The 72089-nt window shown below is 46.4% G+C and overlaps 1 protein-coding gene across 1 annotated transcript; it reads right to left on the bottom strand.

Moving 5' to 3' along the window:
* Positions 1 to 18323: 18323 nt before the first annotated feature.
* On the bottom strand, positions 18324 to 43357 carry LOC142574701 (solute carrier family 22 member 7-like). Its single transcript, XM_075683729.1, has 4 exons — positions 43280 to 43357; positions 29657 to 29734; positions 29130 to 29183; positions 18324 to 19655 (listed from the first exon to the last, which is right to left on the bottom strand). Exons 1-4 carry the CDS (start codon positions 43355 to 43357, stop codon positions 18324 to 18326), a joined length of 1542 nt encoding a protein of 513 aa, XP_075539844.1.
* Positions 43358 to 72089: the final 28732 nt, after the last annotated feature.

The following is a 72089-nucleotide window of genomic DNA, read 5'->3' as shown; positions in this document are numbered from 1 at the left end:
TCCGTCAAACCAGCCGGCTTACTGCACCCTGTTGACGTACCGGCCACACCATTTGCACAAGTAGGCATGGACTTTCTGGGCCCCTTCCCAACGTCTACTACTGGTAATAGGTGGATAATCGTTGCCACGGATTATCTCACTCGATATGCCGAGACAAGTGCCCTGCAACGGGCAACAGCAGATGAAGCGGCACGATTTTTTCTGGACTCCATCGTTTTAAGGCATGGAGCTCCCGCAGTAGTCGTCACGGACAGAGGTACTGCGTTCCTGGCCCAGTTTTAGATATCGTTCTACGTCTAAGTGGTACCGCCCACCGGAAGACAACAGCGTATCACCCTCAAACGAACGGACTGATAGAACGACTCAATAGGACATTGGCTGATATGATAAGCATGTACGTAGATGTGGAGCATAGGAACTGGGACGAGGGTTTATCTTATGTCACCTTCGCGTACAATACGGCTTGTCAAGAGACCACTCGTAAGACGCCCTTCAGTCTCGTATACGGCCGTGAGGTTACAACAACATTAGACGCAATGCTCCCTCATGAATTTGACGACAACGAGACGGGTGCTGAACAGATAACACACCGAGCAGAGGCAGCTAGGCAGCTTGCGCGTCTGCGAATCCACGAACAGCAGGACATTGACGCCAGACGCTACAATCTTCGGCACAAAGCCGTAACATACGACATCGGCGACAAAGTGTGAGTCTGGACACCTATTCGACAGCGTGGGCTCTCTGAAAAGCTCCTACGTAAATACTTCGGGCCCTACATAGTTCTCCGACGCATCAGTGACGTCAACTACGAAGTCGTTCCAGACAGCTCGCACTGTTCAAAGCGCCGACGGCATTTACCCGAGGTCGTTCACGTGCTGCGTATGAAGCCGTACTATGAGGACTGCCAAGACTGCGCAGTTCTTTACCGCTGCTTTCCAAGCCTCTATCATCGGGACGATGATCTTTTCTAAAGGGGGAGCAAATGACGCAACTATATTTGGCAGAACCATAATTCAGCGGGTATGCGACAGTGGGGACGACGCTGAAGTAGCGCGGGTTTTTTAGGTGAAGCGGGGAAACGAAGAAGAAGCAGAAGCTTGATGTGGGCGAGTTGGTTGAGCATACTTAATGAAAAAAGAGAGCGCTACGAAGACAAGGACGAAAGAACAACATGTACGACAGACAAGGCGCTACTTCCAACTAAAGGTTTTTTGAAGAAACAGAACTTTAAATAGATGCAACCAAGGACGGCCCATCGTGACATCACGACCTCCCTATCTCTTCAGAAAAGCTATCTCCTTTTCGGTAAGCGTCACTGAAGGGCAACTAATGCACGTGCCCTCGGCCTTTGCAATGTAAATAGCTTCCAATATCTCCCGTTCTAGTCTATCTCTAGACCATGCCAGAAACCGGGTGTCGCGAAGACACGGACGGCAATTGTGACGTTTAAAGTGTTCTGCCAGATGGCCCCCCGCATTGTTATTTACGGCCCAATTGTGCTCACGCGCCCTTTCATTACGAAGAAGACGTTGTTGTTCCCTTGGACGACTGATAGAGTGCGTTTCTTGGCGGTGCTGCTACGCATACTCGTCGATCCCACGTCGTTACAATATAGTGAAAACAAAATGAACCCCAAAAGTGGAAAATATTGTTAATTAGTAGAACGAGATCAAGTGAGCGGTAAAGTTTTCCATACCTTCCATATTGAGCTGGGCTTGCGTGATCTCGTACTCATCGTTGTCTGAAATTTTTGCAGTTAAAGGGACACTAAAGGTTAATATTAAGTCAACGTGGACTGTTGAAATACCACCCCAGAAGCCTCGAAACGCTTGTTTCGTGCGAAGAAGAGACTTATTTCAAGAGAAAATGCGTTCTGAACCGTCCGCGTACCTCTAGCGCAGTTCAAATCACCCGCCCTCCAATCGAGGAGTATTGTCTTCGTGGTCTCATAGTGACGTTGCGCCGTCGATGAGTAAAACGGCTCCCGCAGACGGCGCTACGGCTTTTCTGCACAAAACGCAAACGCGCGGCCAGAAACAGAGCCAAGACAGAGCCGACAGCAGCGCGAAAGCGTAACTATGGTGGCTAGCGGAAGGGAAAGCACACGACGATAAGCTGGTTCTTTATTTTATGACGTCAACATCGATGCTCGTTGCAACGGATCACCCTGACAACGACACATTAGCTCGCGATGCTGGGCTCTATTTCAGCGATTTAAGCACTGATGAACGTGACCTGCTGTTGAGGGCTCGCGCTGCCGGCGTCGTTGCGTACTACTACGACGACGGCCTGCTTTGAAAGGCACTTCACGCAACTTCAGTAAGTAGGCGTTCAACTCGTAATCCTCTGGACGAAAGTGCAGCGAGCACACTACGTGATTTTTCGGCTCTCTGCCAGCGCGCTGTGGCAGAGGTACGGCACTTAACCACTTCGAACGGAGAGGTTCACTCGTTGGCACACAGTGATAAGTAACGTTGGATTCGCCGCTGCAACTGCCCTGGGCCAAGTTCCGCGGACCGTTCGCGCACCCTACGACATCACATGGACGTGGCATTCTCGCTGCTTGTTCCAAATGCAAGTTTCGCGAGCCAGCAGGACCACCGCAGCACGACGCGATAAAGAAACAACTGAAACTCCAAAGGCGCGCGGCGCAATGTCGAGCACGCAGAGTCGCGCGAAAACGAAACCTTTCGATCACCCATGCTATTCAAGGGTAACGTCAAAATGTTATTTTTTCTTAGAATCGAATAGAAGTAGAGAAGTAGCATTTTCTTCCGTCTTATAATCTAATGAAATGATCTTTTTAATACGACTAGTTGAGTACTAGTGCCATAAATTATGATGAGGAGTGCTTTCGTCATCGGGCTAGTACCGGAATGTCATTGGGGGGTCACGAATCGTGTCATGCATTTAGCTCAATTTGTCTGTTACTAAAGCTCTGTTCGCGATTATATTGAAGCCTTAGACGTTCTAGAGCATTGCTTGATCACTTTAGCTTGACTTTCTGGTAACCTTTGGCGTCCCTTTTAAGCTTCTGGAACTGTCTGACGGTAGGCTTAAATGCTTTATTTAGCAATGTAAATTTTAAGAATATGGGATCCAAGAGTTCGAGGACGCTGTCGTGGGCAGCAAGTGGTCACACAATAGCCATAATGGGCATAACCGAGCACGGTGTTAGAATAGATATGTGCCAGCGACAGCACCTGGATAACGAGTAGGCAGAGCACAAACCTTACGCGGCCGGGATCGGCCCCGCGAACTCTTTCTCAGCGGTCCTTAGCCACAGTTCCATAGAGCTACGGCGGCGGGCCTTCTTATGTGGCCACACTAGCGTGAACGCAAGCGTTTTGCAGCCGCCTTTCTATGACTGGAACGCGTTCCACAGCATTCTGCTAATCGCTAGCTTGGCTTTGCATGCAAAAAACTATGGAAGCCAATTCAACGTCTAGATGGAGTATATGAAATGCGTCTTCTTAGATGGGCTGGGTTCATATATCCCATTTTAATAATGGGTGTATGAAGCATGCGATTTATCGTGAGATCTCAGCCGTAGGAACAACGGTTGATCGTCGGGAAATAGCTGTTGGATAACCTTTCAAATTTATCTAGTCAAGTATTCATCTTCATTAGAGTTATCCTAATGATCATGGCCTACACTATTATCATGAAATTATAACCTAGCCAGTAGTCTTAGTGGCACGTACCCAGTGCACAGGGCTAAGGCGCACGCCTTCTATGGGAGGCTACGATACTTGCTTTTGCCTTTTGATGAAGAGGGACTTGAGCTATCTGTGAGATGTGCCTGGATGACTCATCAATGGTGAAAACGGTGAACTCTTTTACTTTAAATCGATCAGGACTGGATTCATGCGTGGTAGAATCTTTACTCTAGTTATCTATATTTGTTAGCACCCCTAGTTGTCAATGCATACAACTTTGAAATGCACAGCGCAATATTTTGTTGACGTCGTTTTACAGTTCACGGAAGATGTAGATTTCAATTTAATGCGGTTAACTTTCTTAAAATGCTATATCACGAACTTTACGTTGTCTGTGTCTCTGTTTTTCGGATTGCCAGTCTTTCTGTGTCAGCGTTTGCCCACCAACATGGTATCACTGGGTTCACCATAGGCTAAGGGGCAGAGCATCAGGTTTCTGTGCTGACGAAACGGGGTTCAAAACCAACCGTCGGATCAACTTGGGTTACTGTTTTGTACCATTGACTATGTATCACTCTTTAATGAACCTCTGCGACGCCATCTTGGGGAACTCGGTACGTGCACCGCCCACCAGAAACGTGGTAAATGAATCATGCGTGATTTAGTTTGCCACACTGGCTATTTCAAATTACAGAAACAAAAGTCCTTGTAAATTTATTTGGTGCTGGGCAGAATCGGACCCGCGTCATGTATATTCTTGAAATATTTTCTAAAGGCACTTGCACACGCACTAGTCCCCGACTTGATGGCGGCGCCGCTAGATGGCGTAGCGAGTCCAATTTGAAGCCCGGGAGAGGATCCCGGGAGTACGCTTGCGTCATACAGGTCGTGTTCAGTGTTGGTAATGCAGTGTGTCGCGGCATTGCTTCAATGGCAATTGCAAACACGAGGGAATTCATCGTGAGATGGGTTCTGGGGGAAATCTTTAATTCGGTATACATCGCTGAAACCGGTCTGCATGTAGACATTTAATAGTCTATGCCGTTGGGGAAACTGTTGAAAGAAAAATAAAACAATTAGTCTTTGTACTATAACAGAGTCTGGAGAACAAACGTAGACATTTAGGTGGAACAATCTACAATTTGCAGATTTCCTTCTAGAAAAGGAGAAATACGTTCATATTGTTTCTTTGTACGCACAAGAGCCGAGTGCATTGAAGTGTGAGAAGCGTTTAGTGCGCAAATCATCAATATTCTATAATATATCGTGGGTCTTCTTTTTTTTATTGAATGTTCGCGAAATGCCCAGAGCTGGACAAAACTCAGAAAAGGATATGGCAGGGGGAAGGGGAGTGGTCGTTGTGAGATAGCTTCGTGCCTTAACCAAAATTCACGCGTATGCCTACCGATTATTACACCGTGCTTTGATCTAACATAACAATGTGTGCAATATTCGTCGCCACAGCTAAATGACTGGTATCGCGAAAAGCAATGACACAATATTGTGCCTACCAGGTAACACCTTAAACTGCTTGACGCTGCCACGGGAGGTGTTTGCTTCTTAATGCGAAAGCATTATACGACTCATGATGCGAGCAATCTGGTGGCGCCCTCGGAGGTGGTTCAAAAAGTCACGTGGTAACAGAGACCCTCTCGTCCCACTACTCGTCCGTTCGTCGTCCACTCCTTCCGCAGCTGGCTCTGATGCAGCTTATCATGCCAGCGTTCCCATTCTGCCTCTCGCGCCACTGCTTGCGCGTTCGTCGTTGTCTACCACAGCTGGCTGCGATGCCCTACATCATGCCAGCGTACCCATACTGCTAGTCGCTGCGGTGATTTGGGTGAGTTCTTTCGTGCTCTCTGATGGATGTGGCACGTGGTGCGAGAAATTAAACAAATTAATGTAAAAACAAGACCATATACGCTTCGTAAAACGATTCGTTACCCGGAAAACGTCTCGATGTTTTCGCGTGCACTCAAGCAGGGAAACCTAAGTGCCCTTGACTTTTTTTCTTGTTGCAGCTGACGCAACATCCCATCTATTGGTCTGAAAGCGACAACTGTTCGATCGCCTGCACACGTCGATTCACGAAGCGTGTTCTGGAATGTATGTGTTGGGTACTGATATCGCGTGTCACACCGACACTGAATTCTCATGAGTATCACCTATCAGCGACGCAAGCAGCAGTTGGCGGATCACATATCCATCACCCTATAAAAGGACACTGCATCATTAAACATTGTCTTCTGTTCCACCCTGGCTTCCGGCTCATACACAACAGTTCGCGACGAGGAAGCGACAGCGATGGTCGTCGGCAGGATCGGCACGAACGCGTCATGGGACGAATACGTTGAGTGGCTGGAAATGTTCTGCGAAGCGAACAAGATGGCGAAAGAACAGAAAAGAGCCGTCCTGGGCTGAGTTATTGCGGAGGGAAGCGTATGGGCTCATTGTAACTCTGGTGAAGCAAGCAAGATCGACGGCAGGGACGAAATTAAGACTGCGGTTCATAAGCAGCTGTATCCAAGACCTTTAGAGCTGTACGCAGGGTTTTCGTTCTACAAGAGAAACCAGGCTGCCGAGGAATCGGCTGCGGACTAAGTGACGGCGATTCGGAAGCTAGCCGAAGACTGCGGTTTTGGCGACGAGCAGCTCCCGTTGGACATCATGAGCTGAGATCGTTCCGTATGCGGCCTCCAGAACGAAGCAGTTCAACAGCGACTTCTCGCAGAACACGACCTTAAGTTCAAGGTTACGTACGACATGGCCGCCACCGCAGAAGCGACAGCCAAGCAACAGCGAGACATCCGCATGCAAGGCTAAGAGGAGACGAAGGACTGCCAGGGCATGATAGAAGCAACCCGCGCGTAGCAAGACGCCACGGCAGAAGGTTCCAGTTGCTACCATTGCGACGGTAAGCACGCTCCACATTTAGGCAGCTTTAGAGAAACGGCATGCTTCAAATGCAAGAGGGTTGGCCGTATAGTGAGGGCTTGTCGTTCAGAAGACGAAAGTAGAGCGGCCTGGAAGACGACGCTTGAGCAAAAGGGGAAAGTTGAAAAGAGCAAGGGCATGTGCGAAATTAGTACATTACTTTCTCTCTGCGAAGTGAATGAGCAAGAACAGAAGTGTATGGTTCAAGTGCAGATACAAGAGCGAGAAGAACCGATGGAGGTTGATTCCGGAGCCTCGTGCTCAATTGAGAGTGAAGACTCAATTTCGAGTAATCGAGAGAAATCAGGGTGAAATACAAGATTCTGGAACAGCACTCGTAACCTGGTCAAAGAAGTTGTTACCGCTGCTGCGTCGAGCAACTATCTTGGTAAAATTCAAGGTCCAGAAGGTAAAGCTGCCTTTGCTGGTAGTAAAGAATCGAGGCAACAGCCTGATTGGGCGAAACTGGTTTAGGACGTTAGGCATTTGCTTGCGGGGAACCCAGCAAGTAAACGTGGAAGACATGCCCTCACGATTTTTCCGAGGTGTTTTGCAGGGACCTCCCTGGCTTCAACGCACTACCAGTTCACATCGAACTGAAAGACGACGCCCAACCAGTGCTTCTCAAGAGCGCCGACCAGTTCCACTGGCCCTCAAGGACGACGTGGCCAAGGAAGTCGATCGCTTGGTGCAGCAAGTGGTATGGGAACCCGTCGCGTACTCCAACTGGGCCACACCACTGGTAGTGGTAAGAAGAAAAGACGGAACTTTACGCCTGTGCTGGGACTACCGTAGCGCCGAAAACAAAGCTATTAAAAGCAGCGGGTACCCTTTGCCCACTACTGCCGAAATGCTCACAGCTCTGGGTTCAAGCAAATTTTTTACAAAGCTGGATCCAATTAAAGCTTATCAACAGCTTACGCTAGACTGCTAGTCAACTGAAGTGCTCATAGTTAACACGATAAAGGGACTGTACAAAGTCAAACGGCTGCCTTTTGGACTTTTGGTGGCGCCGTGGGTGTTTCAATGAGCCATTGACACTCTGTTAGCAGGCATTCCCGGCGTGAAAGCCTATCTTGATGATATCTTGATTTCTGGCTGTAGCCCAGAAGAGCACGCCGAGAGATTAGAGATTGTGCTATTGATCTGCAGAATGCGCAGTTAAGAGTAAATAAGGACAAGTGCGAATTCAACCAGCCAAGCATCGAATTATCGGGTCACAGGGCCGACGACACGGCAATACATCAGAGCCTAAGCGAGACGGACGCAATCCATAAAGCGTCCGTACGCACAAGAAAAAAAGGACCTGCAAGCCTGCTAGGGTTATTAAATTTTTGCAGCAGTTTCCTGAAGGGCAAGACTGAAGCGGCAGAACCACTCTATCGACTACTCTACCATAACCACGAATGGAAGCGGACAGGTGAGCACCCACATGCGTTTGAGAGACTAAAGAAATTGCTTAGCTGCGACTCTGTACTCGTGCCCTATGACACGAAGCATCCTTTAATTCTGTGCCGCGACGCATTTCCTGTGGGAGTGAGGGGCAGTGCTAGCCCATCGTGCGACTGACGGGAAGGAATAGCCCATAGCCTATGCTCCCCGGACGTTTGGAGCCAGTGAACGTAACTATGTTCAGATTGATAAAGAGGGCTTGGCTGTTGTCTTTGGCATAAACAGTTCCACCAGTTCCTTGCTGGGCGAGAATTTAACGTTATAACAGACCACAAGCAGCGACTGGTTCTGTTTAACACGGACAAGAGTGCCTGAAGCTGTGTCGTCCAGAATTCTCCGGTGGATTTTATGTTTGTATGCGTATAATTACAGCCTTTAGTGCAGGCGAGGCCAAGACAACTCCTACGCCGATGCACTCGGTCGTCGGCCAGCTCCGGGAGACGAAGACGAGCCACAGCCACCTGGGGACGTGCTCCTGTTGGAAGCGGCCGAGTACGCACCGCTGCATGTGGCGGCCATCACTGCACTGATCAAGGACAGTCTTATTCACGGTAAAGGAATGGATCCTTAGTGGCTGGCCGTCAACACAACTGGACATCAAATTCGCGCCTCACGAGGTGAGGAAGTCAGAGTTGTCGTTGCATCGTGAGCTATAGGGCTGATGTGGTGGCCGAAAATGGACCGCGAAATTGAAGAGTTTGTAGGGCACTGTCAGCCATGTCAGAGTAACCGGCAATGTGATCCCAAGGTTCCAGTGCATTTTTGGATCCTGCCAGATCAACGTTGGAGTCGCCTACATATTGATTTTGCTGGGCCATTTACTGGAGAAGTATTCTTAATCATTGTGGACGCGTACAGCAACTGGGCTGAGGTCGAAGTCATGTCATACATGAAGGCTACAGCTGTCGTCACGAGCTTAAGGAATATGTTTGCGACACATGGTGTGCCAGACGTTATCGCTTCAGATAACGGCACAGCATTCACTAGCTTGGAGTGTAATGGTGTGTGCTATTTTCACTGCACCTTATAATACCCGCCAGTGGTGGTAGGGCGGAGAGAATGGTAAGAGAAGTTAAAGAACCCACAGAAAGTTTCGACGCAGTGTAAGATTTCGCGGTTCCTGTTTAAACAGCATACGATGCCACATTCGGTCACGGGAAAACCTCCGGCAGAATTAATGATCGGACGAAGGCTCAGGACAGCTTTGGACAGGCTTCATCCAGACCGGCAACACGCTCCTGAACTGCAACGACAGGAGATGAAGAGGTTCCCTGTCGGTGACGCTGTCTACGTTAAAAGCCGGCGTCGTACTGGGTCCAGCTGGACAACGGCGAGCGCCATCACAGGCACCGAAACCAGTTGAGGTTCGAAGCCGATTCAGTCGCAAGTGCATACTATCACGTCAGGCTTCCTCCTACAGCCAGATGGCCACAACAGCTGCCGGCCAGCACGGAAGCAACCACACGGGCAAGTCCGAGCCTAGCTACACAAGACCCGGTCGAGTCGCGAAGATCAAGAAGCGTTAGACGGCCTGTCGCACGTTATGGCATTGACGATTAACCAGACATGTTGGAATTGTGTAACGAATCTTAGGAGAAAAGAGTGTTGTGTACTGATATCGCGTGTCACACCGACAATGCATTCTCATGGGTATCGCTTATCAGCCACGCAAGCAGCAGTCGGCGGATCACATGTTCATCACCCATTAAAAGGGCACTGCTTCATCAAACAATGTTGTCTGTTCCACCCTGGCGTTCGGCTGATACACAAGAGTATGCTTTTATCGACTTATCTGAATGTCTTGAACATGGACGTTCTAGCCGCTTCACGAACAGTTGCCGTGGTACAGATGCGTCTCAAAGAAATGTTTGCATAAGCAGAAGTCACAATCGGCGTACAACCGTTTCAGTTTTGATTCGGAGACAGCTACAGAGCCTATCGCAATCATCGGGGCCATTGTTGTCCACTTTATTGCGATAGCAATTACATGGACACTCGAAGCGCGGGCATAGCGTCGGAGCCGCCACCGTGTGGCCACATTATTGCTACATAAACGCTGCCCGCGCGTGCAAGGGTAGGTCTTCAATGCCGCGAGATAAGCGCAGTGCGTTTCGCTGCAAAAACGAAGAGGTAGACGCACCATCACACTGAGCCTTCTGCATTACGCTACTGTACTACGCTGTGCGCTCACAAACACTAGCGTTAGTGTGCTGTGCCGTCGATTTGTCCGAGTGCAACGGACAGTAACTTTCAAGCTATGGACGCTGAAGAATGTCCTTCTGTGTCACTTCACGCAGGATCTGGAAGACTTTGCAGGCTGTTAAGTTGTTTTATAGTTAAAAATGTAGTTTCGTGCCCATATTAAGACGCTCTGAGATAGGCAGCTCTAAATTAAATATGGCCTATTATCGTATCTCCCCCCTTCCCTTTAACAAGCTCTTGAAGCGAATGCGGGTTTGAATATTAAATAGGTAATAAATTAATATTTAATGAATTCAAGAAGTAAAACAATAAGAAAGTAAGGAATATTCGAAATTATAACGTGGCAAAGTTGTGGAAGCAGAAAAGAATGGCGGCAACATGAAATGAGTGAGAAGAAAACTTGCCACTGGACAAGGCAAGAATATATGCACTCAAAGATAAGCAATGTAATGTCATCAGCAATTTTCGTATAACAAATTCTATACATACCTGTACAATGCCCAGAGCAGCCACGCTGCTTTCATATAATAGCGGTGAACACGATACCGACGGTCGTTTTTTAGGTGGCGATGAAGCTGGAAGTGCATTGCAAGCCATGACCCCGGAGAAACGCGGAAGGAGAAGTTGGGATAACAGTCGATTTATTCAAAATGAAGGAGATATCATTCTTAAAATGCTTGCGGTCCCTTAACACAACACCTTATGACATTAAGTATATCAGACAGTTGGAAGAATGCCAACATGATACCCAGCCGTAAGAAGGAAGATAATAAAAATGATGAATTATGGGGCAATGACCTTGCCTTCAGTACTGTATAAAGCATTAAAAAATATAATGTTCAATAGAATCAGCACCGCACTTGACTCCAGTGAACGAATAGAACAGGCAGACTTCAAGACGGGATATTCTACAATGAATCGCATCCACGTCATCAATCAGGTAACGTAGAAATCGGCGGAGTACAATCCAGTTCTTTATATATGATTTCATAGATTGGTGAAATGGCATTTGAATCGGTAGAGATATCAGCAGTCATAGAGGTATGATGTGATCAAGGAGTATAGCAGTCATACGTGAATACCATGGAAGAGAGAGAGAGAGAAAAAAAAATCTTTATTTGGTTCCTTCAAGGAATTAGCGTCTCGAGGTCTCCGTTGTCTTCTTGGGCGCCGGCGACTTGGAGCCTCTTCCGGCAATGGTGGGCCCCTATTCCAGGACTCCACTCAGCCTAGCTACCTCACTCGCGTGCTGCACTAAGTCCCTCTGGGCCGTGAGCTCGCAGCTGGTAAGCCGACTCTCCAATTGCTCCGCACTCGGGTTATTGTGTCGGTGGAATGATCGATTGTGTTTCCATTCCAATATGACATGATATAGTGTGGGTGTGGCCCCGCACCATGGGCAGGTGTCTCTGTATTGTGTTGGGTACATTTTGTGTAGGATGTATGAATTTGGCAAGGAGTTTGTTTGCAATCTGCGCCAACTCGTTGCTTCCTCCTTCGTTAGAGCTTTGTGCGGTGGGTGATATTTGGCTCTCGTCCCTCTGTATAAGTTTAAGATTTCTGTGTATCCTCCTTTACAAGCGTGTAGGTGATACTCCGGGGCGTGCGACTCCTCTGCTCGGAACGTGGTCTCTCGAGCTAGGCTGTCTGCCCTCTCGTTACCCTCTATGCCTGCGTGGGCCGGAATCCAGATTAACTTGTGAGTACCGTTCCTCTCGGCGAAGTTGGCTCGCCAAGAATTCCGAGGGCGGCTTTGCTAATCCTGCCCCTCGTGTAATTTCTGCACGCTTCCTTCGAGTCTGTTAAGATGTTTAGAGGCCTGCCTGTCCTATATCCGTCCACCACCACTGCCGTGGCGGTGCGCTTCCCTTCTCGCGGGTACGCGGCAGCATCCATCTATACCGCGTTGTCTAGTAGCGCTAGTGTCTTTTCCACGTATTCGGCTCGCGCCTACCTTCTGCTCTCGTGGAGGTTGGGGTCCATGTTCTTAGGTACTGGCTAAACGCTTATTGTTTTTCTTAAGCAGTCGGGCACGTCTGCGTATCTATCTACGTGTCCGCTCGTGTCGCGTCCGAGCCTAGTCAGGAGCGCTCTCCCTGCAGGGGTGCTTTTGAGTCTGGCTTTTTGCGTTTCGAGCAGGGCTTCCACCAGTTCGCTGAAAGTGTTGCTGATGCCCAGTTGGAGCAGTTTTTCGTTTGACGTGTTTTTTGGCAGATGGAGAGCCGTCTTGTATGCTTTCCTGAGTAACGTGTCCGCCTGTTCACTCTTTCCTTTGGTCATTGCGTGGTACGGTAGCGAGTAGGTGACTCGGCTGACGACCAGGCTGCCGACGAGTTTGAGTGTGTCTTCCTCTTTCATGCCGTATCTTTTTTGGGAGACCCTGTTGATCATCCGGCCAACCTGCTCCGTCACTTTGCTCAGCACGTTGATGGTGTGGCTGCATTTTCGGCTGCCCTGTAGCCACATGCCCGGGATTCTGATCATGTTCTTTTCCGGGATGCTTTGACCGTCAAGCGTTACTTCCAGTGTTGCTTGGGTGGGGTGTCTACCTACTCTCAGCAGTTCAGATTTTTCTGCGGAGCATACCAGTCCCCATACCATGGGAACTATCTGCAAAGATTCGATAGCTGCCCTGGTTCTCCACAAAAAAGTAGGAAGTTACCTACCAATAAGTTCGTTATCCAAGGTGACGAAATCTCACGAATGCTATTCAGTGCTTAGAAGAACTATTCAAGCTATTACTGTGGGAAGCCTTAGGATTGAACGGTGCATATCTCAGCAACCTTCGGTTGGTAGATCATACTGTCGTGTTCGGAAACACTGGAGACGAATTACAACAAATGATTGGGGACCTTAACACAGAAAGTGTACGAGTGGGGATCAAGATTAATATGCAGAAGACAAAGATAATGTTTCTATAGCCACTGAAACAACAGTTCAGGAATGCCAGTCAGCCTCTAGAATCTGTACAGGAGTACGTTTTTCTAGGCCGAAAACTCACAGGGAACCCTGGTAATGAAAAGGAAATTGCAGAAGAATAAAAATGCGTTGAAGTGCATAGGCAGACATCAACAAATCCTGACTGGGAGCTTACTACTGTTGTCGAAAACAAAAGTTTGCAATCATTGCATTCTACCGGCGCTAATAGATAGCCCAGAAACTTGGAGGACAACAGGGAAGCTCGAGAACACTTAAGGGACCGCGCCAACAGCAATGGAACGAAAAATCTTAGGTGTAACGTTAAAAGGCGCCTCACCAAGTCTGGCCATGTTGAGCTGACAAGCGCAGAGCATACAATGCACGCCAACGATCATGTCTGCAAAGAATTACATCGCTACGTGCCGTGGAAAGGTCTGAAATTTCAATCCGAACGAAGTTTTGGTTTTTAGCGGCTGCTGCACTCCCAAGCTGGACGGTGACGTACTCGCGTCCCAGCGCCTACGTACTCCTGTCCGCAGTGTGGCGTCAATCGTGGTCACACGTCACTTCGGGAATTATTCAAGGCACCATCTGTTCTTTGTGTGATATATGTGTTGCTTGAGTTGATGAATTGAAGTTTAGAGAAATAATAAAACACAACTTGAATGTCTGCGTGTTTTTTTTTTGTTTTTCTTCAGACCAAAGCAAGAGAGATGTACTTCCCCTTCGTGTGCTTGTTCGCATGGTCGTGCAGTCAAGTGCGCAGGTACCGAAACTATGCCATTTTTTTACCGTGTTCCAGTACGTGATCATGTTCTGCGATCCGCTTGTTCTGCCTCAGTATTGATATAGCACTGAATTATACCACTAGTGATGTGTCATTGTGCACCGCGCGAAAATCATGCGCTACGGGAGCGAGACAACAGCTTGAGCGCGACGCCGTCAGCGGAAGTGTGTAGTGCCGAAAAAAAAGCGAGGAGAAAAAAAAAGGAGGCGGGGCCTGTGACGTATGCCTCACGGAATTCTCAGGATCCGGTATGGATGAACGCAGGAAAGGAATTTCGCTTGCGGAGGTAACACCGGGCGAGTGGAGAGAGTGTCTCGCCATGCAGTGGAGCCCGCCTGCTGAAATCATGGTTTTGCGGCACTGAAATATTTACATCTCCGCTATTAATGAGCCGATTTAAGCAATTTTTGCGGCAAATCGTTCTAGAGGACATGTAACCACTTCCTGCGTGCAACGAAAATTTTCTATGGAGCCTGGTGAGGGGCCCTTTAAGAAACATGGAGACAGCGGTGTGGATCAGACAGCAAATGGGGAAAGCCGACATTCTACTTAACATGAAGAAGAAATGCAGTTGAGCAAGCCATGTAATGCGCACTTGGGTAATTAATGTTACAGAATGGATACCAAGGAACGGAAGCGCAGTAAATTACGTCAAAAAATTTGGTGGCGCGATGAAATTAGAAAATTTGCGGGCGCAAGCTGGAATCAGCTAGCGCAAGACAGGGGTAATTAGATATCAGAGGGCGAGGCCTTCGCCTTGCAATGGACCTTTATATAGGCTGCTGCAGCTGATGATGAAAAGAAGCGACAGAAGCGTTGACGCATAACCAGTCTAGCTCAGCATAGATGACCAGTGTTGCTCCCGCTAATTCCTTGACGCTTGACGTACTGCATGATCCACGTGCTTTCTAGACCTGCGTTCAAGAGGACTGGCACCTGCGCTGGTTGCGGGATCAGTTGCCACCACCACCGTGCGCTCACTGGTCCTCAGTTGATCGTATGTGTGCCCCGGCCTGGCGTTCGGCATTCTTCAGGGGTAATACAATTGGGAAAGAAGCCTGCGCCCTAAATTCTCGTCGGTACCCTCACCACCACAGAAAAAGTTATGTTTGGGCCGCTTCCATGGCAGCCATTTCCTATGTGGCGTCGCAAATGCACCTATTGCGGTGGAGACGCCTTCAGGTCAGGCCAAACAACCCTTCTCAAGTGTTTAGGTCCTATAATGGCCGAGCACGAGGCCGGGAGCGTGCTTGTACCTTTTTTACCGGAAGGCACCCAGCAGCACCACTTTCCTACGCCAGCCGCGGTGGATGCTCCTCAACAATGCCCTCTCTAGTTCGAAAATCAGGCGACTAAAGACAACCTTTAAGTCTTTGTTGGGCCCCATATTCAAGCTGTGAACCCCCACGAGAGGCAAGCACCAGGCCAGGGAACATCTCTACCCATTATAAAAAGCAATGAGTTTCCGGCGGCGTGGGGATTTGAATTTTTTGCCTCCCGCTAACGCGGCGGAGGCTCTACCGTTCGGCTGCAGGTGCAGTTAAGGACTAGCCTGTATGGTGGACAATTTCTGTCGCGCCGCCAAAGCCACGGCGAATAGGTTGATAGGCTTCAACGCGTGGACGCGCCTTCGACTCATGTGCGCCGCTTGAAACCATCCTTTGCTCGCCTAATGGTGTTTAAGCGAGCTCATAAGCGTCTGACGGAACCGCACTCTCGATGTCGCACTGTTTTTGTTTCTGGCGTTCATGGTCTTTGCGCTCCGTTTCTGCGCTCCTGAACTCCTCTAGGAGTTCTTCCAGGATTTTGTCGAATGTTTCTATTTCCTCGGAACTTCCTTCCTTCATGTGTTCGATTTTAAAAACACATTCAAGAACTTTTTAATCTTTGTCCAGGGATTTTTTATTTTCAAAATGATTGTGCGAATAGCGGCAACCATCATATCTTTCGCTAGATCTAGATGAAACTACCAACAAAACTGCAACATCTCTGCCTTTCGCAACCTTTCCAACTCGATGCACATTGATTTGGATGTTGCTCAAACCTTTCTCGAGCACCAGGTGCCTTGTTGCCCTAACCGCTGCTCAAAGGCGTCCTAGTTCGTCATCAAGCCGCGTCAAGTGGGAATCCGTTTTCTTTGCGCTTTGTTCGCTTTTAGTTTGCCCACTCGCGCTCTCGCCTCTCACGTACTCGCTCTTTTGCCTGTCTTTTTTCCCTCTCTCCAATGATCTCTAGGCATTCTGAAACCCCAACATCGTCGGCCTTCGACGTGTGAATACTATTGACCAGCTGTTTTCTTTGGAGTAAAGCGCGGACACGCAGACGCAACTCCTTCGCAAGCTCCAACAACTACGGTTTACGCAACTAATTCTGATTGGTGGCTGAGTTAAGTGCTGGTTCCTCAACTGTACCCACTACTGCCTTGACGCTCACACACCGTAGGCGGCGACGAGAGATTTTCCCAGCCTTCTTACCTACACTGAACAAAGCCTGGCAAAACTCTAAAAATTCTCGCTCTTTCTAAGCCTTGCAGCGAACAAACCATCGCAGACCATTCGGATGCACCGTTGCATCTCATGCAGACAAGCAGTGGATGACGTATCGCACCACTGGCACCAATTGTTAAAGATGGGCCGCAAATGATGCAGAACGGGTCACTAACTGCACTTTGCAAAGACTTACGAGTCCGGAGCAGTCCAGGCAGAGGACATTGCGGCTCCGTAACTATGCAAATAACTGTTCATTGTCCATCGTTACGTCGCCGCTGTGCCCCCTGCGTGTACACGGAGGCGGAGATTTCTAGAACCACAAATCGAAACCCACACTCAGCTAATTAAAAAAGACGCGTCAATTAACTTAATTGATATACGGCACATATTGAAATTTACGAATTGTAGCCGATGAGTTTACAAGACGTATCAATTTGAAATGAATCTCAAGCATTACGCAAATTTCGAGACATCGTTGGACAAACTTTGGGACCAACCACGTGAGTGTACCAGTTATTTTTTTCCTTCACTGAATCAGGAAAATGTCTTCGGGAGAAAATTTAGTGGAAGAACAGTGCATTCTTTCGGAGAGTGTGATGACACATATCTCCAAACTGGTGTCATAGTCTAAATTTATTCCAAGTAGATAGGCCTTGCAAACTCGCCGACAACAAATCGTAACTTGTAATATGTTAGTTGTTCGTTAAGAAGTTAGTGACCTTATTTAATCGAGTATGTGTTTGGATTTCTCGTGTGAGTAATATGCGCCTCCGAGTAATACAGCGGAAAGACTAAAATTACTTGTCCGCTACAGGCCATTGTAGAAAACTCCGGATAACTGAAAAATGATCACCCCGTATACCAATATTCTTGAGTAGCTAAGGTTACAGTGGTGGGAACTTATGCCTTTGAACATATCAACAAATTCATGAAGCTTTATTTCTAGAAGGTACGGTCTGCACACAAGTGGGCCACAACACAGTGCATGACTATTCATACACAGTATTGATAAGGACTATATTTTATCAGACAATTGCATTAAGACAGCCAGAAAACAAATCGTTTTGGCCGAAGAAGAACCTTTTACTTACTGGACTGTAAAACCTTCTAAATGCTTAGGAAATGTATAACTTACTAATTCTGAATTATCTAAGCTATTGTTCAGATGGCAATGAAGTAGTAATGGGAAGTAAAACTTGGTAGCTGCACCTGTTACTGCATTTTTTTGAAAAGTATAGAAAGTTCCACAGAGGCCCCGCTCTGATCCCTTGCAGTTTTGATGTTAACATCACTGATGAAGTAAAATAGCCTGAGCACGTTAAATTTGGATCGCGTAGAATAAATGACAGTCATAGTGCAACAGAGAATCAAATCAACACATTCAAAACGACCCTGTATTTAAAAGTATCCTAGTGTCTATTGTATGCGCCATACGCTTTAATGTGGATTGAAGGATGAGTTGCGCTAGCAAATATGACTCATGCAATTTCTAGTACATGATTCACACTCACTGAGAATAAGAAATCAAAGGTGAAAAACTTGCGTAGGCAAAAGAAATACCGCAGAATGTATCAGAATGAAGCAAAAACGAAAGACTGCTAATTCAGTTTAGCTAAAGATAAGTTAGCCCTAGAGTACGCGAAAATAACAACAGAAATTACGTGTTCCTTAATGAGCCCACATGTATCAGATGCACTAGAGTTGTCGCGATGGCGATTTGAACATCGACGTTGGTGAGATTCGCTCAGGAGAGCTGGCACATTCATTTAGGGTACAGGCGAGGGATGCGGATGCTGCCGCTGAAGTTAGGTTACCGCGTTTCGAGCTTCCGTTTCTATTGCGTTGCTTGCGCGGCTTGGCTGATTTGAGTGGCTTCTCCGACTACATGGTGGGACTCAAAGACGCTATAAGTGCTTCCTTGCGCAGGCTTTCACTTAGAACTGCATGGTCTTCGGCGGGCTTCTGCTCGACAAATACTTCGGGAAGACACTGGACCGATAATGCGCTGGCAAATGCCAGCCCAGTCGTGATCGCCGCAACAACCAACAGCTGTTGTTCGTGCAAGGATCCGTCGTTGTATGCAGCCAGAATGACGCCAAGCCGGCCGACGGAGAACGATAGGCATAGTCCCACGGACCGAATCTTAGTGGGGAACACCTCCGCGGTGTACGCGTAATTCAGGCATGTGGCAATCGCCGACGCGCTGGACATCATTATACGCGGCACAGGAAGTGCAACAGCCAAGGGCGGGTGACAGAGTAGCATCTGCAGGGCGCTTGAGGCGCCGAGGAGAGCAATTACGCCTGATAGAGTCACACGGTGGCCTCGTTGCTTGATGCCATAGAAGGCTGTGATGAAAATAAGCCCTCTCAGTAGAAACGATGCCAACAACCACAGTTCTTCGAGCGCGGCTCCTAAGCCTGGGACATGAAATGCAAAGCTCAAGCTAAACCACGCCACGAGTGCAGACAATGCGCGCCGGCGAAGGGAAGCCGAACGGAGTATGCTCGTGGTGTCGGCAGTCACCGGCGTGGTGCTGGGCTCTCGCTGCATGAGCTGCTGCTTGAAAGCTTTGAATGTTGCTGTGGCCTTGTGAGCGTCTATGCCGTTCAACCGGGCTGCGCGTAGTATGGGGAATTTAGCTGCGCGAAGCCTCCACGTGGCAATCTGCCAAACGGGGGACTCGTCCAGGTAGCAGCACCAAGAGGCCAATATTGCCGTGACAGTGACTAAGAGCGATTGTGAGAGCAACCACGTCGGCTTCAACGTCGAAAGCCCGTGCACCAGCGGAGACGTCACAAGCATGGCGATGCCGCTGGCTGCCAATATGTACGTAGCCCGGTGCTCATTCCCGGTCACTTCGTAGAGCACAGTCAAGGCCATCAGCATGGTCGCGCTGCCCATGGCACCTGTGACAAGGCGCGAGAGGATGAACGCGGCCACGGAGGACGACGACGCGGTCACCAGGCTGCCGAGCAACGTGGAGACGGCACAGGCCGATAAGACCGGTCTGCGACCTATGCGGTCTGCTGCGATTCCGGCGATCGGAACGAATAGCATGGGGGCCACTGCGAGCGTGGACTTAGAAAAGGAGTAGAGCCAGCTGTGGCTGCACACCAAGTTCCACATGCTGACGATACTTTCGCCGTCTTTCTCGGTGTCATAGTCGCACCCTTTGCAAGGCACTATGCTACGCTCTTGCTGGTCATCTGCCTGGGAAAGGAGTGAAAACAAAACGTCAATCGACATGACAAGAGGCAATACAAATGCGATGAGTTTGTAAGCAGTTGCTATTTGACGTTAGAAGTCCTCGCAATCGGACTAAAATTGTTTCGACATAAATATTGATCACTGAGTAACGCGGAGCCTCACTCCGTGTATCCGCCAAGTCTCTTCATTTAGGGTGAAGTGCGTGAGAATGATAATATCTGTGAACATGACGCCCCTGTGTCCAATAAAATTTAAGTGATGCCTTTGTATGCAGCAAATAACATACCGTCGATCTATAGTTCTGCTTGCTCCGTTACATCTTTGACGATGGAAGTATACAACGAGCGGGATCAGCCAACAACATAGGCGAGAATAAAAAAGGAAGAATTCTTGCCTTGGCCCTTCTCTGCTCGTGTTTTTCCAGTTTTCAATTAGCTCCGAAAGAAAACCGATAGTCTTTGACAAGGAGAAAGTGCGTGTGAAGATGGTATCCTGGAAAGGAAAAGGAACCATCTTCTTCCCTGTGTTGCCATCTGACCGTCATTTCTACAAGAGATGCATGAAAAACTCGGAAATGTCTCTCAGTGACGGTTACGAGAACGTTGGCATCAACAAAGTTTGATCGTTACTGTCCGTGTGGCTGAAGCACGTCGATTCACAGGTTGAGTGAACATAGGTTTAAATAAAAGCAGCTTCGACCAGCGCTGCTCAAGTGGTACGACGACTCAGGAGTATGCTGCTCTGGTTACGTTTGCAGGCAATGGAGAACTGTATAAAAACATTAAGAAAATAAAGTCAGCACTCTTGATGTGAAGCTAATGACCGTCGGTTAAATTTTTGTCTGGTTTCCTTACGTGAGCGGGTACAAATTCATCTAATGGCTTGCTTTATAGCTCTCGGCATTCATGTTAGAGTCCTGTGCGGCTTAATCAACCAAATGAGGGCGATTTATAAGCTATAATGTGAATGTGTGCCAATCTAATTTTCTGGCTTTCACATGGTACCGATTGTCTTTGTAAAACTGGGAAACAATAAATAATCGCGTACAGTACGACGCATACCACGTTAGCGAGACACCTGAGAAGAAATAAGATAGATATTACTTTCGCCGGATTGTGTTCGTTTGTCATCACTCTTTGTTGACAGCCGCCAGATCCCAATCTCAAGTGAATTTTGTGTTCTGCGCAGGCCAATTACGGCATGCATATTGAGCAGTAGTGTAGTGTTTTGTGCTTCTCTGTCATGACAAATAGGCAATAAAGAAAAGAAAAGCGATCCATTATGCAAAAAGGTGAGGAATGCAGACAGGACACAAGAAGCAGTGGACAGCTCGAACGCCGACTATCAACTGAAGGGAGCCTTCTTTTCGCGTCAGTGCTCCCTTCAGTTGATAGTCGGCGTTCGTGTTGTCCACTTGTCTTTTCTTGTGTCCTGTCTGCACGCCTCACCTTTTTGCATAATGAATCCTTACCAACTAGCTCAGCTTTCTGTCGAAATGCACTCGCTACCTAACGGGTAGACTGTCAGGATCCTGTGCTCGGTTTCAGAGCTAAAGCCCGCCTGATCAGACACTGGAATTTTCTATTGAAGGAATGAGGGAAGGCAGGAACCTACCTATATAATGAGAAGTGTCTAGAGTGAGGACAAGAAGACTTCACATAAAAAAAAGAAAAAAAAAACTGGTAGGCACCTCTAGTCTTTGGCTTAGCTGTCTCTTAGTGGAACTCGCACCCCGGCGTTGATATTCGTTAGGTTAAGCACGCGACCGTCCTTCCCCTGGCATTATATGCAGGCGAGGAGAAAGAGAGGGCGAGGAGGGATGGGAGCGCGCGCCACCTCGTGGGGCGTAGTCCCCTAGCGAGCAACGCAAGAAGCGCACATAACGTGCCCTTTCCGCTGAGGACGTCACAGCATTAATAAGCGCGCGCGAGAAGCTGTTGTGAGCAATTTCTCCAAAGTCGTGCTCAAGTGGCGCGTTTCGAAAGTATATGATTCTGTGCTTTGGTGTGCGGTGATCTGTTATCTCTAAAGAATTCGAATTATTCCAGACACTTCAGTAACTCAGCTTGTAACTAAAATTATGCTATGTTACCATATCTACAATGAGAGCAATGAATTTTGTCTGGTGCTATTTTTTCTATTTATTTCTGATATATCTTTCATTTCGTTCACCGTCGTCTCAGGTAAACCGGGAGGGCTGCGCAAGAAACAAGAAGGTCACTGGATGCTCGTTCCAGTAACAAAAGAAAGGGCAGCAGAGTCCAGCGATTTCTGCAGGTCAGAACTCATTTACTGAGAAAGCAGCGTTGCCCAATGCTGAACATCATCATGTTGTTTTGGTTGCCTGAATCAATGTCGTTTATTCACTCCGAGACACTGGATAGGAGACAAGCGGCTGAGGGCGTGTGATCAGCGGGAAGGGGGGGGGGGGATGTTGACCGCACTAATAGAACGCATTTATTTAAAGTATGATTTGGAAAAAAACTATTCTATTGTTTCAAAAATAAATAAAATTGTGTGATAGCACATTAAGAATAGTGTGAACTTCGTGAAAGGTTCCGCTTTTTCTTCTATGTGATGTATATAAATTCATCCTTGTATGACATACCAATGCAAGCTGTAGATTTAAAATTATCTACATAGACTAACTTGAGCACACTCAGACTCGCTCCGTCTAAGTAGATTAAAGTTGTATTGTTAAGCTCTATAGGGTTATGGAGCCTCCTTCCGGCAGCTGTATAGTCAAAGTCCTACGCTGATAATTTTTTTATTGTTAGAGGCGATTAAACATTTTACTATTTGAATATATTTTATTCTGATCATTTTGGTGGGCATGGTGTTTATTTTGACGTTTTGTATCTGTTTCAAGATGACGTGACATTTCGAGGACTTGCGTCAGACAGTCACATTTGTTATGTTGCTGCCATCGTTCAGTATAACAACGTGTAAGCACATGTGTACCTGTATATGATTGCAGCATGGAATTTCAAATGACCTTCAAATTTAAGCTCTCCACATCTGGTTGCCTTTTAGCATTCTTATGTTGCTGTTTACTTTTAAACGAACATATGCCGAACAAGCTCGGCGCGCAGGAAAGAAGAAACTATTGCAGGTGCAGTCGATAGCACGAATACGCCTTTCCTAAACGCGAAAAGCCATCGCACCGTCTATCGTCATCCTGACGCGCTGTGAGAAGGTAATAAGCTAACCAGATTGTGAAGGTTTGCGTAGAGCTTATTTTAGGCTGATTTCGGAAGTCGTTCTTGTTTTACGGGATACATCACTCTCGTTGCATTGCTTCATAGAGAGCGTTAAGCAAGAAGGCATGGCAATGTGGCAGACGCGGTACAGCTGGGTCAGGTAGGACGAAACGCCTGAGTGTGACAACGGACATTAGCTCACCGGTAGAGGGGGCTCGTATACGGTGCGCTTGCTCAACCATGGAGGGGTCCTTAAACCATGGATGAGACCTTAAATATGAGAAAGGCAAACGCGTCGTTCGCTATACCCTTGGGGATGTGGGCGACCTTTTCAGCTTCCAGCATATCTTCATCAAATTTGCGGCAGAGCGTACAACGTCTTGAATATATGTCAGGTCCAACTATGTGCGGGTCTGAACCCGGCATGCAAGTATTTTCTGAGCGTCACGACGACGTCAGATTGGTTTGCCAAACAAATCGGTGAGCTTTTCTTTACACACATCCCAAGTCGTGATTTGTTGTTTGTAGTTTGCAAACCAAACTTGTGCCGTTCCCGCAAGATAAAATATTATGTTGGCTAGCATGAGTGCATGGTCCCACTTGCGCCCACTGACATGTTCGTACATTTGTAGTCAGTCTTCGACATCAGTGTTGTCATCGCCGGAAAATATACCCAGGTCACGTGGTTGTATGATCACAAGGTGGCGGTTGGTGGTAGTCGGTTCGGACACTGTTGCTGTGGTGCCTGAAGTACTGCCAACATATTTGTGAGCTGGCATGGCAGATGAAGCCAAGGAGAGTCCCCTGCGTAGACCGTCTTGAATGTTGAAGAACCAGCACTCTCCACTAAAATGTTACGGGGAGGAAAAGACGCATATTATATTTACAGGTTATATACAGGCGCTTCCCATATCTCTCAATATGGCGACCGATCCACGCGAACATCACCAAGCGTCGCCATCTTCTCTCTACATGTTCATCGCTGACAGCGCCTCGTAGAAATATTCACAAAGATAATTTCCGATGGCATCAAGGCCACGCTTGACTTTAATCAACCAAGAGAACAAACTGGCTTCAAGACGAGATATTCTACAATGGATCGTATTTTTGTCATCAGCCAGGTAATCTAGAAATTTAAGGAGTACAATCAACCTCTCTAGATGACCTTCATAGATTATTGAAAGGTATTTCATTCCCTAGAGATACCAGCAGTCATAAAGGCATTGCGTAATCAAGGAGTACAGGAGGCATACCTGACCACCTTGGGACATACCCACAAAGATTCCACAGCTATCCTGGTTCACCACAAGGAAAGTAAAAAGTTACTTATCAAGAAAGGGGTCAGGCAAGGACACACAATCTCTATAATGCTAGTCACTGCACGATTAGAAGACGTAAGAGTGAGGGTCAATAGTGAATATCTCAGTAACATTGGTTCGCAGTTCACATTGTCTTCTTCAGCAACACGGATGACGAATTACGGCAATTAATTGGGGCCTTAACCTAGAAAGGGTAAGAGTGCGTTTCCATATTAATTTGCACAAGAGAAAGATAATGTTTAAATGTCTGGTAAGGAAACAAGAATAGAGAATCGCCAGTCAGCTTCTAGTCTGCAGAGGACTACGTTTATCTAGGCCAATTACTGACAGGGGACCCTGATCATGAGAAGGAAATTGACACAAGAATAAAAATGGGTTGGAGCGCATAAGGCAAGCATGATCAAATCCTGAATTAGAGCTTACCAGTGTTGCGGAAAAGAAAAATGTACAATCCTTGCATTCTACCAGTGCTTATATATGGGGCAGAAACATGAAGATTACCAAGGAAGCTCGAGACCAAGTTAAGGGCCGTGGAAAGATGGATGAAACGACAAATCTGAGGCGTAACGTTGAGAAAAAGGAAGAGAGCGGTGTGGATGAGAGAGAAACCGTGGATAGCCGATGTTCTAGTTGACATTGGGAGAAAGAAATGAATATGATCAGTCCGTGTGATGCATAGGGTGGATAACCGGTGGACTGTTATATATACAGAATGGGTGCCAAGGGAAGGGAAGCGCAGTCGAGGACGGCAGAAAGCTAGGTGGCGTGGTGGAATTACAAAATTTCCTGGCGCAAGTTGGAATCAACTAGCGCAAGGCAGGGGTAATTCGAGATCGCAGGGAGAGGCCTTCGCCCTGCAGTGGACATAAAAACAAGTTCGAGTTCATTCCGCTCTCTGAAGGCGAATGACCACTGGAGCTGTAAAAATCGTGGTAAGAAAACATGTGGTAAAGAATTTATTGCAGCACTCACTGTCACTTAGTAACGACGGTCACAATGACTTTGTGGTCACTCTGACATACACTCATAGACATACTTGCGACTCCAAACATATCCTTTGATAATGTCAAATCAGTAAGTGTACGCAGCTAGGTGGCCGGTTGGGGCGGATTTGTGCGGCATCGCAAGTTAAATGTCTGCAACAATAAAGGTGTAAACCGCTCCATTTTCGGTTCCGACAGATCTACATTGGAACCACCGACAACGACCACAAGAGCAATCTCTTCGCCACGAACCCACACAAAGTGAGTAGCCCTGAGCATTACGGGGCTATTAGTAATTGTACTTTTGGCTTGCTTATAGGGGTATAAGTCATTGCTTAGGGGCAGGGGGGAGGAGCAGGAATAGAGGGAAAAACAGGGAGGTTGGCCATTCCATACGGGGGTAAGAGCCATTGCTTACGGGGGAATGAGCCGTTGTTAATGAAAATTTTCGACACGGTATTTTGTATGTTGTATGCGTGATTAGAAAGAACGTAAGTACACTTCGCTTCACTTTGCTGAGTGCGTGTAGCCTCTGCCTTAAGGCCAGAATACATGGAGCGAATATGCGACGAATAGTCGGCGTTCGACGCCCGGCGGCGTACGCGCGACGCGCGGCGGCGAAGAAAACGTCGTTCGCCGCCGATCCAGCTGGCGCAGAAAAGTTCGTCGGGCGGCGACGATACCGGAAGCGGCAAACGAGCGGCGCCCCAAAGCGAGCCAATCAGGTCTCACTATCCGCCCCGACTTCCGGCTAGGCTTCCCCGCTTGTCCGTGTATCCCGATCCCGCTCTATCGTTCACGCCGGTCTCCCGCTTTTCGTATTCATGGCATCCAAAGCGGTTAATAAGTTAATAACAGCCATGGTTAGACAAGCTCACGTGCGCTAATTTCCGGTCTGCTTGCTTCGGCCGCGCGCGCGTTGAGCCACATAACAGAGCCGCGGAGTTAGAAAGGCGAAAGTTGTTTACCCGCCCAGTGCTGCCACAACGCATAGCATCGCCGCTTTCTTTAAACTACATCGGCACATGAATGTCTCAAACACATAAACATCATTAGAAATCATTTCTAAACAAAATTTTACGCGTTTTAGAGTGTTCCGCAATTCAAAAGCGATAATAGTTGTCGTTAAAGTTCTTTTTTTTGTTTGATGTGTTTCACTACAGCGCATTTGCCTCCTCTATATTTGAAGTAGTGGCTTAGCGCGAATTAAACTGCCTAGCCACACCGATAACAACGCAGCGACTCACCGGCGGCGGCCGCCGTGTCTTCGCTCCATGTAGCGCAGCCCGACGAACATACGGCGTCGCGGCGTGGCAGATTTTCTGCCGCCCGAACTTCGTCGTGAAAGTTCGCTCCATGTATTCTGGCCTTTACGGGGCTATGAGGCATTGCATTATTTTGTTTGCCTGCGGGTGTATGAGTGCTTGCGGGAGTATGAACCATTTATAATGTTTGCCAACGATCATGCAAATTGCATGCAGCGAACATGCAAAGATACACTGTAACATTGCATGGTGATGATGATAGGGATAATGATAATGATGAAATAAATAACTTGGCAAAACCGTTAACAAGTCACGTGCCTAGCTCAGCGCAGCTGACTAGTTTTGCTCCCGACAATTCCGTGATGCCTGACGTAACGATGCACGCGCTGACTTTCAAAACTTGCGTTCAAGAGGACTCACGCCACAGGGCACCGCAGAATTTTTTGGCCAAACCAGGGCTGCGTTCGTTCGAGTAGTTTTATACGAACAAGCTTTAAAACTCTACAGGTCAAAGGAGGGTAGTCCCGAGAGAGGCAAACACCTTTGCTCTGGTGCGCAATTACAACCAGAAACCTCACACTAATTTTAGTCGCGTGCAGAGACTGGCCTGTTTGGTCGATAATTTGTGTCGCGCCGCGAATCCGACGTCGAAAGCGAGGAAGTTTCAAGTATTGTATTCGCAAAGAGGTCGATGGGCTTCTACGTGTAGACGCTTTCGATCTTAGCGTGCTGCGCTTTCGACTCATGTGGGCCGCTTGACACCGTCGTTTTCTTATCGAATCGCGTTTCAGCAAGCTCACAAGTTTTTGGCAGAACCGCACTCACGACGTCGCACTGCTCTTGTTTCACGTGTTCACGGTCTTCGCGCTCTTGTTCCTTGAGGCTCAACTACTGTTGGGGTTCTTCCAGATCTTTGTTCTGTTTCCTCGAACTTCTTTTCTTCATGAGTCCGAATATTAGAAACACCTTCAGGACGTATTCCATCGTCATCCACTCATTTTTAAAAACTCAGGAAACCATAAGAATTGTCCCCCGTATACCCATAGTCATGAAGAGCACAGGTTGCACCGGTGGGAACTTGGACACATCAACAAATTCATGAAGCGATATTTGTAGAAAGCATAGTCTGCACACAAGTGCGCCACAACGCAGCACATGCCTTTTCACGCACCATATTGATGACTATACTTTAACAAACTATCACATTAAGACAGCCGCAAGACAGCTAACAAACCATGGATGAGCCAGGAAATGCTTTTTATTAAGCGGTCTGGAAAACCTTGTAACTGCTTTGTAAATGTGTCACCTACCAAGTCCGCATTATCCAAGGTACCAAGCTGGTTGCAACGAAATAGTAATGGGCACTCAATTCTAGTAACTGCACTGGTTTTTGCATTTTTGGAACAGTGTAGACAGTTCCACAGAAGCCCCGCTCAGCGTGCTTGCAGGTTCGGTGTTAATATTAGTGAGGAAGGAAAACAGCCTGCACACCCTACATTTAGAGCGCGTACAACAAATGACAGTCATATGGTAACAGAGGACTATATGAACATATTCAAAACGGCACAGTAATTACAACTGTCCTAGTGTCTATCGTACGCGTCAGACGCTTTAGTGGAGATTTAAGGAGTGGTTTCGCTAGAAAATCTAACTTACGCAAGCTCTAGGACATAATTCACACTCACTGAAAACAAAAAAGCAACGGTGAAAAGGTTGCGCTGACAATAAAAACGAGCAGAAGGAATTTAATTTAACTAATTTAGCTAAAGTAAGCCTGAGAGTGTGCGAAAAAGAAAGTTACATGTTCCTTAATCAGCCCGCATTTATTAGATGCTATTGAATTGTCGCGATGGCGTCCTGTACAACGGCGTCAGAGAGGCTTGCTCAGGGGAGCCGGAACTTTCCTGTGGGGAACAGGCTGCCGTTGGCGATGCTACGGCTGAAGTTTCAATCATGGTACCGTGTTTCCAGATCGCTGCCCGATTGCCTTGGCCGCGTTGCTTGAGTGACTTGGCTGGTTTGCTTGACGTGACGGGCTTGTCCGACTCCGTGGTGGGCTTTAAATGTGCTGTAAGTGCTTCCTTGCGCTGGGCTTCGCTCAGAACCTGGGGGACTTCGTCTGGCTTCTTCTCGACAAATACTTCGGGAAGACACTAGACCGCAAATGCGATGGAAAATGGCAGCCCTGTTGTGACGACCTCAACAACCAACAACTTTTTTTCGTGCAAGGATACTTCGATGCATATAGCCAGAAGGCTGCCAAACCTACCGAAGGACAATAGACAAAATATGACGCAACGAATTGCCGTGGGGAACACCTCGGCGTTGAACGCGTAGTTCAGGCGCATGGGAATTACTGACGCGCTCGGCATCGTTATCTTCGGCACAGGAAGCAGGACGTCCAAGCGCCACTTCCAAAGGACCATCTGGAGTACGCATCAGGTGCCGAGGAAAATGAGCACGCCTGACAGAGTCATACCGTTGCCTCGAAGACTTTGATGAGAGTGAGCCCTCTCTGTAGAAAGCTTGAGGCATAAAGCACAAAACTCAAGCTAAACCACTTCATCAGTGCGGACAATGCGCGCCGGCGAAGGAAAGCAGAACGGAGTATGCTCGTGGTGCCAGTATTCGTCGACGTGGTACTGGCCTACCGCTTGATGAGCTGCATTTCCAAGGATGAATGTTGCTATTGTCTTGCGAGCTTATATACCGTTGATCCGGGCAGCGCGGAGTACAGTGCACTCAGCTGCTGGAAGCCTTCACACTGCAACGTGCCAAACGGGGGACTCGTCCAGGTAGCAGCACCCAAATAGCATTATCGCTGTGACAGTGACGAAGAGTGCTCGTGAGAGTACCCACCTCGGCTTCATGCGTCTAAACAAGGTGTACCAGCACAGACGTCCCGATCATGGCAGGGCCGCTGACTTGTAGGATGTCTGGGGCCCGGTGCTGATTGACAGCCACTTCTTAGAGCAGAATTAAAGCCGTCATCATTGTCACGCTGGCTGTGGCAACAGTCACAAGGCACCAGAAGCAGATCATGACCACCGAGGACGTCGCCGGGGCCACTCTACCGAAGACAGTGGAGATGGCGCACGCCGACAAGACCGGTCTGCGACCCATGCGGTCGGCTGCGATTCCGGCAATCGGTATGATTAGCATGGGGGCGCATCCGAACATGGATTTCGAAACGGAGTAGATCCAGCTGTGGCTGCAAACCACTTTCCACATGCTGACAATACTTCCGTCACCTTTCTCGGTGACGTAGGCCCACCGTTTGCGCTGGCCCGTGCTAAGCTCTTTCTGGTCGTCTCCCTGAAAAAAAAAGGAAAGAAAGGAAAACGACAACTGCCAAGACAAACCCTTTTCGGATGAACATTGAAGCTAATGCTCTTCAACATTGTAAGAAAGGTCCGCAGAATCGGAATAACATAGGTTCGACAGAAATACTGATCACTGACAGACGCGGAACCTCGCCCTCTGTGTGAGCCATGTCTCTGCTATTAGCGTGAATTGCATAAGAACCGTGATATCTTCGACCATGGCATCCCGGTGTCCTATGAAATGTAAGTAATGGCATCGTAGGCAGCATTGAAAATCCCATATGCTCACGCTCGGGCTAGGCCGTTAAGTTTTGGACGACGGAAGTGTACAACCAGCGGGATGGGACAATAGGTGAGAATGAAACGGGGGAAAATCTTGCGTCTTCCATTGTCTGTTCATTACTCCCGAATAAAAAGCGTTATTCCTTGACGAGGACAGAGTGTGTGCAGATGGCATCGTGGTAACGAAGAGTAACTGCCTTCATTGCTGAACGTGGCGGACATGATTACGTTGGCATAACCAAAGTGTGGTCGTTATTGTCCATGTGGCTCAAGCACGCATATATTGGTAGACTGAGCAACCTTAAGCAGCAGTAAAAGCAGCTTGAACAAGCGCTCGTCAAGCGGGGCTATGACTCAGGATAATAGTTGACTGGCTACGTATTTAAGGAATGCTGAAGTAGTTTAAAACACCAGAAAAATAAATTAAGTACTCTTGACATCATGTTTACCATCTTTTAGATTTATTTCTGATTTTCTTACGTGAAAGGGTAAAAATTCATATATTGGCTTGCTTAGGTCTCGGTATTCTTGTTATAGTCCAGTGTGGCTTCATGAACCAAATGAGGGCGGTTCATAAGTTGTAATGTAAACGTGAACCAATGTAACGTTCCGGCTTTCACGCGATATCCCTTTTCATTGTAAAACTGTGAAAAGAAAACAACCGCTTACAGTACGACACATTGCAAATGAGCGAGACATCTGAGAAGAGATAATTTACGGATACTTTAGCCGGCTTGTGTTTGTTTGTTATCATTCTTTGTTGAAAACTGCCACATCCCGGTGATTACGCAGGCGCAGCTCAGCCGAGACCACTTATGGGTTGCGAAAAGGCCTGCGGGAATGGAACCATATGTTATCTGGACCATGGTGAGCGCTGGCCGTTAATTCGTATCGTTCTCGTCTGGAATGCCCGCGACAGTTTTGGTTTCAGTAAAGCGTCTTCAGATAAATACGGGAAGACGAAATTGCTTCTTTCGTAAGGACCCGTTCCTCTTCCCAATTAACGTTCATAAGCTGATGTCATGTCCCTACATGGTGAAGTAATGAGCAAGCTTACTAAAAGACACATGTCGAATTTGCACGGGTTTTTGATGCTGTTTCTGTGACGTGTTGCTTTCAAAGCGAAGCTTTCTTTGCCGCTTCCTTTGACATTCCCACTGCTGCTGTTGCTGCTGCTGTGGGCTGCTGTCTCGCACACCACGTCTATGGGTGGTTCAGAGCGTGTATATATATGACAGGTGCGAGTAAGAGTGGAAAGGCGACGGGAAAAACTCGTTTTCGCCCCACCACGTCGAATGTGCACAATGCCCTCTGTAGATCCCTGGCTGTCGCCACATTAGCCGCTTGACGGCTGTAATTATCCGTGAGTTCCCTCAGAAGCATTGCAGAACCTGCAGCGCTTGCCTTTCTACTAACGTGCGAGACCAGAGGGGACGCAGATAGAACCGTATTGTGGAGAAGAAGGAGAGGGAGAAGAGGCAGTTACAATACAGGAGAGGGGGAGGTGACATGAGAAGGCAAGGAAACTTCACTACTATACGACAGTGGTTGCGGGGAAACAAGATAAGCTTAAGTTCAAGATACGGTAAAGTACGTTGCTGGTATTTCTCAAAAATAAACACCATGCAAGGATATCAAGCGGACAACTTACGCAGGGCGTGCAGAAGCGGAGCTGCAATAATTAAAGCGCACCGCACGGTCCACGAGACACTACGGAAGCGGTCGATCGTCAAATCGACACTTCTGTGGCCGCCGCGTTAGCTTTGTGGCTATGGCATTGCTAGAGGTTGTGAATTTGATCCCAATCGCGGCGGGTGCATTTCGACTGGGGCGAAATGGAAAATATACGTGCACTTAGATTTTGGAACAAAGAACATCACGGGGTCAAAATTAATCCGGAATCCGGCTCTACGGCTTGCCTCATAATCCGAGTGTGGTTTTGGAACGTACAGCCCCACAATCCAATTCAAGTGCAATACTTCTGCCACAATGCGATGTGCCATGCGAGGAAATGACAACGCTCAACCCTCTCAGAGGTTATAAAATATAGCGCACAACAAAACCTCAAGCAAACACCGCTTCCTGTGTGTTCTGTGCACTACACAGTCAAACAGCAGTGATGCACGCAAGGTAACGTTTAACATCGACTCACCACTCTCGTCTTAGCCTAAAAGTTGAAGAAATTGAGCTTTGGCCGTCAACATCACCGCTAATAATGGTGAATCAAAGCATCCAGCACAAAAAAAAACTTCGCTTACATCGATTCAGAGAATGCGTGGGATCTTGAATAATTTTTGCTCTGTTGTTCTACAGCGGTCTGGGTATTGTCATGCTTCGTAATGCCCTTTGAGGCACTATTGGCGCAGATTTATTGGCGATTTATGGGCGCTAAACATTGAGCTCTACAATTCTTTTGTATCTTTATTGTAGGTAAAAACATCCAGCACCAAAACATACTCAAAAGGAAAACATTAGAGTGCCGTTCTTTGTCTAAAGGAATGAATGCTCCAAGCTTCGACTCCGAATACTATTGATCTACGGGAGAGGGATCGACTGTTTTACGTGAATTGTACAGTCGGGACCACACGTCCATTTCAGAAGTCTGCGTGATACAAATAATTATATTCATGCCAGACATATATATTTGGCTGTGGGATATAAATGCATGGTGGAAGACAGCGTAACATTAGATGGACGAAGAAGGAAAAAGCGCACGCCAGCACTGAACTCATAACTAGATTTCAGGTGAAGGCGTAGAAATATTTCTAGTAGATTTGATGGGTGACCGCACGTGTGAAATGTTTCTATAACTGCTTTTCAAGCATGGACACCAAAATGAAGCGGCGCCTCACATTTCTGTCCACTATGCAACGTAGTCGCTATGACTTATCATGCTTTACGCCGTGCGCAATCTTGCTTCGAGTCGACTGATTAATGCCGCGGCGCACCGTCCGTGACATCGCTTGTTGCATTCGAAACCGTACCACATGATGACAAAAGGAAGTACCTGATGCATTTAGAAAGTGTACAATGAATTTAATGAAAATCCAGATTGGTTCAGTATAGACATGTGTACTTATTTATTCTTCTCTCAGGGACTGCAGTTCACAGGCTAACAACTTAATGTTATCACTCAGCGCCAGAGGAGCCTGTATGATTGGAACTTACTCGAATGATATCTTTGACTATATCTGCTATGCGTGGTCTCGCCGAACATTGTGTAATAAGATTGTATGCCCGCACGAATTCTGAAGTACGTTCTTGAAGGCACGCGGGCACCAGCAATTACGCTGGAACCTTCGACGAGTCATATATAAAAGCTGATGCACTAAACCCACAGATCAGATTTTCGATGACCGCAAACTGTTTTCGCAACTATCATTGCGCTAGGAGTGTCATTGTTTTCTGGGCACAGGTTCACCAACTAAAGCGTTAGTTTCGTGATTCACAATTTTCGATAATGGGATTTTCCACGTCACTACCATGTGACAGTACGTTAAACAAGCTTGCGAATGTCAGGTGATATTGATGTATTGCACAGGTCGCTTTACGTATGCATCTTTAGCATTAGTGAAGTCTTGTGTTCCTTTATGTGATGACAATTAGGCAATCAGGAAAAAACGAAAACGATCGTGACATAACGGGTAGTGTACCAGGCTGCTGTTGTCGACGTCAGGGGTTCAATCTAATCGATCAATAACTTTAATTTTCTTTTTAAGAAACGAAGCGAGGCAAGAACTTACCTATATAATGCGAGGTGCCTGAATTGTGGGCAAGAAAGCCTCGGCATTAAAAAAAGGAAATGACAGCAGACTCAAGCGATTTCTTCAGGTCTGAACTGATTTACTGCGACAGCAGGATTGCCCCACCGTGAACATCGGCATCTTGTTTTGGTTGTTTCCATTTTCTTGGAATATTGCCTTCTTCCACCCGCCCAAGCAAGCAAAGCAGGCGAAGCAAAGCAAGCAAAGCTAACAAGGAAGGAAGCAAGGGAGGAAGGAAGGAAGGAAGCAGAGATACACGAAGTTTAATTCGATGTTTAGGCCAATACACTGATATTACAACGGTTCTCTAGTGTTTGATCAGAGTGACGAACAGAACCTTATAGCAGTTAAGAGGGAGAGTAAGTGGCATGGACATGTAACGTGACAATGCGGAAAGAAGCAGTCATGCACAAATTACACCTTAGTCTCAGACATTTTCTCTAAGCAACACACATCTAGAACACGTCGTAACAGATGACCATGGACCACATCGTAACAGATGAACATGGAAAAATCAACTTGGGTAGTGATCAAAGGAACTTAACACTAAACTTTGAGAGCGATACTAACGCAAAGCACGAACCAAGACCATCAGAATTTCTGAAAATGAATGAACAGCAAATAACAAAGATAGTAAAAAGAACACCGAGAAGAAAATGGAGGCTTTCCCTACACAAGTTTGAGACTATGAGGAACTGGTAGACGTAATTTAGCAGGAAATAAGACAGACACGACACAAAAATTTATTGGATTGCAAAGAGAAAGCTACCTAAGTGGTGGAAAAAGAAAATAAAGTAAGCTATAGAAGGGCGTGAGCAGGCGTCCAGGGAGTATCAGGAAACCAAGAAAAGTTGGGATTACACAAAGGGCTGTTCTTAGATGGACGATTTACCAAGAAAAGTAAAGGGTGGCGACTGTGCTTGTGTACGTGAAAATGAAATGGTCAAGTGAATGTTCGGTGCATAGGACTCACAGAAGAGACAAAGGCGCCCCAAAATGAGTGCACTCGCAGCTCGAACTAAAAATTCGCAACCGGCTATAGAGGATGAAGACCGTAACATCTATGAAGGACACCATGCGCTGCGATAAATCACAGACATCATTAGGGATACATTGGGCACAAAAGAAAGCGAACGTCGTACTCAACCAGATCGAGCAACAGCAGAGAAGCCTGCGAGATCACAATTTAGGATAGAAAGCTTTTACTGAAAGAAAGCCGACTAAAATGTCCGTAATAACACGGAAGCAGGACCCGATGAAATCTGAATACAGCTAATAAAAAACCTTGGTCCGGAGAGCAAGGTGTTGCTGACTAAAGCCATAAAACAAATTATTAGAACGGAGAAAATTCCGGTTGGATGACGCGAAAGCAAGTTTCATCTACAAAGACAAAGGTGACAAGGTTAAAAACAGCCCATACTGGTTAGTTACAGTAACGTCGGTGCTGTATAGAATGGCACTGCAAGTAATAAAATTAGAGTTGCGTAATGGGCGACGAATAATAATCTATTGGGGAACTACTAAATGGGCTCGGACCAGGCAGACACTTAGAAGATAATATTTTTGTTCTAATTTAGAACATAGATATTTTAATAGCTCAGAATAGACATTAAGGATAGCATTTCCAGATATTAAGGGTGCCTATGACAACGTAGACACGGCATTGTTGTGGGATATTTTTATGGAAAGGCATAGAAGACGATTTCGTGGAGCTGCTGAAGGAGACATATAAAGAAAACCGGGTACAAATTGCGTGGGAAAGTCGAAACGGTAATGAAATGGTGGGAATTCACCTAGGACTGAAACAAGGATGTCTTCTGTCTACATCGTTGTTCACGCTTTATGTTAAGGGCATAGTAATACGGATGGAAAATAGCGAATTAGGGTTTGAATTATCCTAAATACGTAATGGACATATAGTGCAACAAAAGCTCCTTGGACTGATGTATGCGGACGACGTAGTGATACTAGCGGACAATAAAAGAGATTTACAGACGCTTGCAAATATTTGCGGCTACACAGCGACAAATCTGGGCCTCAAGTTTAGCGCATAGAAATTGGGAATTATGGTCCTTATTGAAGAGGCGACTAATTACGTGGGTGCTTACTCAACCTCAAGTCGTACCCATAGTCAAGCAATATAAGTACCTCGGCGTATTCATAAACGAAGGAAAGACTTACTCAAGCACCCACAAAGAATATGAAAATAAAGGGGTATCGCAATGCTGCAGCAATGAAAAACAGTAGACTCTGGGGCCACAATAAGTATGAGGTTGTGGGTTGAATCTGAAAAGGAGTAATGGCGCTAGCACTAACGTTCGCAAATGCAATTTTATGATTAAAATTGGATATCTTGTCGGGGTTGGAAGTAAACCAAAGATAAGTAGGCAGTTTGGTTTTGGGAGCCCATAGTAAAACCATAAATGAGGCAGTACAGGGGGACATGGGTTAGGCATCTTTTGATATCAGAGAATCACAGAGCAAATCTAGTTTTCAAGAAAGTGCAGGAGCATGGAGAAAAATAAAGGGGCAGATAAAGTGCACAAGTATCTGTACGTGAAAAGCGCCGACATGGAATGGAGTGAGAGGTCAAGAAAGTTGGCAACCAAGAGCACGGTAACTGAAACTGCAAATAGACAATCAGGAGTCATCATATAGTGAGAGAAACAGTGGTAGTTAATTGGATGTAAAGCATGGAAAGAGAAAATAGCATGGAGATTTACAAGAATTAGAAGAAATTAGAAGGGAAAACCTGTAGGATAACAGAAAGGGCAATGCTTTGCTATGTGATTCCGGAGCCGGCTGCCCAAGCGTTAAATATACAGGAGCAAATATTTGGAGCTGGATGAGGCATATGTCTGCTGCATCAAAAATCAGCAGACCACTAGCGCTGAGCACATTCTAATGGAATGCGAAGGGATTCACCCAGTGAGAACCGTAGGTAACATACACATTCCATAAGCGCTTATGTTTAAAGTGGGCCGAAGGCCCAAAGGCTCAGCAGTCGAGATAAGCGAGGGACGTTTACAGCATTGGTGAAAAAAGCAAAAATTTACACAACCTGTTCTCTTGCAGTCATTGCTAGCGGTACAAGGCCGATTTCGAGAGAAAAAAAAATTAAGGAGTTATATACAAATATGCTAGACTTAAAAGATGTATGCCATACCTGAATAAATCAAGCAGGCGAGGCTGCTGTTTATCACAGCCCCGTTCCAAGGAGGTTGCCATTAAATCATCACCAATACCTTGGGAGAACTTATCTCCCATACACGGGGAAGGCGGCAAAGTGAATGCCTCTTTTGAACACTTGCATAATGTTAAAGGGAACGCGCGGTATTGTTAAAGGGAACGCGCGAGTGCAGAGCTTTACCGCATTCTTCTAATTGAGGAAGGGCGCAGTCGCCTAGATTTGAAAAAAAAAATATCACTTGTGGTTGGTAGCTCTGACTCCTTTCGGCGCACATGTGCAGTGCACTGACATTGCTTCCGCAGCCACTTGCAGCTAGGGCGCCTGCAATGTTCGATAGCAACTGGGTGTTAACTTTAACAGTGGACCGCGCTCTACATATCGTTGTAGAGCAAGACTGTTAAATCCACTCCCCTAAAAGAAGGGTCGTGCCAGTTTCGAACTCAAAGGTAGTAATGGATTGTCATAAAGTTTACCAAGGTCGAAATAAGCGGAGGTAGTAACAAACCGCACACGTAGCATCATTTACTGCGCAAACGGGATTGTAGATATGACCAGCACATGCAGTAAGTTTACATGGAATGATATGTGGTATCTGGTAAATTTTGTAAGTATCTTGTAAGCCTGGTAATTTACCTAATTATACCTGGATAGCTGAGCCATCCGGATACCATCCCATGATGATCCACCAACAAGCCCATATCAACACCCTCGTCGATTTTATTTCTATTACAACGGACTCTTTTCTATGTACTCCTCGGGCTTCCTAGCACTTGTCTTCCTCTTCGATTCTTCGTGTGTCCGTCTTTTGCTTCGCTATCCAGATACCATTCCATAGTGACCGACAAACAAGTCCATATACCCACCCTCGTCGATTTCCTTTCTAGTACAACGGGCTCTTCTCTATGTATTCCACGGGATTCCTAGCACTTGTCTTCGTCTTCGTTTGTTCTTGTGTCCGTCTTTTGGTGCGCTATCCAGATATCATTCCATAATGACCGACAAACAAGCCCATATCACCACCCTTGTCAATTTCATCTATAGTACAACGGGCTCTTTTCTATGTATTGCTCGTGATATCTAGCACTTGTCTTCGTTTCTTCTTGCGTCCGCCTTTTCCTACGCTATCCAGATACCATTCCATAATGACCGACAAACAAGCCCATATCACAACCCTCGTCGATTTCCTTTCTAGTACAACGGGCTCTTTTCTATGTATTCCTCGGGATTAAAGGATGATGATGTCCTTGATGAGTTTGGCGCTTACCCACTCATGGGGATTGGCCAAGAGTCGGGCAGACTTTGCTTATGTGTTCAGAAAATGGAGGCAAAAATCTAAAATTTTGTTAAATGAATTTAGGCGAGGGAAAATCGAAACCGTCTTTTGCTGCACTATCCTGATACCATTCCATAATGACCGAAAAACATGCCCATATCACCACCCTCGTCGATTGCATTTCTAGTACAACGGGCTCTTTTCGATGTATTCCCCGGGGTTCCTAGCACTTGTCTTCGTCTTATTTTCTTCTTGTGACCGTCTTTTGTTGCACTATCCTGATACCGTTCCATAATGACCTACAAACAAGCCCATATCCCCACCCTCGTCGATTTCATTTCTAGTACAACGGGCTCTTTTCTATGTATTTCTCGGAATTCCTAGCACTTGTGTTCGTCTTCTTTTCCTCTTGTGTCTGTCTTTCGCTGCACTATTGAGAGATCATTCCATAATGAGAGAAGTGGTTCTTGTGGGAAAGGAGGAAAGGCTATCTTCTGCAACACATGCGGGAGCACAGTTCAGCGCCAGCAGGGTGGGGGATATGGGATTAACAGAAACAGAGGGTAGGAGGGAGAAAGGTAGAGGGTCGTCCCAGGAGCATCAGAGCAGCCCGATCGGGAGGGCCGAGTGGGTTCAACCGGAGGAGTAGGCTAGGAGGTGGCCCGTATAGGAGGTGGCCCAGTAGAAGTGAAGTAGTGGCGGATCAGGAAGCCCGAGGTGGTGGGATGACCGTTAGGCTATCCGTCTTTGTAGAAATTTCCTATAGTCTCGCCGAGAGCTCCGACGAGTCGAGGTACTCGACAACACTTAGGAAGACCGGTAGCTGATTACGACAGGGGAAGAGGATATCTTCCTTGCGTGAACGTGGGAGCCCCAGGTGGTGGAACTCTTGCAGAAGTCGGCCGCGCTGCTGCAGGTGAGCCGGGCAGGCCAGCAGGAGGTGCTAGAGAGTCTCTGGTTCACCACAAGAGGCACAGGCTGGCGAGGTGGCTTTCCTAAGGCGGTGCTGGCGGGTTGCCGTCCAGTAGCAGCCAATTCGCAGTTGGAGCAGCAACGAGGCATTCTTCAGTAGGAGGCTGTGCTGTGGAAGAGGCCGTGGAGGCAGGCCCAGGGATGCCCGTTTGTCCGAGTGGCAGGCAATGATGTGCCGGCGCAGCCTGTGTCTCGAGAAGTCTGCGGCCGTTACAGCAAGGCTGAGGGGAGCGCTTGAGTGGTGGGTACTTTTTGCAAGAGTGTCCGCCTCTTCATTGCCCGGGATCCTCATGTGTGCCGGTAGCCAATGCAGGGATAGTGAGCATCCTGTGGCCTGAAGGGCCGTCAGTCTTGAAGAGAGCAGCGCAACCACAAGGCTAGCCCTGTCAGGGTTCTGCAGGCAGAGCAGCGCTGCCTTGGAGTCGCAGAAGATGGCTGCCGGGGTCGCTGGTAGCTCCTCTGCAAGTAGGTCCACAGCAAGGTGGAGTCCTGCTAGCCCTGGTGCGGTAGAGCTTGCATGTCCCGGGAGACGGCACAGTTTGCTCTTTTGTAGGGCCGGTGCAACGCAGGCTGGTGTGTATGAGCCCGTCTCTGGTACCGCGGATCCATCGGCGAAGATGTGAAGGTGGTCCCCAAGTCTCTCTTGGAGAAGAGAGGCTGCGGTCTGCTGTAGGGCACATGCTGGGGAACGGTTCTTCGAGACACCTGGCAGCTCTGTCGAGATAGGGATTGGTGGCCGATGTGGTGGGCGATGCTGTACAGCGTTTGCAGGCGTGTCCCCTATGACTTCCTTATAGAGGCCACACAACCGTCCCATGTGTGATGCTGGCCGGGAGCATAGACGGGTCAGGAGTGGTTGACCATCTGCGGCATGGTGTAGGCGATCAATGTGTCGTAACCCCTGTTGCAGGAAGAGTAGTGACAGGGGCCAGGCAACTGCCTCAGCCAAAGTGGTGGCCACTTTTGAGGTTCGGGGAACGCCAAGACAAAGCCGTACGGCTGACCGGTGCTGCAGCTCCAGTTTCCGCAGGCGGGGTGGGGGCAGCGCCACAAGAGGGCATACAGTAGCCGTGAATTGGCTGCAGCTTCAAATAGCTGCAGGGCCCACCTGGTGGTACAGCCCTGTCCACGGGCAAGGAGCTGTGAGATGGCCGAGCGGACCCGAAGCGTCTGGGCGCACAGGGCCTTGGTAGCCGGCACCCAGGTCAGCCGAAGGTCAATGCGCAGCCCCAGGTAGGTGACTGCTTAGCTCCATGGGATCTGGACGCCTTCCAAGCGCAGCCGGGCAGCTGAGCGGTGGGCTGATGCTCTGGGATGCAGTAGCAAGGCCTCGGTCTTCCTGGCCGAGATGACGAGGCCAATGCTGCACAAGTAGGCAGCCGCAGTGTCCAGGGCTCTTTATAGGGCCGCACGTGCCTTGCAGATGTGTTGCGGTGGACTCCGCACCCATAGGGCGATGTCGTCCGCGTTTGTCGGCCAATAATGACCGACAAACAAGTCCTTATCACCACCCTCGTCGAGTAAATTTACGAACCATGCATAATAACGACAGAGGTATAGTGCCAGTCGCTAGGGAAGTGAGTTATTGGGCCTGTTTTCTTTACAAATGGCACTGCAATTGCAAAAAAAAAAACAAATAATGACGTCGCTTCTTTACTCAAAGTGGAATATAATCCTGTTTGTAAACAAGGAACAAAAAACAAGTGAGAAGAAGAAAACGAGGATCGCATTACCACAAAGTTTAATCAGATTTAACACCAATCAAATGACGGCACCAAAGGGTCACCAATAACATGATCAGGTTGCGTGTAATAAACTACACTTCACAAAAGGAAAAGAAAAACCGACAAAGAGCACATCGCACAGTACAATGTTCTAGATACTGCGTATGCGATATCTTTCTTATAGCGACCTTAGGAGTATATACGGTGTGAGCATTTTCAGGTTTTCCGGAATGTTTAAAAATTGCCCGCGCCGGATACCATAATTCGTGTACTAGAGCTGGTGTATTCGAAGAGGCGGATATTACTTGAACGACAAATGAAAACACATATTCAGCTAAATAAAAAAACGCACTAATTAATCTAATTACTGTCGGAACTTATTTGAATTTAGGAATTCTAGCCGGCGAGTTTTCAAGATGTAGTATACACTTCAAAAAGATCACGAGGATTAAAAAAGTTCCGGTATAATATTTCCCGAAATGTGGGATGAAATACGAGGACGAACGAGTTAGTTCGTGCTTAAATGAATAAAAGAAGCGTTTAGTTGAAAAATACTTGTAAATGCATACTTACCGCGAGTTTCACGGCACATATCTGCAAACTGGTGTCATACTTTAAATGCAATCCATGCACATCCTGGATACGAAGTGCAATCTCACCGGTTGCAGTTGCAAAATGTACGGTGAAGTTGTACCGTAAAAGGTGATTAGTACATTTTTATTTATTCAAATATGTGTTTCGATTTCACGGGCTAGTAATGTGCGTCTTTGAACCATCCTGCTCAAGGAACACAATTATCCTGTCTGCAAGAGGTAATTTTTAGACATTCCGGAAAGCCTAGAATGATTCCCGCATACACCCATGGTCTCGAGGACCGCAAGTTTGCGCCAGTGGAAACATAGCTTTTGGAGACGTAAATAATTTATGAAGCTGTGCACAAAAGTGCCCCACAACGCAACGCATGACTATGCATACAACATAATGATAATGGCTATAGTTTATCAAAAGATCTCATTAAGACAGCCACTACACCGAACAACAAACCATGGATGGGCGAGGAAGAACCTTTTACTAACCGCTTTGAGAAGCGTTGTAGAAGCTTACTAAAGATATCATATTATAACTGCGAGAAAGAGAGTGATAGAGGAAAAGGGAAAGGCAGGGAGGTTAACCAGAGGGGAAGATCCGGTTTGCTACCCTACGCTGGGGAAAGAGGGGAGGGGGAGGTAAAGTGATAATAAAGCAGAGATAAAGAAAGAAAGAAGCACATAGATACAATCACAGTTTGTCACTGTCGCCGCACACTGTCTTCGCACAGCACAGTAGCACTTGCAGCACTATGGACATCTGTTCATGCTACAGCCGCTTGTACAATTCTGTAGCTCTTAAAAACTGCAACAGTGCCCTCGTCGCACTCTGCTGTGATGGCTTGTGATGGTGGCATTTTAATACAAGTTCCTCTGTTAGAGGTCTTCGGTCAAAGCGCCCTATCGTGTTTGCGGGCGATCGTCTCTGTAAATTATAGCGAGGAGAGTCACAGAGAAGGTGCTGAAGAGTCTCCTCGTTACTACAGTTATCACACCAGGCGTTGTCGGCCCATCCCGAATCCGATTCGGACACGGGAGTGCGAATTATCTAAGGTAGTAAGCAGGTGGCAACGAAGTAGTAATGGACACTAAAGTCTAGTAATTGCACCCGTTACTTCAGTTTTTCGAACGGTGTAGAAAGTTCCACAGAAGTGCCGCTCTGGTCCGTTCCAGGTCTGCTGTTACTGTCACTGAGGGAGTAAAACAGTCTGAGAATCTTAAACAGGAAGCGCGTACAGTGGGGTACAGTTATGTGTCAGCCGAGAATGAAATCAACGTATTCGACAACGAAATTAAATAATATGCCACAGTGTCTATTGCATCCGTCAGATTTTATAATGTGGATTGAAGGATTAGTTGCACTAGCAAAGCTGCTTTAAGCAAGCACTAGTACACAGTTCCCATGCGTCGAGAATGAGGCAAAAGTCAAGAACTTCCTCAAACAAAAGAAATAGAACGGAAGGTATCCGAATAAACGAATAACCAATGACCACGAAATTAGTTTCGCTAAATATAAGTACGCCTAAGAGTACGCGTGAGGAAACAAAGAGAAGCTACGTGTTCCTTAATCATCCAGTATAAGTGTATGTATTAGCTGCTATTGAGTTCTTTTGATGATGTCATGCACATCGGCAGTGGAGAGGGGGTGCTTGCTCAGGAGAGCCGACACGTTTCTGTCGGGAGCAGGCTTTCGCTGGCGATGCTGCCGTTGAAATTTTGGTCACGGTACTGCGTTTAGAGCTTGCTTTGTCCTTGGGCAGGCCGTGCTGCTTGCGCAGCTTGGCTCGCTTGTGTAACTTGAGGGGCTTCTCCGACTGCGTCATAAGTCTCAAAGATGTATTAAGAGCTTCCTTGCGTTGGTCTTCGCTCAGAGCTGGTTGGACTTCATCGGGCTTCTCAAGAAATACTTCGGGAAGACGAACTGCTACTGCACTCGCAAATGCCAGCGCCGTTGTGATGGCCCCAACGACCAACAGCTATTCTTGGTGCAATGATGCGTCAATGTATGTAGCCAGAATGACGCCAAGCCGGCCGACGGAGTACGACAGGCAAAGTTTCACGCATCTAATCGTCGTGGGGAACACCTCCGTGGTGTATGCTTAGTTCAGGCACATGACAATGACATGATCCTCTGCAGAGGAAGCGCAGCGGGAAAGGGCCAATTCGAGAGGGCCGTCTGCACACGCTTGAGGCGCTAAGGAAAGCGAGTACGCTTGACAGAGTCACGCGGTGGCCTCGTTGCTTCATGCCGTAGAAGGCTACGATGACAATGAGCCCACGGCACACAAAGGATGTGAGAACCCACAGTTATTCAAGCGTGGCACCGAAGCTTGAGTCATAAAGTGCAAAGCTCACGCTAAACCACGTCACGAGCAGAGACGATGCGCGCCGTCAAAGGGGAGCCGAATGGAGTATGCTCGTGGTGCCAGCAGCCACCGATGTGGTCTTGGCATCCCGCATCAGAAGCTTCTGTTTCAACGCCCTGAATGTTGCTGTGGCCTTGCGAGCTTCCATACCGTTCAACCGGGCTGCGCGGAGTACGGTGAATTCAGCTCCCGTAGCCTCCACGCGGCAATCTGCCAAATGGGGGACTAATCCAGGTACCAGCACCAATTGACCATTGTTGACGTGACTGGACGAAGAGCGCTTGTGATAGCGCCCACCTCAGCTTGAGTGTCGAAAGAAGTTGCAGGGGCTGAGATGTCACAAGCATGGCGATGCAGCTGGCTATCAGGATGTATGGAGCCCGGTACTGACTCTCCCACTGACTTCACAGAGCACAGTCAAAGCCATCACATGGTTGCGCTGGCCATGGCAGCAGTGAAAACGCGCGACAGGATGAACGAGCGCAAAGAAGGCGACGCCGCGGGCACCAGGCTGCCGAGCAGCGTGGACATGGAGCACGCCGATAAGTCCGGTTGGCGACCCATGCGGTCTGCTGCGACTCCCGTGATCGGAGCCGATCCGAGAGAGGATTTCGAAGCCGAGTAGAGCCAGCTACGGCTGCATGCCAGGTTCCACATGTTGATGATACTTTCACTATGTTTCTGGGTGTCGTAGTGCCACCGTTTGCACGTGACTATGCAGCGCTTTTCCTGGTCATTTCCCTGAAAAAGTAGAGAAAGGAAAACGTGCATTGCTATGACAAACCGTTCTCGGATGAGCTTTTAAGCATAAGTTTCTTTTAGAAAATAGGCTGCAGAGAAACATTCATCACAGAAGGACGTCCAGCCTCGCTCCGTTTATGCGTCATGGCTGTTCATTTAGCGCGACTTGCAAAGCGTGATATCCATGAGCATGACGCCTCCGTGTCCAATCAAAAGTAAGTAAGGTTCTTGTAGGCTACAACCAGTGGAAACAGGCAACGTAGGTTCGTATAAAAGGGGCAAGAATTCTTGCCTCTGGCGTCCCTGTCTGCCCATGTTGTTAAAATTTTCCTTTACCTGCGAACGATAAGCGGTAGTCTTTGACGAGGACCAAATCTCTACAGATGTCATCGTGAAATAGAAGCGCAGCCGCATTGTGCCCCATATTGCCATCTGATTGTCACTTTTTTCAAGTGCTGCTCTAAAGCCTCGGAAATGTCTCTCCGAGACGGATGCGGTTACTATGGCATCAACAAAGCTTGATCGTTATTGTCCATGTGGCCGAAGGACGCGTACATTGGCAGATTTTTTAAACTTCAGCACAAGTAAAAGAAACTTCAACGAGCGCTCGTAAAGCGGGACCATGGCTCAGGAGCATACTTCATTGGCCACGTTTATAAGGAATGCCGAACTAAATGACAACATTCAGAAACTGAATTGAGCACTGTTCATGCCATATTTATCGTTGTCGTTTAGAATACTTTCTGATTTTCTTACCTGAGCTGTTACGAACTCGTCTATCTGCTCGTTTGCGTTATAGTCCAAAGTGTGGCTGAATAAAGTGGCTGAGGGTGATAACATAAATACCAACCGATGTAACGTTCCTGCTATGAAGAGGTGTCCTTGTTCACAGTAAAATGTGAAAACAATAAAGCGATCGCTTACTGTCCGACTCATATCAAGGGAGCCAGAAAACGAAGAGATATGTAGCGAATAGTTTCGGCTACTTCTATTCGTTTCACATCATTCTCTGTGGACAACCGCCAGATCCCAGCGATTGATATCAAAAAGAGAAGCCGAAATTGTTCCTTTCGCAATGATCTGGTCTTGTCCCCAATTAGTGGCCACGGTATAGCGGTATGCAAGCTTACGCAAGGACGCATGCCAAAGATGCGCAGGGTTCTGACGTTGTTCTAAGCGCATGTTGCTTTTGTCTCTTTTGTTCGGCAGGGGGCCTAGGTATTGTAACACTTCGTAATGCCCACATGAGGCAAATATTATTTATTGGCGCTGAAGTTTAGCAATCTTTTTTTTAATGTTTAGCATAAGTAAAAATTGGCAGCGGCTTAGCTCGCCTATGCCAGGATATACGTAGCGAAAGCTAAGGCATAGCATGGTTAGCCTTGATTAATCTTGATTGCAAGTCCAGGTTAGTCTGGTTTTCTAGCTATGTTGCGGCTTTTAGCCAGCCGTTCGGCGCGCTGTTGGTCTGTTTCCTCGGCTATTAGTTTCCTCTTCATCTCATTCCGATGTCGATTCCAGGCCTCCTCTTGCTTATTAGAATGGTCGCCGGCCATACTGCCGCCTCAACTGTGGTTGCGGCGCATGCGAGATCTCCTTTTCAATCCTACGACAGGCATGCGACGCAGCTGGCGAAGTGAGCGGAGGCGAGCGCAACGACTAGGAACGCGGTGTGACGTCATACCAAACGGCGGCGGAAGAAAGGCGCGGCGCTACGCACCGGTGGAACACCTGTGGCTCGGTGCTACTAGTGGTGCATGCGCAGTAGTGACTAGAGAGCTAGAGAGAGAGAGAAATATCCGCGGCGAGGCGCGCGTTGTGACAGCATGTGCTTCCTCGGAGCACCGCTACTTCGAAATCGCAAGTTCGCGGTCAGTACAGCTTTCGGTTTAAAAACGTCGAGCCCCTAAGCAGGCTAATAAGCGCATAATTTTTTGGGTGGGCTCCATTTTCTAAACGAATGAATGCTCGAAGCCTTAACTCTGAACCCTATTTTCGCTGCGGGAGGGAGACCGGCTGTTTCCCATGAATAGTAGAAATGAAAACGTGCCTCGATTTCAGAAGCGTGCGCGATGGTAATATTCTTATTGGTGCCAGGCATATATGTTTGGGCTACTGGATATAGATGCCTGGCGGAAGACAGCGTAACACTAGATAGACGAAGAAAGAAAATTAAACCACATGTCAGCGCTGAAGTCATATCTGAACTTTAGTTGAAGGCCTAGCAATATTTCCAGGGAATTTGATCGGTGACATTGCCTTTTTAATGTTTGTATAACTGGTTTTCAAACCTCAAGGTCAAAATGAAGCGGCGCTTCACACCTTTGTACACCACTATGCAACGTAGTCGCTGCCAATTGCCATGCTTTCGGCCGTGCGCCATCTTTCTTCTGGTCGACATTTCAGTACCGTTCCGTGCCGTCAGTGGCACCACTCTTTCCATTCAAAACTGTAGCGCACGAATACCAGAGGAAGTACCTCATATGCTTGAGAAGTGCAGAATGAATTGAATGAAAAGCTAGAGTGATCGAATATGTTGAACAAGCTAGCGAATATCAAATGGTTTTATTGTACTACAGGGGCCAATTAAGGTATATATTTTCAAGATAAGTCGATCGTGTTCTTTTATGTGATGTCAACTAGGCAATGTCTAGAAATAACAACAGCGATTGCGACCTAACGCGCAGAGTATCTGGCTTCTTCCTCGACGTCATAGATTCAATGCAATGGCTCAGACACGAATTTTCTTATTACGAAACCAGGTGAGCCAGGAGCCTGCCTATATATGGCGAAGTGGGTGGATTGTGGCCAAAAAAAAAACATCGCATTAAATGAAAGAAAAGGTAAGAGTTTCGCCGGAAAGACGAAGCATCGGTTCCGACATCAAATTAGTAGACAGCTATAGGAAGCAATAATAACAGGTTTATTGGCCATATAAACTTAGAAACATTCGCTTACTAATTGAATTAATAAGCACGGTGTCAGCGCGCACACACACACACATAAATACATAACACTCGAGAAGCGCGGACACTCGCTGCAAAACGTTGCAGGCTGGTGGCTGGCGCTGATAAGCGCGGCAGCAGCAGCGAGCGAAGTGATCTTCGTTCGGTCTAGCGTTTCAACGCAATAGCGGCGTGAACACAGCGCACAAAAATGTATGAGCCGTCTGCAGGTTCCTTTTAAGATACCGCGCGCGACCTCGTGCGGCCGTGCAAAGTACGCACTTGTTGGCCCGGGCGAAGCCGCCGTCCTCCGAAGCCGCCGCTACATGTCTGCTTTGGTCCATATATGGCGCGCGAGATTGAGCCGCGACCATCAGTTCCCCTTGCTCCCGGACGAGAAATGCGCAGTTGCTGCCCGGGCAACCAACGCAAACCACATCTCTTCCTCCGATCCGCTCACAGACCTTTTGCACGTTTGCTCTCCGCTTTCTTCGTTCGCGCGCCAGATTGAGCCGCGATCGTCGGCGTTCCTCGCGTGCTTTCATTCGCATATTCAGCATACGACGATAGGCGACGGTGGTACCGCTATTTTAATGTATACGGATTATCACGGCGACGCCGACGCCAAAAGTGCGTTAGGACTTTCTATATAATTGCTAACGCAATAAAAAAAAGGAGAGGACAGCAGACTACACCGATTTCTTCAGCTCTGAGCTCATTTGCTGTGACAACAGCATTGTCTAACAGTGAACATCATCACATTGTTTTCGTTGCCGGCATTTTTCTGAAATAATTCCGTTCATCCAGTGCGGAAAACTGTAGACAAGGCGCTTAGTGTAGGTGATGGGGGCGTGGCGGCCGTATTACAATGCATTGATTTAATGTTTCCATGTGAAAGAAATAATAAATAATTATTATAATATTTAAAAAGTAATTATAATTGTGTGATAGCATGGAAAGTTGAGTGTGAATTAGGTAACATGGTTGCGATTTTTTTTCTTTGTATTCTATGTAAATTCCTTCTTGTATGGCTTAGGGGTGCATGCTTTACAATTTAAATACGTACATACACGAACTTCAGCACTCTCAGACGCCCTCTGTCTAAGTACACTAAGGTTGTTTAGTTAAACGATAAAGGTATGCAGAACCTCCTCCCCGCAGCTGTATGGGCAAATACTTATGGTAACCGTTTTATTACAGCGAAGCTGTTTCTGGCTAGTCGATGCGTCGATCAGTCGGTCGCCTTTACGCCGAAAACAGCTGCGGCGCAACCCCATGTGCATGCACAAAAAGAAAAGCCAAAGAGGCGCGTGATTGGCTGCGCCAGTAGTGACATCGTTGCTCTTTGTCTCAGCCTTGCACGGGCGCAGCAGTTATTCTATACGGCTCCTAAATCGGTAAGCCACGTGTTAGTTATACATACTCCTGTGGAGCTGGCAGCTTTCGATCAGCAACAACACGAGCACAACCGGGAACGAGCTCGTCTGCACTAAGTATTCAATAAACTTGAAACTTGAAACTTCAAATTTCACAGAGTCAGTGTTTCTCGGTAAACATTACGGTTACATAAGCTGCAGTCACTGCGGAGCGTGACAGGCACACAGGCATCTTTGAATGCTATCACATTCACATTTGTTGTCTTGCTTCCTTCGTTGAGTAGGACAACGTCTGAGCACCTTTCTACCAGATGTGATTGCAGCGTGGCATTTGAGATTACCTTCAAATGAGAAGTGTCCTGATATAATTCTTAAGATCAGGTAAAGTGTAAATCAATAGTTAGGTGGGAGGGGAGGAGCCACGAGCTGTATCGCTTCGTCCTTTCCAGGGTCGGTGACTCGTTTCGAAGGGAAGAAAAGGGAAAATGTTGAAAGGAAGATGTGATGAAAGCAGTAGAGTGAGTGTGTGCATGCAAAAGTTCACTTATGCATACATTATACATTCGACATACATGATACATTATTATCTGTTATACATTATATATTATGCATATTTATTATACATTCTAACGATGTTGATTTCTCTTCATTTAATAAAGTGCTCAATAACTTTTTCTTTGGCGAGTTTGTGTTTGTCGAACGACGTGACATTCTAGTGCAAAAACGCAGGAAAAGAAAGATTCTAAGCGACAGACACAAGAAAAAGAAAGACGGCGCTACACTCACAACTGTTTATTAGGCACAAAGATTTCTACATATATACCGCGCACACTCTCGGCGCTAGGGGGCGGCAAGTCATCTTGCTTCTGGTAAAACTAGTAATTTCATTTCTGCACCACATAACGAAACACATGTTTGACTAACGCATCCATGACCACTGACATGAATGTAATATACCTCTAGCAGTTCGCGCGCGATTTTATCTCTGCTCCTTCCCAGGATTCTAACCTCAGAAAAATCTGGTTTACAGCAGCACAATCTGCAAGCAGAGAGATGGGCACTCATATCTTTTTTTAAATTGTTTGCGTGCTCCCTCATTCGGCCGTTCACCCAACGTCCAGTCTGCCCGACATGGGTTTTTCCGTAATTTAGCGATACGTGATAAACCACAGCAGGGGCGCACTATTGCACGTAGCGTCTTCCATGCCTCACTTTCCACATTTTCAGACCACATTCTGTGATTCGGGGGCACGGACGAGCCAGTTTGTTCGGGGCTGAAAAAGGAACGGGTACCCCATACCTGCTCGCCATTTTCTTGAGGTTGTGCCTAACCTTGTGGGAATAAGGTACCACCTGATCTGTTCTTCGGGGATCCTGCTCGCATCTCTCGCCCACATTGGGTTCACTGCTTGCGTTTGAGCTTCTGCAGCAAAGTTTCTGGCACCGAAGTGATGACTGAACGAGGTAATCCGGCATATACAAGCCGCTATACCTGATGTTCGAAACAAGATTGAAGTTTGTGAACATGCGCCGTTTTAAACGCGGACCCTAGGCAGAGCGTCGCTACACGTCCTTTAAGAATTTTCGAGTTAACATAGCCGTAGGGCAAGAGTTGTTTTCGCCGCTCGCAGAGAATAGCGCCAACCAAACTTTTTCATTTAAAAACTTGGGCTCGTATTCACGAAACGTTCTTAGGCTTAAAGCGTTCGTGCCAGTCAATGGTGATGCAGGACGTATTATTAGAGAACGCGATCAGCCAATGAAAAACAGCACTTAGGAACAAAAAGCTTTGCAAATTCGGCCTCTCATGTTGAAGTCCATAAACTGCAACTCATTATCAGTTGGAAGCTTATGCGTAAAAGATAGGGTATTACCACGGAGTTTGAAACGATCAAAAACCATTTAATTGTGTCAAGGCAAGGTATGCGTGAACAGCCTGTGGTTAAAACTAAAAAAGCCGATTGAGCATTGCGAATGAAACTTCATGCCAACAAGGTATAAAAGGATTAAACGCAAAACCCCGTGGGCGTCACGTTTAATAATTCGCCTGAAAAAACGATTGCATAGAAAGAGAAATAACAAAAGCAATACACGAAAGGTGCTCGCATTATCGTGTCAGCTGAAGTTGGAAATTAAGACAGCGAGGAGTACATTTGTTTCCGAAACATTGGCAAACTTTTTGAAAACTGAACCCCAAAAGTTCTGGCGCTATTTGGTGGAGACAAAAAAAACCACACCAAGAAATTGGAAGTTGCGGGAGTAGTCATTGAGGATGAACACAAAATAGCAATTTCTTTCAACGAATATTTCCAATCTGTTTTCACGAGAACTGCGGTAAGAATGCCCGAAACAACTTTTAATTCTTTGATGCCTAACATAGCAATAACCGAGGATGGCGTGCTAAACCTGCTTTTACAGGTTGACTCGAAAAAGTCGCCTGGTTCAGACAGCATCTCAAATGTATTTTTAAAACGTTATGCGCGACAAATACCTCCTTTCCCACACACACTTTTTGTCGAGTCACTAAAAACTGCCACGATTCCTACTGACCGGCTTTGCGCAAAGATATTCCCTATTCACAAAGACGGAAATAAAATGCTGGTTGACAACTACGGATCCATATCTCTTACAAGTGTTTGCTGCAAGCTTATGATGCACATTCTTAATAAATAGATTATGAGTTATTTGGAAGCAAATTACTTATTAAATCCGATACAGCACGGTTTCCGGAAAGGACTATCAACGGTAACTCAGTTATTAGAAATAACATATGGCTTCATGAAAGTAATAAATAGCAGCGAACAAGTTGACAGTATACTTATTGCTTTTCTAAGGCTTGTGACTGTGTGGTACACTGCTAATTAATTGACTAGTTAAAGCTCATCGGCATTATTTCGACAGTAAAAGTATGGATAGAAGCTTACCTAACAAACCGCACACAACATGTCATAATAAATAATAGTGAATCAGAGAATCTCGAAGTGGTTTCCGGTGTACCGCAGGTATCGGTGCTTGGACCACTATTATTCCTCGTATATATTAATGATATCAGCTCTTGTGTCGATGATGGGGTAAAAATCCGTCTTTTCGCTGACGATTGCATCATTTGTACAGTTGTGTGGGGACCAGATGATTAACTGAAACTAAACATGTCATTAAATAACGTTGCTCTGTGATGTGAAAAGTGGGGCATGAAAATAAATGTATCGAAAACTTAATGTATGAGTGTCAGTCATAAAAAATCGCAACTAAGGTTTAACTACACATTAATGGGTCCGAGCTCAAACAAAGAGAGACCATCAAATATCTAGGAGTAACACGCGTAATTGGAAATGGGATGTGCATATTAATAACACTTGCGCAAAAGCGTTTAATTAAAACAATAGGATTTTTACGAAGGAAATCAGCCATGACACCTTCTGAAGTAAAGCTGAACGCTTACAAAACTTTAGTCATATCCATCTTAGAGTGTGGTAACATAGTATGGAACCCTCATCAACAGTACTTAGCAGATAAGCTGGAAAGGGTGCAAAATAGAGCATTACAATTTATATACTCAAAGTATTCTCGGCACGAAAGCGTCAGTGCACTTAGAAAGCAAGCAGGCATTCCCAAACTTTCCAGTCGGCGTCGCGTTGCCGCCATGAAGTTCCTTTTCATGCTCTATCTTGGGTCTGTGAACATCAACAAAGATGAGTACCTGCAGCCACCACATCGCCACACTAAACGAACAAATCACGATAAGCACATCAGACCATACGTCACGCATTGCAATACATTTAGGTTCTCTTTTTTTCCGTCGTCCGTCGAGTTACGGAATTCTTTGCCACGGGATGTTGTTGACAGTGATTCTGTTCCCAGCTTTGTAACCAAATTAGAATCTTTTTTTCATCCTGTGCCATTACGCGGAAGTTGTATGTGCTCTTGTGAAACTTGGCCAGGATGATGTGTTGCGGAACATTACATTGATGTGCAAATGTCCTGTATATAGTGATCGTACCTGTGAGTACCCCTGTAACCCACCACTGTATGGGCCTGCCAAGGCCTACAATATTGCTGAATAAATAAATGAGGGTGCTATTGGTTCATCGTAATTAAGAAGTCCTCTACGTATGGAAAACCTTTTGACACGTGTGTGTCCTTATAGCTGTCGCCCAGATTTTTATCCATTTCAGAAAGAAAGAGGTCATATGATAGAGATGCTACGCGCGAACCGATACAAACGCCCTTCTTTTACAAGAACAGTAGTTCGTCAAAAAGGATAAAAATGCTACCCAGATAGGCTTCCAGTAAGGTCAAGAAATTGTCAGCACTCCGACCAACAGCAATCTTAAACTCGAATTCACCTCTGCCATCAACACGTGTACGTAAAGCAGCAAACAATTCACGGTGCGGTATAGAATAAAACAGGCCTTCTATATCAACGGAAAACGCGAAGCGAATATTGTTTGAACAAAATAAGGAGGTGATCGCATCCGAGTTAGGAAAAAGGAAATGATATTTCACTTCTAGATTCATAGGACACCTTAACAGGAATTTAGTGACGTGATGGTGCCATATGTCACGTTCACTGACGATAGTCCTGAAAGGAACATCCGTCTTGTGCGTTTTTGTAATGAAAAACAAAAACTGTGAGGGAAGATTTCCTGCTTTTTTTCTGTGGGTTTCGCTAAGCGTGAAAAAATAAACTGTGAGGGAATCTTACTTGCTTTCTTCTATGGAGTTTGCTAAGATATTTAGGTCGTTATGTTGACAAAACCGCAAAAAAAAAACATTTTTCACACGCGATACCCGAATTTTTTTTGGTGCAAAATATTGGTTTACGGCCTGTCGCACTTTTACTTGAAAGGCATCTTTCGTCATGACGACGAAAATGCCTTCCTTGTAAGTTTTCAAAAGACACAAATCTTTTCGTTTAAAATAGCTGACAATACGTTGCATGGGGCATATCTTATCACTGCATTTGATTCACGGCAAACTTAAGTAGGCAATCAGCACCTTCAAGCAAATGCCTAGGACGCTGTTCTGGGGTCCTATAACGTAAAGCTATTCCAATTTCCTGACGTCATATTTGCGTGACTGCCGACGCATGCATCGGGCGATCACCCGCGGGTTGCCTGAAAAGACCAATCACATGCTCTCCTCGTTCATAGGAGGTCACTTTTGTTTTCTTGAAAAACGAATAACATTTTCAACACCGAGCGGCTTGTTTCACAAGACAATTGGCTCACAAGAGGCGAGGAGCACGCTCAAGTGGAGAGGGATTTGATGGGGTTGAGCCATCATCATCATCATCATCATCATCATCATCATCATCAGCCTGGTTACGCCCACTGCAGGGCAAAGGCCTCTCCCATATTTCTCCAACAACCCCGGTCATGTACTAATTGTGGCCATGCCGTCCCTGCAAACTTCTTAATCTCATCCGCCCATCTAACTTTCTGCCGCCCCCTGCTACGCTTCCTTTCCCTTGGGAACCAGTCCGTAACCCTTAATGACCATCGGTTATCTTCCCTCCTCATTACATGTCCTGCCCATGCCCATTTCTTTTTCTTGATTTCAACTAAGATGTCATTAACTCGCGTTTGTTCCCTCACCCAATCTGCTCTTTTCTTATCCCTTAACGTTACACCTATCATTCTTCTTTCCATAGCTCGTTGTGTCGTCCTCAATTTGAGTAGAACCCTTTTCGTAAGCCTCCAGGTTTCTGCCCCGTAGGTGAGTACTGGTAAGACACAGCTATTATATACTTTTCTCTTGAGGGATAACGGCAACCTGCTGTTCATGATTTGGGAATGCCTGCCAAACGCACTCCAGCCCATTCTTATTCTTCTGATTATTTCCGTCTCATGATCCGGATCCGCCGTCACTACCTGCCCTAAGTAGATGTATTCCCTTACGACTTCCAGTGCCTCGCTGCCTATTGTAAATTCCTGTTCTCTCCCGAGACTGTTAAGCATTACTTTAGTTTTCTGCATATTAATTTTTAGACCCACTCTTCTGCTTTGACTCTCCAGGTCGGTGAGCATGCATTGCAATTGGTCCCCTGAGTTACTAAGCAAGGCAATATCATCAGCGAATCGCAAGTTACTAAGGTATTCTCCATTAACTTTTATCCCCAATTCTTCCCAATCCAGGTCTCTGAATACCTCCTGTAAACACGCTGTGAATAGCATTGGAGATATCGTATCTCCCTGCCTGACGCCTTTCTTTATTGGGATTTTGTTGCTTGCTTTATGGAGGACTACGGTGGCTGTGGAGCCGCTATAGATATCTTCCAGTATTCTTACATATGCCTCATCTACACCCTGATTCCGTAATGCCTCCATGACTGCCGAGGTTTCGACTGAATCAAACGGGGCTGAGCCACTGCACTGAAAATCGATAACCGGATGAAGAGGGTGGTGCCGGCGCCTGCAATTTGTCCGATTTTCCTTACAGAGCTTACTGTGGCTCGTCTGCAGTCGTGGCGGTATGCAACGGAAGCTTAAGAATGACGCTAAAATGGATCCTCAGCAAAAAAGAATTGGCAGAACGAAGTCGTAAACGTGCCGAAAGTGCTCGAAAACGTTACACGGCCACGCAAGAAGTTTTATTACGCGCAAATAAGCCCATGGTCTCCGGCAGGTTCAAGTAGCCAGTGCCTGAGTGATCGGCGGCATCACTCTTTTATTCCTTTCGGAACGGGGCAGTGTGCCACTATTCAAAAGGAAATTGCGTTTTGTTCGGCATATTAGTGCATCTTTAACGCGTACGCATCACTTTGGCGTGGTGAGTTTTTGCAGTTATGTGACGTCGCGAGACACGCAGGTGAAGTGGGTACAGCCCGAAAACTCTTGACCCATAGCCGAGGGCTAATGGCGCAAAGGTGTTGAATCAGAAATAAGTATTTTTCTTTTGTTGGGTGACATCCCGCATAATCAGTGTGTACACGTCATATCAGATGGGGAGCTATCGCGGTTTTCATGACGTCGCGTGACAGACAGGTGAAGTGGGGGTGGTCCGAAAATGTTTTTGACCAATGGCGGAGGGCTGATTGCAGAATTGGAATACAAAAGTTTGGAATAGTTAGTTTACAGCGCCCCTGAATCTGCTTTTCTGCCATGGAACGGTTAATTGCTGCCAAGTCATGTACTAAAGTTGTTGGCTCAAGCCCATATTTAGGTCCTTTTCGTAGCACATTGGTGATGTCTTCCGGGACGTCGGCGTTGCCGAAGGCATCGAGCCTGTTGTACATCTGTCTGTTCTATAGGCAATCATGTACCCTCAGTAGCTGAACCAAAGTGGCTTTCCCCGAAGATTCAGTGGATGATGCGTCGGCAGTTTTTCAGCCTTTTGGAAGCTAGTCACTCCGGGTCTTGATCAAAAAGGTATGCGTAGCCAATCACAATAAAGTCGAATGTGTCGCCAGAGTTGAGACCGAATAATCTTGCTCGCCGGTTTGATGCGTTGCCATGACGGCTGAACAGGCTCCATGATGGCGGAGTGCGCGGGAGTATAAGTCGGTGCTGTTTTAATAAGTAATAAAAGACTTCCTTCTCTATAAAAACCAGAGCACTGTCGCAGGTGACTGAACTAGATAGCAACCTCCTTGAAGATCATAAAACAATAACTTTTATTGTTCTTAAGAGAATACATTCCAGCAGCAAATGTGAAAGAGTGCATCACTTTTTGTGTCTTATAAATCGCTATTCTGCTTCATACCAGGCGAAAAGTAACGCACCGTGTATATTTATTGCCGGAAGCATAAGATACACTATGATATGTTCAACGCCGAGTGCAATCGTTTGCTCTCTCTTTTTGCTTTGTGACCAATAAAAAAAACGTGCTCTTTTTTGAGGATACTTTCGGCATTTCCTGCTTTTCAGCATTTTGTGGATAATGACTTTCTTCCATGCCACTACATAGTCTCAAGAAGGCAAACTAATAAAAAATATGTGTTTAGGTGCCTTCGTCGTTTTTGGGTTTTAGTGAGTGTGATTTGAAGTCCTAAAATTTTCAGCTCACCGTTATATGCACCAGGCAAAGTGCCAGTATATTTGCTAAGGAGTAAAGAAATGTTGAGAAACGGATAAACGAAGAATCTACAGCAGGTGATTACATTTCCTGGTATCTAAATGACGTCTCTTTGGTAACTGTTCTGCATTAACAGAGCCTAAAGTTACGAAGTCAAGAGAGAGAGAGAGAGAAAACATTTATTTATCATCAGTTTGGGCGACTTCCTCGCAGGGTGGAGCCCTTAGTTCAGGGCCCCATTGGCTCGCGCCACTCCGCGTGCCCGCCGGATCAGCCGTCGCTGCTCTTGCGGGTCTGAGCTGGTCAGCGCAGTCTCCCAGGAGGAAGGTGAAGGTGAAGGAATAGGGGAGTAGCCCGGAGGGTGTGGGCACTCCCAGTCAAGAAACGCACAAATCTCACCTTTCCTGCTTATTTCGGGACAGAGCAATGTCTGTATTGATCAGTCATCACCAGGTAAGCTTAGTTCGCATTCACTCCCTTTTCTATCTTATTTGCATGGATTCCATAATATACAATATTTTATATCTGCTACGATAGAATATTTCGGCAGCCTAGTTCTCTGAAGACTTGTACGTTTTCGTTCCATTAATTTCAATATGTTGGCCACTTGCGATGTCATTTGAAGATGGCCTTACCTTTAACAAATTCATTTATTTATTTTTATGTACATATTCCAAATACACTCAAATGCAGCTGCATCGTAGAGGGGAGTGGTTACAAAGGAACGGTAAGTTATACAAAGTTATACAAGTTAAAAGGATGCAAGTTACAACATTATACATAATATGCTACCGATTGTGTTGTGCTTGTGGTGCGTGTTTGTATCCATTTTTTGTGTTGGATGCTCAAGAATACAACTGGTTGAATTTTTTTTGCTGTAGATGCCATCGAATGTTTCCAGTTTTTGTTCCGGCTTTTGCAGTAGCCCGGTTGTCAGTCCTCAACTGTATTTTGGCTGTAACTCTGCATGGAGCCAGCGGCGATAGAATAAAATTCAGAAAGGATCTGCTGCATGAAACATTCAGAGAAAGAAGTCGGCAAAGAGATAATGACCGAAGTGTATGTGTCTTACCAGTTTGGCCAGCTGTACCTGTACATATCGCGGGTTTTGTTTTGTGTTCGATGTGGGAGGCATGGCAGGCTAGTGAATATATTTTGCTGACGTCAGGAAACGTTCTAGCGAAAGGCCATTCCGGAATAGTGACCTTCTCAAATGTCACAATTCTAACCTTTTGCGGCAGATCCGAGGTTATTTTGAAAGTATGAGTAAGCACTTCAGCTAGAAAAATCTTCTACTCCCGTATTCCTTTCACATGGGCACTAAATAGCTGGCATTTGTTGTACTAAAGTCCTAAAGGTGCTGCATATAGGGTTGCTTTACTCTTAAACAAATACTGTAGGAGAACTGTGAAAACTGCGGCGTCTGTAATTTTAACAATTCAAATAGAAATATATTTCCTGCTAACTTATTTTAAGGACTTAGGCGGGCGCTGAACAACATTTTATTGAAGTGGAGAGATGTGTTTGAAGGCAACTGACAAAGACAAATTCAGGAATACCTTGCCGCAAAAACTACTTCAATGCTTCCTGCAGACTCGTTATTGAGATTCAAACACCCCCTTCGCGATGCCTCCGCTTCTTTTTGAACAACTTGCAGAGCGAAGGCTACGGCGGAGCGGAACGTGCCACGACGCTCCGCCTGCTCAACGTCACCATGGCGCGCCGTTCAAATGTGATTTTAGATGTTCACATTGATGCCACTACTCCGGATTTGGGCGCCTATGATGCGCCAAACACCAAACGCGGTTTTCCTCGGTGAGCCACAGTGCGCTCAGTCAGCGGACTCATTGCGGCCCCCCTCGGCGACCACCGTATCAACGTTTCGCAGCAGACTGTAGCAACATGCGACCGCAGCGCCTATGCGCATGGTTTGTTCTGTGCACGAGAGGGTTTGAACGCGCTCTCGCGCTCATAAGCTCCAGTCTGGCCATGCTTCGTGGTCCTCCCGGCTTTGTCCTGCACCAGCTCGACCCAAGGATAGTAGCCACATCCAACCTGAGCATTTTGAAGCGCTATCAATATCTCAATATGAAGCGAAGTGTCCCAAGGCATCTAACCAGGAGCGGCCAAGATTGAAGGAGCGCTGTCAAGCACGCCTGTGGTCTGGCCTTAAGCTTCACGTGTTTCGAGGATAGTGAAACATCCCGAACAAGTCGAAATTAGCGAGACCTGAAGGCTACGATACCTATCAGCAGGGCGGCCAAAGTTTATTTCCTACGATCCACGGCCGAGCGTGACCAGACGTGACCGAGGATCACATTGTGAGGGCAACGTTCGAGCACACTAAACAAACCGGACGTGTGGCGACCGGCGACACTGAGACGAGCAGTACACATTCCAAGCACAGCCGGAGTTCCACCGTCGGCGACCTGGAGCAGTCGAGTCGGAGCAGAAGTACCTTCTTCAAGCGCGTTCGAAACTCCGCACTCATGATGGGAATTTCGGCTCCAGTATCGATGAGTGCTGTAACGGGCCAATCATCCACGTCCACGCCCAGAAGGTTCCGATCAGTAGGCAGGGTCAGCAGAGGAATTTCAGGCCGGGGTTCTAGAGCAGTGTCACCTTCAGGAGCTGCCCCGGTTAGTTTCCCACCGGAGAGCGGCGACGGTAAGCTGGGGATGGATAGCGACGCAGCTGGGGCGAACGGGAGCGGCGACTATGTGGTGACGGCCAGCGGCTAGTAGCGGTGGCTTGAGCGTTGTCAAATGCGTCTTCAACCTCGGCGCAGATTGATGGCGGGTGAGGATTCAGTGGGAAGCGGCGGTAGGTGGGAAAGCTTGGTCGAGAGTGGGCTGGCCAGGACCTTCGACAGTGGCGAGAGATGTGGTCCACGCGTCCACAGTAAAAGCAGATGGGTCTATCGTCATGTGTGCGCCATTCGGCCGGGTTGTGATAGCCCGGATATGGACCGTAATGGTTCCGGTGAACAGGGGCAGAGGCAGCAGACGAAGAAAAGCTAGGACTGCTGGCGGAGCAGATGGACGGAAGACGACCCGTCTTGGCAAGTTCTGGGCGAATGACCGACTGAATGAGAGACACAAGCGGCCGGGAATCGTGAAAGCACTGCGTCACTGGCGTGGCAGGAGACGCTACTTCGATTTCTTGCCGAACGATATGTTCGACGTTCTGACAGGAGGTGGGCTCACGCAGTGGACAAATGCCTTCGCACGTCGATGAAGCTGCGGTATTGGGTAGACGCGTAAACTGTTGAACTATGCGGCGACTCTTCGCGTCTTCAAAGCGGCGACATTCGTTAATGATCTCATTGACCATTGTTATATTGTTTTGAACAAGCAGGTTAAACGCGTCGTCCACGATGCCTTTTCAATCGGGGCTGACCTTGTCTGCCTCTGCCATATTACCCACTTTGAGGCAGAGAGCGAGGACGTCCTGGATATGCGCCACGTCAAATTCTGTGGACGTCTGTGCACGGGTCCCAAGGTCCTTGTTCGCCGCACGTTAGCGGCTGACGGGCTTGCCGAACAAATCTCGAAGCTGCTGTTTGCACTGGTCCCAACCCGTAATCTCTTCTTCGTGTGTTTCGAACCAGACCCGCGCTGTTTTGTTGAAGTGGAATAGTATATTAGCCAGCATAAGCGTGTTTTTCCACCTGTAGTGTGCGCTGACCCGTTCGTAATTCTGCAACCATTCATCGACATCAACTTTGTCAATCCCGGAAAACATGCCAGGGTCGCGAGGCTGGGCCAGGATGACCGTCGGTGGCTACGACGGGGCCGTAGTTGAACTCTCTCCTTCGGATGACATGGCGGCCAGGGGACGTCCACTGCGGAGCTCCGTCTTGCGCAAATGATTACCCGGCTCCTGCACCAATGATGTTAGGGGAATGAAGAAGCGTGTATCTGTTTACAGATGACCTTTTAATGGCTGAGCCAATAAGCGTAGAGCAGCGATAATACTAAACTCTTCGTCGTCTCCACGGCCACAATCAGCGTCCTCTTCTTCTCACATTACCGACTGTGACAATATCTATCTTTACCACGTGCTCTTGAACACAGGCAACAAAAATCTTCCTCAATATGGCGACACAAATAATTCAGTGGAATGCCAGGGCCTATTCTACAGTCTAGATGATCTCAAAGATCTACTAAAGGAATGTCAGCCACGACTGTTCTGTGTTCAAGAAACACATTTAAGGACGACACAGAAGAACTTGTTAGGAAAGTGCATAGTTTTCCGTAAAGATAGAAATAATGGTAATTCTCAGGTGGTGCGGCAATCATAGCCCAAAAGTCAGTAGCATGCCAGCATGTGTCGCTCCAGAGTTCGGTTGAAGCAGTGGCTATTCGTGCTATATTGTTCAATCAACTTATAAGTGTTTGCTCCATATATATATATATATATATATATATATATATATATATATATATATATATATATATATATATATATATATATATATATATATATATAACTCCTGATGAACGGTTTCACTCAGCAGACTTTGAAAAGCTCATTGACGAGCTTCCTGAGCCCTACATAGTAATCGGAGATTTCAGTGCTCACAGCACATTCTGGGGCGACTCAAGATGTGATGCGAGAGGACAGGTAATGGAAAAGTTCTTTCTTTTATCTGAAGCCTGTCTATTGAGCAAGGCAGATCCAGCTTTTTACAGTTTTACACACAACACGTATACATGTATGGATTTAGCCATAGGGTAAGCGTCACTTTTTCCATACCTGAAATGGAGAGCTATTAGTAATCCATACGAGAGCCATCACTTCCCAACACTCCTAGAAACAACAAAGTGGCACGATGGACCAGCTTACTCTAAAAATTGGAGACTTAATAGCGCAGACTGGTCGAAATTTAGAAACCTATGGAAATTGTGCCTGGAAGGTGTGGACCACCTAGGTGTAGAGGAACTAACCAGCTACATCACTGGACATATCCTCTGTCCTACTGAAAGCTGCATATCTCTGTCCTGCACAGATAAGTCAATCCAAAACCGCGGTGGAACAAAGACTGAAATTGCAAAGAAACGCCAGAACAAAGCATAGAGCAGCTTTTCACACTACCCAAGAACAGAAAATCTAATAAATTTTAAGTGGTGCAATGCAAATGGCCGCCGTATCCGACGAATATCCAAAAGAGAATGCTGGACACAGTACGCATCCTCAATAAACTCATACACGTATGTTAGCAAATTATATAATTAAACTAAACTAAATTAAACTAAAAGGACAACGTCCAAATCCTTTTCACCTCATCACTGGCTCTAGTGTTACAATAGAAGATCAAGCAAACACCCTTGGTGAGCACTTTGAGAGGGCATCAAGCTCAGAAAATTATTCTGAAAAGTTCTTACACCATAAAAGAATAACTGAAAATATTCCTTTGCGTCCAAACGTTTTGAGGCAGTAAATATCTTGGAGCGACAGCTAGGTACCCAAATGATCGTTTAAGAGTGCACTATAACAACGTCCATAACACTGTTCAAGGCCACTTCGGCAAGCATTGCCGGGACTGGGGCTGCATGCCCCTCATTGAAGATACGGAAGTTTTAGCGAGACACAGCTCACTCAGTAAATTATTGAAGCTAATTTCACCAGAAAACTGGGTAGTGTGTGCGTTAGTGCCCCCTCCATCGCGCTAACCCCTAGTGAAGTCTTGTATCGGAACAGATAGAAATTGTGATGTTTTTTTTCAAGTGACCGTGTTCTTAGTACAATGACTTGCTGTTAGAACACCCCTTGTGACCGCCTTTCATTTTCTGCGCATGGCTCCTCTTGAATACATACACACGATGTGGAAGTGCAATAAAATATTGTTGGAAGTCAGCGCAGTGCACGTCGTCGCTCGCAGTCCTTCTCCTTCGTGCTGTACGTCATTTTATCATGCTGAACAGTGTATAATAATTGATTCAAAATATAGTACACATTTGAGCTGCAAAAATGCAATTGATGCAGCAAATGGCCTTTAGCTTTCATAAAAAAAATATACTGTTCACAGTTAACCATGAGATGCAGGGACTCCATTCTCTAAGCATCTTGACCAATAAATTCAGCGCATGGCATTGTTGGAATCTTGCATCCTACATTAGCAAAATAAGAGAATCATGAGAGTTCAGTCTGTGCAACTACACACGTACACTGCGGAAACTTTGATAAGGCAACAAGCTCCTGAAAGTAACAGACTTAATTGATGTGATGGCACAATGCACAGCTCAGGCAACTGGGCAAGACAAGTGAAATGCAGGAGATTTTCTATTTTGCAAATTTAGGAATTGCGTGTTACTGTGAACGCTAAACCACTATGTCATTGTGAATACAACATGGCACATACAGCAGCAAAAGCAAATAAATTTACAGTAGCCTTGTCACCATAGAAAATAAGACTGAATAAAATTTAAAGACACTACCAATGACATCTCTCAACAACAGACATTTGTCCAGGAATGTGTATGTGACCTTAATATAAAACTGACATTATGACATCTGCAATACATCTGTGCATTGCACTTTATAAGTACTGCAGCTGACAACCTTACAGGATATGGTACATTAAGACTGAGATGCACAAGACATGAAAAAATAACTGTTTTTACACAACATTTTTACAATAGGCGACAAAGGGTACTGTTTTACAGAGGGCACACAACATGATGAGGCAACCCCCACTGGCATTCTCATTTGCCCTGCAATACATGTATCCAGCTCAACGATCTGCAGCTTTCCAATGCAGTTTATTAGACGCTATTATAGCCTAAAATTTATTGTGTATGTCTTTATTTACTAATTTGGTAACAATTGACATTTCGGCATACTTTCCTGGAAAACGGCATGTGTTGTCAACTATTTTCCTTAAAGCACGCCCCCTTCTTTCAATGGGTTAGCTTGGCAATACGCTAAGAAGTAGTATTCCCAGAGATCATAAGTTTAAATAAACTTATGATCCTTCCTCATGCTCCCAATTTCTACTTCATGCTCTAAGCTGTGATGCCCCTCCTACGCAGTTTATGTTAATCTGCGACTATTTACACGGTCCTTCTTTCTGTAGGCTCTCAACTAGAGCCTGCAATTTCTTGTCTCCTAAAACAATCATCTTTACCGGCCGAAACATATTGCACGGTTACCCCTAACTGGGGGGGGGGGATTGTATATAAGTGTTCACTTATTCAATGAACCTCATAGCCACAACTATTTCTCATTCCGCGTTGCCACTACTCGCACGAATCGCAATGGTTGTAAATGGCTACCCGCCCTCTCTCGCTTACAAGTACATTTTGCCACATGGAAAATGACCACAAGCATTGCATTTGATTAAATGAGTGCTCCTGTGCATGTTTTTTTTTCTCGTTTGTAATGGCTAGGTTCACTATGGTCAAGTTTTCTGAAAACTGTCAAGCCCCAACGAAGAGTTTGTGTAGTTTCAAAATTATGAAACATTCATTTTCAAGACTTGTCCCAAATTAAGCATGAGACAGATTTTCATCATGAAAATGAGGAAAGGTTGCGCTTAGAGACAATGATAGGCCTGCTATATCCTGCAAAACTGCGTGAAATAAAATATGCTTGCAATTTTCATTAGTAGCTAGCTCAGTACAAGAAATAGGCGCATTGCCTGTGGAAATGTTTTTAACGCCCTCGAGAGGTCCGGGTTTCTTGTAATTTATTCAAATCCTTTGCAGTCTAGATTGCAATCCGGCGCATATTTATTTTTATATTGTATTCTAAATAAAAAAAACAGCTCAAATTTTAAGGCTTTGAGAATTATAAGGGAATAAATTAAAGGTAGAAGAGTGTAATGTAATGAGCAAATAAGAAGGTCATTTCAGAGAGTAAACAACTATTCCTTTCCTGCAAATAAATTGGTAGCAGGAAGGTCATACGAAATTAGCACTGAATGCACAATAAAGCATAAGATGCTGCAATGCCCCATTCAGTGAATATTCTTGCCTAAAGAAAATCCTCATTATGAAAGGCCATCAAGGAAATGAAGTGTATACTTTGGATCAGCAGTCACACCTGCAGTATCTACTGCACCATCGGCAATATTAAAAACGACACACAGTTGCACATGATATCAAGCTTAGGCCGCCAAGGAGCCTGAGAGCTTTAAATTATAACTTGACTTATTATATTAAACTACACACCCATATCTACTTACAATGTTGTCTTCCCAACTGCTTCCAAGAAATCAACCATCTGCCTGAAGACGAACGCAAGTGGCTTGCTCTTGATGGAGGGCACCAAGGCTGGGCATTCTGAAACTGCTGCTATCATCTGCATGACCTGCGCGAAAACGACGCTCTAAGTTCAAGATAAACAAATGCTATTAGAAAAAAAGAAGAGATCACTGGCAATGAGCCTTATTTTGGGACTGCACGAGAAAAACCAAAAATATGGACTTTGTGCTGCTTCCTGAAAAAGAAGCAAGCCTCCTTCCAGATGTTGCAGTCATGCATGAAGATTGTCACACAGCTGCATGTTTGTATGCTCATACGCTGCTGTCGCTACTGCGCCAGCATGCTTTGCATAGTTTATTATTTCATGTTATATTGATTATTGTGTTTTCTTGCCAATTCTTGGCAAACAGCACCAGCATCGAAGTAGCTCACTTACACACATACTGCCTTTTGAGGAGCATATTCACACACACACGCACACGCACACACGCACACGAACACGCACACGCACACGCACACACACACACACACACACACACACACAGACAAGCCTCTACCACATGAGCAGCTTGCCACGCTTGACACAGTGCACTTCTTTTTACACTTTGACACTCGTACTGCTAAGGCATAAAAAGCCTTTGTGCGAGACCAACCCCAAACTCCTCAACCTACACTTCCAGCTTAAACACTTTCTCGAGATCCAGGACAAGCCTTCTAGCTACCTAAGAGCTCGAAACTGTATTTACGAATTTCAACAGGGCTATAGGCGACAGCTCTTGAAGGGCATGGAAACTACCCGGAGAGTCCTAAAGCTTGTAGACGATAACTCTAAAGCACAACACTTCAAATTTTCAAAATTCATTAAAGCGCCTGAAGACAATTGCTATATAGGTAGAACGTCTCGAATAGTCTGCCATTCACAATTTTAGCGGTTGTCTGCGTCAATGGAAATGTGGGCTAATGGGAAATCCACGTCTTTAAGATCAGAATTAGTGTAATGGCGAAACACACTGCCAGATTTCTTAATCATTTATTTATGCTCTGGATGTAACGTTTTTTCACAATAACAATCAAGGATATCGATTCATCAGGGCAGAGGAGGGAAAAAGGAGGACGCGTATACCTAACGCCTTCCCACTGGTCCTGCAGAGAAACGGCGCCTCATACAGCAGTTGTCCAGGGTGGCTTGAAACCAAACTCGGCTTTCAGGCGGGAACACTCGCTGCACCAAATTTGAAGTTGCATTGCGAGTAAAACTCTACCGACCTTACGCAATACATACGCACGCACACAAAACGCACTCGCACGCACACACAAATATATGTACCCTCAAAGCGTAGATACAAAAGCGCGCACGTGCACATTGATAAACACAAACAAGCACACATACATGTAGGCAGACACGCTAACACACGCACGCACACACACGACATACACAGAAACATGCGCGCACACGAACGCGTAGACAGAGACATGCACGCACACGCACGCGTACACAAGTACGCTCACAAAACACGTAGTACGCACTGGACACACGCAAACACGCCGGCACATACAAACCGGCATGTACGCGCGCGCACACACACGTACACGAGCGCGTGCACGCACACACTCACGCACATACAGCGCCCCGAGCGCATGCGCACGCACACACACACAGACACACACACACACAAAGCGAGCCGAAAACATGCTGAAGGCGTCCGGCAAGCAGCAACAGCAGCACGCGACCGCGTCAGGGAGAACCAATACCGCGCCGGTTCTTTCGAAAGGTTGCAAAGCCAGTTGTTCTTTTTCTACGCGACGCAAAAATGGCCGACCGCATTTCACTTAAGTGCGAACGACCGTGCTACAACAAGCCGCGCTGAACGTACAAGAGAATCACATCTATGAACGTTCAAGCGCTGAGAAACAAAGCGGAACTATGCAGGCGCACCACGCCCGATGTAGGTTTGACAAACGTTAGTCACACGGGGCGCGGTCGAGGAGGTTAACTTACCCCACTACGAGCGCAGCTGTTCATGCCCTTACATGAGTGAATTATGCTACGAGATCACAGTAAGATACATCTAGAGCGAACAGAAACACGTAACCCGCCAAACAAATACGAAATAAACGGGCACTTGCATAAAACTTTCCATTATGGCAGTACTACCGACCGCCGACATCGGGCACGTTGCAACTGCTATTTCAGCCTCCGTGCATCCTTCTTCCTGTGCGATCGAACGCTTTGCTTTGATCTGGGGCACGAGTAATACACAAAGCACGGGCCACATCTTTTTCCACACCGCGCACAAAGCTAATCACACGTATAAAATGACTTCGCACAGCACGAGACGCGAACACAGGCGAAATTGAGACAATGCATTTCATGTAGCAAGAGCAGCGAATACAATGATGGCGCAGCTTCCACCTTCCCGTCCTGCCACGCGCCTAGTTGTCCGTGACTTCATCCATGTCCGTGACGCTACAGCGTCGTTGGCGTCGTCGCGTCACTTTCGGTCCCTTTTCATTGGGCATGGGGCGGCCGCGTAGATTGCGCTGCGCCCCGAAGTCAGTCGAATTATAAAAAAAAACTGCTGCTACCCGTTTATTCTGACAGGTTTCCTTGCTCGCATGACCGCCTGTTTGCTGCTGTTTCGTTGGGGTCGCTAACTAGGGCGGAGAGCTGGTAGTTGCTACTACGTTTCGTGCCGAGCATCCTCTTTTTTTGGGTGGGGGCGCAGTCTGTGCCGCATCACTGTACAGTGTGTACAACACACAAATCGTGACCGTGAGGGAGACGATCGGCGCTCTTCTGCTAGTGCAATTAGATACTCGCTGCGTCCGAACCAAGCAACCTTGCGAGGTGACAGCGTAGTTTCAGCGAGATTGAGGCTCGATAATGGCGCTCACATCTTGGTCGTGCGACGGCGAAGTGTAAGCATTCATGAGGAGACTGAAGACTGCGTTTGGTAAGAGCGTATGCTGTGGACAAGCAATTCCAGCTTTGACGACACCAGCCACTAATATATAGACTGAGCCCTACAAACTGTGTCTGAGGATGCGCTTAGAAAACAGATCAGTAGCTTAGTAAAACTGAATAACTTAGGCAAGGTACGTGGATATTAGGGTTTGAGAACTTCCAGCATGATCTCGCCGCTATAAATGTCTTCTTTATGGCTTCGCGAAGCAAATTGTACGTTGATGCCATTGTACAGCAGAGGCTTGTCTAACAGCACGTCCCTGTTTGTTCAGCTATGTATCCAGACAGCTTCTTTAATTTTGGCACTTTTTCTTAGGATGTTAAGGGCACCAAAATATTCATGCAGAATTGTGCAAGTTGCTCGTGTGTTTTCACTCTGCTACTGCAGTTTGTCTTAGAAGTGTTTAATTGCATGATAATATTACTGTGAGCGCAAAATATCCTGATAATTAAATTGTAAGTGATAGTGTGTACTTCTTCTCGATGATACATTTTGGTGTGGTCGTAATGCCAGTAACATCAGAATCATTGACAGAAAAAAAATTGACAGTCACTTAGGAATGCGAAAACTTAATGACTTCACGGATGTAAACTTGTAATTATCACGTGACCGCCATGCATTACTTCATACATTGTCACGTGTCCTTCACAATCCTACCTTAATCTGCTGTAATCCACCTTGCTATAGTTTGTACGAACCTTAATCCAATTTATTCCATCCTAATTCACATTATTTCCCATTATTTACCTATAATTGTTCATAATTAACCTTGTTCTATTTACTACCTTCTGTATCACAACTGCCTTCATTCAAGCACTGATTACGTCACATATTATTTATTTGTTATACATACTTTCAAGGCCTAGTAGGCACAAAAGAAAGAAGTGGTGAAAATATGCAATATTTGCATTGCAGCGCAAGAATAGCAGATCAAACTGTCAGATACTGTGAACGGGGACCTTGAATTAGTGGTGTCACAAATTGAGACTGGGGAGGCGGAAAGGCGGTTCCATTCAGTGGCTGATCTTGGCAAAAAGGAAGAATGGCACATCAATTTTGTGTTGATGGTCGATGCGAGACGAGATATAACTTCGTGTGGTGAAAATATTTTCTTTAAGAGAAGGGTTAAAGTAGCATATTCTATGAAAAAGAGAGAGACGAACGCACCTACGACCTAACCAAAGGTGAGGTGGACCTAGTGTTCCGTTCATGGACGTGACGCTAGAATGACGTGAATAATTTGATAGAATAAAACGGGTGGCGCGGTTCTGAATATTTTCTGAATGCTTTCAAGGGAAATGACAAGATTGGCATGAGCCGGGTATCGTATGCATTGTTGTTGCGGAGAACGCCAGCTTTTCTTCCTGAAAAGACATAAAGTGCTTCCGCATTAAAAATGCGATACATACACGCATTGCTCAATGCGCGGACGTGTCGCGTTACCCAGATTTATGCATCAATGCGTTCAACACCCTTCAGTCGTCAATTTCACGCCATTTTTCGAGTAATGTCACACCTTATGTGTGGTATACACCCTTACGATAGGGTGCTTTGGCCGTAAAAGGTGCGAGAAGGGTGTAGGCATGGGTGTAAATGCAGAAAGTACCCTTTTTAACACCCATAAGGGTGTTAAAATGTTTAGTGTGTAGGGCAAAAAAGATAGCGGTTGTTCCATACCTACATAACAGTTTACATCGCTTGAAGGAAGTAGCCTCCAAATATGGGATGCGTTTAGCGTTCTGAGCCCAAAACAAATTGGGAAAGGCGCGGCAGCGCAAAGGTTCATCGCGAAAGAAGAAGCGCAATGAAGGATGGCTGTGGCATCAAACATGTGAAAAAATGTGTCCGGTGCAAAAAAAAAAAGTTGTATGCAGTATTGCTTTCAAATGTTGAAAGGAATAAGTCGGGAAGACGGGCCTATGCCTGAAAGTTCGCCTGCCTGAACATTAAAGTCCTCTGAGAACGACACCGTACTCGTATTTAGCGATGCACTGTAGCGAAAGCGCGTGGAAACCTAAATTTGATGATAGTATTATCACTAACACACGCGCTAAGCCATCCGTAAGAGATATCGTTGAAGGCTACCATATCAAGAAGGGCTGGGGGGTTGCTCCGTCAACGAGCCGTCTTTCCTGCTTTCAAACTGCGCAGTTGCTTTTTTGGATAAGGAATGACCGATGTCTTTGTGTCTTAGTTTTAAAAAGGGGGTCGTACATGTGCCTTGATGTTGCTTGAAGGCACTCGTGTTTCGTTCTTCATATCCCACGTTGCACTTTGGTCTTCAAGGATAGTGGCTTCGTGGTGACGTACATTCATTCTGTATATAATACCTCTTTTCCTAATAAAGATTCCCAGTTCCTAGTAGCGCTTTGCCCTGTATTCTTCTTAAGCCTCCGTATAGCAGCACTTTCCCATCATATTTAAAGGTTACTGGCAAAATATTTTCGGTGACGTTGAGACTTTAGAGCACACGCTTTACGTGCATAGAGCAGTGACATATTGTAAGTGTGAAGGTTAGGGATCATTTATTACCTATTTTATTTCTACATGAACGTTATTCTCGAAATGCGGAAAACATTATCTATACGTCATGGAACAGAGCGAAATTGGGTAGCGTCGTGTGCCTTAAAGACTAAGTACGAAGAGCTTGCTCACGAACAAAGTAAACTAGAGTTCTGCGTGCGTTGCCTTTCGCTTCGCTAGCGTATATATGGACAGAACGAAGCGAGCCAGTGTACCGTGAATAATGACGCATCACGGTACAGTATACAAAAACTGAAAGTTTTTCGCTGAAGCAAAGAGTGCACTAATTATTAAGCGTTTTGTGTCGTTTGTGATGATTTATCTAAGGGCTAGAAGCGCCGGGCTTTTATTTTAAAAAATGTAAAACACACAAAAACGTCATGTCTGTACACCTTCAAGAGCTCTGCGATCCAATTCAGTGTCGGATTTTAGGCGCCTAAGTGAATCAATCTGTGGATCACATGGCAGGAGCGAGTTGTGTGAAATGCTCCCTAAATATCTAACAAAGTGCCAATGGTGATCCTGCTGCAGTTTTTCGTTTGTTTGTTCTACGCACGGCTACATTAGCGCAGTGTACAACAAAAAGTTAGACATGACAATATGAAACACGAAGTATGGCTGACTAGCAACTGAACTTTGAAATTCAGTTTCAGTTGATAGTGAGCAATGCGTCGTAATGGCTTTGTCATGTGTATAAGTTGAGACTCTATTCTGAAGTGAATCATAAATGCAGTAGTTAAGACGAAATAATTGATGGCAAGATTAGAATCCATAGTAGACCAGTGCTTGCACAAGACTTCCATACTTTCACGTACTACTTGAGATAAATCTCAGCACAGCTATAAAAACGCAGACGTAGCTCGCAAGCCTCAGATGATTTTCTTCTGTTTTTTGTCTTCTGTCACCTTTCTGTTAAAGTTCCTTTCTGTAAGGCCAGGCCTTTAAGTCGACGGCTCAATGCTGGTCGCCTTTTCTTTCGAAGTCCTTCTCTTTGCGCACGTTCCTGTTTTGTTCCTACCCAAGTATACATTTTGGCTCTTTGATTTTATATCTCAACCGTACCTATTTCTACGGCCCCATTCACTAAAGTACAGCGCCATATTCGCCCTTTCTTTATAAAAGCTCCTCCCCCCCCAGATTTTGTCATTCCTTAGGCTTTTTCCTAAGACGTGTGTAGGTCCTCCTGAGTGCAGCACGCGAGACACCTGCATGTGGTTCAATCACTTGCTGCAGAATTATCGCAGAGGGAATGGGTACTTAGGGGCACAATATGCAAGGCTGAGCTACCATTGTGCTACTTACGCTCAACAAACGACATTTTCAAATTTTACTTACAGGCAGTGGAGAAAATGGTAAATGGCGCTCAGTGGACGCTGGTGTGATCATAACGAAACCCCCGTGCGAATATGGGGCGT

Source organism: Dermacentor variabilis, chromosome 3 (genome assembly GCF_050947875.1).
Source record: "Dermacentor variabilis isolate Ectoservices chromosome 3, ASM5094787v1, whole genome shotgun sequence".
Classification (NCBI taxonomy): domain Eukaryota; kingdom Metazoa; phylum Arthropoda; class Arachnida; order Ixodida; family Ixodidae; genus Dermacentor; species Dermacentor variabilis.
Note: the sequence above shows the minus strand (reverse complement) of the source record. Positions and strands in the feature narration are given on the sequence as shown.

Excerpts from the sequence above, each read along its gene's own strand:
- LOC142574701 (XM_075683729.1), bottom strand. The coding sequence starts at position 43,357 with ATGACGCAGTCGGAGAAGCCCCTCAAGTTACACAAGCGAGCCAAGCTG. Across the intron at positions 29,735-43,279 it reads ACGGCCTGCCCAAGGACAAA|GGAGACGACCAGAAAGAGCT; the intron begins GCAAGCTCTAAA and ends TTTTTTTTTCAG. Across the intron at positions 29,184-29,656 it reads AGAAAGGTGACGGAAGTATT|TGTGAAGGCTTCCAGCAGCT; the intron begins GTCAGCATGTGG and ends GGCACGTTGCAG.